General features: G+C 42.2%; 2 protein-coding genes across 2 annotated transcripts; both read left to right on the top strand.

Annotated features, from left to right (window-relative positions):
• Window positions 1-2,004: 2,004 nt before the first annotated feature.
• On the top strand, window positions 2,005-2,805 carry TICAM2 (TIR domain containing adaptor molecule 2; the record flags this gene model as incomplete). The annotated part of the gene is made up of 1 exon (XM_084252002.1): window positions 2,005-2,805. The coding sequence occupies exon 1, from the start codon at window positions 2,044-2,046 to the stop codon at window positions 2,803-2,805; it is 762 nt and encodes a 253-aa protein (XP_084108128.1). The 5' UTR covers window positions 2,005-2,043.
• A 30,468-nt stretch (window positions 2,806-33,273) lies between these two features.
• On the top strand, window positions 33,274-49,628 carry FEM1C (fem-1 homolog C; the record flags this gene model as incomplete). The annotated part of the gene is made up of 2 exons (XM_084252183.1): window positions 33,274-33,817; window positions 48,319-49,628. 2 exons carry the CDS (start codon window positions 33,274-33,276, stop codon window positions 49,626-49,628), a joined length of 1,854 nt encoding a protein of 617 aa, XP_084108309.1.
• Between the last annotated feature and the right edge of the window lie 22,461 nt (window positions 49,629-72,089).

Raw genomic sequence — 72,089 nt, 5'->3', positions numbered from 1 at the left:
GTTCAGGCATTCTGATTCCAGACCACATAGTCGTCATAAAAATGGAATTTTTTATATGACTTTTGTAAGCTATGAATCTTCTTCATGGCCTTTCATATTTCTTGTAATCTTTCACACACTTGCCAAGTGTGCATACTGGCCTGGCTAGTCTTTTCATCTACTTAACATGGGAGATTCTACAGGAACCCTCTTTTGCCTAATTACAAAGGGTATCATTTTTTTTAAAGATTTATTTATTTATTTATACATGCACTGGGTACAGTCAGAAGCGCGGGAGGGTGAGAGAACCCACCAGAGGCAGAGCGGGGCGCAGAACAGGCAGAAGGACCAAAGTACACTGCTGAGGAGAGCAGCGGGCACGCAAGAGAGGTCTGCGCGCCATGCGGGACCCTTGCCGGTGGCCGGGGATCGAACCAGCTCTGCAGAGGCTGCAGGCTGTGGGCAGCTTCGCAGCCCAGCGCTCAACCACTGCGCCACCAGGGGAGGCCCACAAAGGGTATCAATTAATAAGGTTGAAAACTAAACCCCCACCTCTGGCCCAGCAGGAAGGTTTGGGAGGCTTGAAAAGACAAAAGAGAATTGATAAGGTGGTTATGGAAACCAGGCCAAAAGGCTGAGCTCTTTGACCATGAATGCAGAAGCAGGGCCAGGACACATTCTGTGTCAAAGGTCTATGCCCAAGACCAGACATCTCAGCACTAAATGGCCCAAACTGACTCTCCAGTCATGAAAAGCCCATGAAAACGGGTTATAAATGGGATCCCCAAATCCTTCTTTGAGCAGACTTCTCCGATCTTGCCTGCTTCTTCTCTTAGCAGTGTATTTCAGTAACTCTGCCTGTTCTGCTCTCCACCCTATCTCTGGCGAAATCTTTTACGCCCCGTGTCTCTGGCCTGCACCCTGATTCTTCCCCACAACACTTAATTCTGGACTGTCCTAACTTCCTTTCTCATACCTGTTGTTTTCCCCTTCCTAAATTCATTTTGAAGACTTCGTTTGAATGCGTTATGTTTTTCCGCTTTTCTGTGGTCTTTGGGGATGTGATCAGCTCAGCTGGACTGTGGTCAATAGTAATTGGCAGCTCTGGTCTTAAATCTTTCCTGAGCGAAAGACAGAGGTGAGAGGGCTGTTGTATCACGTTAAAAGCAAAAAAAAAAAAAAAAAAAAAAAAAGTTTCAGCCTTCCAGGGAACTATTTTTTCACTCTGGTTTTCGGACTTTTTAAATAAAATAATGACTGTAACATAGAACACTTCTTTGTTGATTTTACTGGAGAAAATCACATATCTTTGTCTCCAGATTTCTCTTCCAAGCCGAAATACAGAATTTCCCATAAAAGCCTAAGTGATTTCTTTAGTGGTTCCAGGATTGGCTGGGAAAGGCATTCCTTATTTGCACAACCATTATTACAATTTCTCCACCAGCAGCCCCACTGCGATGCAAATGCCTGACCCCAGACAAAGGGGAAAGCTCTGAACTGGTGAATCCTGGGCTTTGTCTTCTTTGCCATCTTCCGGCTTCTCTTGACCCCACCCAGTGGAGCTGCTGCTGGCCATCTTCAGCCCACTTGCATTGTTTCCTATTTGTGTCTGATGCAACGGTAACTCTTGTATTTAATATTTGAATTCTGTTTCCTTATAGCTTCCCTGCTTCTAGACTTCACAATAATTTAATAACTGAGGAAAGGATGGAGTGATATGGCACCCCCAAATACCAAAATAATCCATCTTCATCTCGAGGCGTAGAATACTAATAGAATGCCACTGGAAATTTCCAGAGGCTCCCGCTTCTGTTTAACTTACCCTTGACTACCAGTGGTTTCCCTCGTGAAGCTCTGCAAGACAAATGATTTCATTTCCCAGGGACGTGTCTGGCATTTCTTCCTCAGGACCTTCATATTATCATCTTTTTGAGCTTTTCTCATTGAATAAGAGTTTCCATTGTAATACTTTGATTAAATTCATAATATTCTGCTTTGTTATATCTCCTTTTAGAATGAAAAGAAATGCTGAGAAATAAATAAAGCTTTCCTCTCCTGACTCGGATGTTGATAATGGGTATTGGGAAGTCCAAGGTAGATCCCTGCCCTCTCTCTCTCTCCTGGGGTAAAGGCCACAGTGTGGATACAAGCGAAAAAAATCATGGGTCAGATTCCAAGACACCTAAAGAAATCTCCTTGGGTGACGCTTCTAAGCTTAACAGCACAACAGCAGAGCCCCCGGGAGACAAGGAGGGATGTGGGGGAGTGGAAGACACGCCTGGAGAGGAGGCAGAGGAAGAGGTGTTCCTCAAATTTGTGATCCTGCACGCCGAGGAGGACACCAGAGAAGCCCTCCGAGTCCAGAATCTGCTGCAAAACGACTTTGGCGTCAGGCCTGGAATAATCTTTGCCGAGATGCCGTGTGGCAGACAGCTGTTGCAGAATTTAGATGAAGCGGTGAATGGGTCTGCATGGACAATTTTATTACTGACTGAAAATTTTTTACGGGACACCTGGTGTAAGTTCCAGTTCTACACGTCCCTCATGAACTCCGTCAACAGGCAGCACAAATACAACTCCGTCATCCCCATGCGGCCACTCAACAACCCCCTGTCCCGAGAAAGGACTCCCCTCGCCCTGAGAACCATCAATGCCCTTGAAGAAGAGAGTCGAGGCTTTCGTACCCAAGTAGAAAGAATCTTTCAGGAGTCTGTGTATAGGACACAACGAAGTATATGGAAAGAGACCAGAAGTAGGGCGCAGAGGCATGCTCTGCCTGAGAAGGGACACAGCTCCGGTCTTTGTGAAACAAAGGCTTTCACTTGAGAAAGCCATTTCTAGGAAGCATTTCAATGAAAGAGAATCTCACTGCTACAGAATCCTAAGGAGCACAAGAAAGATACATTTCTACAGGACAGACTCTACAACGATAGTGCTTCTTGATGTTTCTATAGCTTGAGATGGTCAATTTCGGTTTTTCTCTGTTTTCCTGTTTCATGATTATGACACGTTCCTGAGTTCATATTCCTTGTCTCATCTTGAGCAAAAACTTGTATGATAGACATTTTAAAAACAGGTTACTTTCGGGCCTCCCCGGTGGCGCAGCGGTTGAGCGCTGGGCTGCAAAGCTGCCCGCAGGCTCTACAGTGCCGGTTCGATCCCCAGCTGCTGGTGAGGGTCCCACATGGCGCGACAGACCTCTCCTGCCGCACCTGCTGCTCCCCTCAATAGTGTATTTCGTCATTCTACCTGTTCTGCTCCCTGCTCTGGCTCTGATGAATTCTCTCACCCTCCCGTGCATCTGACTGTACCCAGTGCTTGTATAAATAAATCTTAAAAAAAAAATAGGTTATGTTCATTTTCATTTTCTGAATTTTGTTGTTAAAGGACATGCAGAAGAAAATGGTCCCAAGGCAACTCCCCTCCCTCCCTCTTGAGGCACCTCACATGAATATTGCAATAAAGCATCCCCAGTATTGGGCCTCCCTGGTGGCGCAGCGGTTGAGCGCTGGGTTGCGAAGCTGCCCGAAGCCTCTGCAGCGCTGGTTCAATCCCCGGCTGCTCCCCGGCCACCGGAGAAGGGTCCCACAGGGCGCGCAGACCTCTCCTGCCGCCCGCTGCTCCCCTCAGCAGTGTACCTTTCGGTCCTTCTGCCTGCCCTGCTCCCCTCTCTGGCTCTGGTGAATTCTCTCACCCTCCCGCACTTCTGACTGTACCCAGTATGTGGGTTCCCAGAGTAGAATATTAGCATACTGAGGGCCGATGTATGTGATGGAGTCAGAAGTAGGGGTGATAAGGGTGGGCCACTTAAAGCATCCAGGTAAATGCGTTTTCTTTTCTGCTGGGATCTGCGGATTTAAGGCAGTTTCCTCCTCTGCTCAGCAGCCCATTTGACAAGGTGATGTGGAGGGACCCCAGGGTAGTGTTGCAACGTCCCTTGGGTGGAAGCTGGCATGTGTGAGTCATCTGCACCCAGGACTCCATCTGCAGAGCTGCTGAAAGGTGTAGGAGTGTGTGCCCCCAGCCTGACATTCTTGGAAATCCACAGCCTCTCAAACGGCGGCCTTTGACTTTTTCGACTTAGAACAGAAGGAGGAGATGTGTGTTGTCACCTCTGCTCGGTGCCAGTCAGTGACCTGTTCCTTTCCTTGACAGCTCTTCTGCCCCATCCGTGACGAGGGGTGGGGGGACCACCAAGTGCAGATGGGAGCCGGGGTGGAGTGTGACTGACTTCATGTTGTACTGAGGAAGGCACCCAGTGGGGGCGTCAGGAGCTGATCCTCATCCAGTCTCTGCCACCAAGGACGAATGCCGCCATGGGCTCGCTGCTGACCCGCCTTTATCTGTGAAATGAAAGGCTTGGATTGATGGATCTGTGAAGGCCTTTGTCCTCTCCCAGAATGTGAATAGCTAGAGGCCAGAAAAGGGAACAAACAAAAAATTAGAATTTCATAATGGGATTTGTAAATTAATAGATGCAGGAGGTTGTCTCTATGCTTCCAATGAGAGGATGTAAGCTGTACGTCACTTAAGTGACTTCCCATGCTGCCCATGACACTTCCATAGTTACAGAGATTTTTAATATATGTGTACTCATTCCTTTAAAATACGTTTTGTCTTAGGGACACTTGACCAAAGATATTCTTCTTGATTTTTCTTTCTCCTTATTCTTGCTTTTCTCTAACCCTACTAGTTCTGGGGTCTGCTAACATTCTTTCTGCAGTTCCCCTTTTTCATAGGTGTGAACCAAAATGTTCCATGAGGAACAATCTCCCACAATCCTACAGGTCAGTCATACCTACTCTCCGGGTGCTTATTAAAGAGTAAATTGTTTTCACTGCAGGTTAATAATTATTGATTTTTTTGGGGGGGTTCATGCTGCTGCTTCTTTTTTTTTAATTATTTATTTATTTATACTAGCACTGGGTACAGTCAGAAGCGCGGGAGGGTGAGAGAATTCACCAGAGCCAGAGCGGGGAGCAGGGCAGGCAGAAGGACCGAAGTACACTGCTGAGGGGTGCAGTGGGCGGCAGGAGAGGTCTGCGTGCCATGTGGGACCCTCACCCAGCGGCCGGGGATCGAACCAGCGCTGCAGAGGTTTCGCAACCCAGCGCTCAACCACTGCGCCACCGGGGAGGCGCCGCATACTGCTTCTTCTATCTAAACTTTCACATATGAATAAAGCTTTACCCACCCACCCTTCATGCCTGCCAAAACTGGAGCAGTTTATTTGTGAAATAAATGTTTTTATTCTTTTTCTTTAATTAGACTTGATTCCTTGTAACTCCAATGAAGATTATGAAAATGTGTTTTGAAAAGAGGCATCGATCTGTACCCCCTCCCTCCTAGACCCACAGGCACAGTGTCTCACACACTTTAGAGTTCAGTATTTTTTCCTGTGGTCAAAAATGTTAAATATGGGCCTCCCTGGTGGCACAGGGGTTAAAGTCTCAGCACTATCAAGCTATCACCAGCCGCTGTGATAAGAGTTCGCTCTCCGGCCCAGGAGCTGACCCACATGACGCAGCAGACCTCTCCTGTCTTGCCAGCTGCTCCCCTCAGCAGTGAATTTCAGTAGATTTGCCTATTCTGCTCCCCACTCTGTCTCTGATGAATCCTCTCACCCTCTCAACACCTCTGGCCTGCACCCCAGTTCTTGTATGCATAAATAAAAAAGCATATACTTGAATAACCACTTATTTCCATTATCAAAATAAACAGGATGAAAAGAGAAAAAGATGTGGGGTGAGTCAGTGTGTGCACATGTAGTCAGATACATTGATTTGGATTTACACCCATAAACACCCCAGGGAAATTCTGGAAAATTTCGCCACATGCTGGTGAGCCATTCTTTCCGATACTCTGTTGTTCTTTTGCCTTCCCTAGAGCTTCATAGAAGAATCTGGCTGTGTCTACCTGTCAGGATTCTTTTCAGCTGTTGGGAACAGAAAACCCAAGGCCACATGATTTACACCATAAGGGAAACTTACTACCAACCTTAACTAGAGGTCCCCCGGGTGTGGTGTCTCCAAGGTGTTATTAAAAACCTTGGTTCTGACATAGCATTATGCTTTAAAAAGGAGTGAAACTCTGACACATTCTACAACATCCATGAACCCTGAGACCTTTATGCTAGGTGAAAAAATTCAGACACAAAAAGACAAATACTGTATGAGTCCATAAAAATGGTCAATTTTATGTATGCTTTACCACCAGAATAAAAAGAAAGAAAGTGAGGCACTCAACCACCTGCGCCACTGGGGAGGCCCGGAGGGAATAGATTTTAAACAAAATCTTTTTGTTCTGCCTTTCTCACTGATGTCGTTGAGTTCCTCTCAGACTTCTACATGGCTGCTTGGGCGTCAGGCACCATATGCAGACCACAGGTCCTGCCTCAGAGGATGATAGGTGGTGTCCACCTCAGTGAGGAAAAATGTTTCATCACTGCAATATGAAAATTGATTATACCTAGTGATAATAGAACACCACCTGACCTTCAGTTGGTTTTATTATTTCTAATAGATTTTTACATATTTTTCTAATACTACCATTACAGATAATAATAAAATCAATTGAAAGGGATTGGGGGGGGGGTTCTCTTCCTCATGCCCTCATGTGCCCCTGCTGTAGGATCAGAACACCTGGATTTGAATACTGCACCTGTCCCCTATAATTATGCTTGTAAGCGAGACTCCTAAACTTTCTGGGCCTTGGCGTCCTCGTCCAAAAATAAAGTTGTGTTCCTGGTAGGTTTTTTGAGGATTATATGAAATAACATGTGTGAGGCTATCGCTATGCTACCAGAGCTGCTATTGTAACACGGGATGGGAAAAGGCAAATAGGAGTTTTTAACTCCCCACAACCCTATTCGTGAAAGCAAGCAACTTTTTACTTATTTATTTATACAAGAACTGGGGTACAGGCCAGATGCGCAGGAGGGTGAGCAGATTCACCAGAGACACAGCGGGGAACAGAACAGGCAGATTGACAAAACACACTGCTGAGGGGAGCAGCGGGCGAGACAGGAGAGGTCTGCCTCGCCATGTGGGAATCTCCCTGGCCAGCCGGGATTGAGCCTGTGCTGCAGAGGCTGCGGACAGCTTCAAAGTGAGGCACTCAACGACCTGCGCCACTGAGGAGGCCTGGAGGGAATAGATTTTAAACAAAGATACTGGGCCTTGTTTCCACCTGCAGTGCAGTGAAAAAATTGAGGGGAGCCCCCGGATCAGCAAGAGATGCTGTTGGTGTGGGTATGTGGGGAGCCATTGGCAGGGAGGTCGCAAGGGCATCTCCTGGTGGTGACGTAACAAGTTGGGGAAGTTGGCCTGAGCTTAGAAAAGCAGGAAGTTGGGGCTGGGAGGCTGGGAGTGCTGGCTCTGAAGTCAGCGCAGGGCAATGGCCTAGGTGCAGGCCTCACTGTGTGTTCCTGCCCTTCCCACTCAGCAGCCGTGGATCAATCTGTATTCATTTGGATGTGAGGGGTGGAACCCTTTTAATTCAGCCTCTTTCAGAGCTTCCAGAGCTCAGCAATTCCAGAGCTCAGCTATGCCCAGATTTTGCCCCTTTGCCAATACAAGCTGGTGAAGCTCAGACCTGTCCCGTGGGGTGGGCAGAGTGGGAGGCAAGGCAGCATCTGCCTTGCTCCTTCCTGTCCTGACCAACCTGATAGTCAAGGTTGTTTACTGGGCTGTGTCACCTTCGGGACAAGTCAGGGCTCTTTCCCACTTCAGCACCATGCCCTTCACCTCTGCCGTCCTAGGTGTTAGGTGGGCCTGGAGTGGGCCCCAAACCTCAGGCCTCAATGCATAGGGAACAACACAGAAACTACTTCTGGAAACAACTTCCTTTGGTGTTCTCATCCACAGCAGCTCACCCCTGAACCCCTGATTGATCCACGGCTACTGTGGCTTGTGGTGGGAATTGTTCCAAAGTCTGAAAAAGCCCAGTCACTCCAGATCCAAGTGGTAAATACTAGTTGCACAAATAGACAAGGTTTTTGCCAAGCCATCTTCCTGTTCAGCAGAGGACCCTTCCAGAAAGAGGCTGAAATTATTTTCACAGACTCACTGTAATTCAGAAGAGTAGTCTCTGGGCAGGTAAGGAAGTCATGTCCTATGTCACCGTTGAGTCAGGCTGTCTCCAATTGGAGGTGAAACCTGTTGCCCCGTGGCTGGGTGGGGCTGGACCAGGGCTTGTGAGCTGTTGCCACAGCTGCCTGGTGGGTGAGATACAGTGTGTCTGCCCTGGGCTCTCAGCCCTGTGTCTGTGCCTTCCTCCTAGTCACCGTTGTACATGGTCTGGTCTTATGTCACCTGCTGGACTGTCACAGCATGTGACTGGATCCTCTGTACTTGGGGGAATTTCTGAAGGGCAAAGAGGAATTTTCAGAAAGCTGCCAAGCACCAGATGAATTGCAAGTTTAGGATACAAAAATTGTCATTCTTAAATGACATTCTTAGACTAATGACAGAAATGAACTAACCTGACAGAAGTGATGCTCTTGTCCATGAACCTGACAGTTCTTAGAAGTTTCCAAGCAGAGAAATGTATTAGATTGTGACTATTTAGTGACTGTATCAGAGCAATATTCTTTTTTAAAAAAATATTTTGTTTTTAATGTTTTTAATGGAAGTAATATTGGGATGCCTCTATCAGCTATTACCACTGTAGCTCACCCACAACCAGCTCATCCAGATTCTACTACCATACGTCATTGTGCTTTCTTGCCTCTTTGTTCTTACCCCTTTGTCACCCAGTACTTCAGTTCTTTAGTCAGCTATCAAAGGTTAGTTTTTCAGCTTGTCTTTATCTAACGCTTAGTTTTGTTAACTTATCATCCACATATTAGTGACACCATCCAGTATTTATTTTTCTTCTTCTGGCTTGTTTTAATTAGCATTATCCCTTCAAGCTCCATCCATATTGCCATAAATAGCATGAATTTATCCTTTTCGATCACTGAGTAGTATTCCACTGTGTATACATACCACATCTTGGTCCACTCATCTGTTCTGGGTCATTTAAGTCATTTCCATAATTTACCTACAGTAAGTAGCACTGCAGTAAACATGGTAGTGCAAGCTCACTTTGGAATTAGTGTTTTTGAATTTTTGAGGTAGAAAACAATATTCTTATTCAAATATTATTCTAAGTCATATTTGGTGATCCACATTGTCACCACGCAAAGTTTGAATTGGATTAAATGATACTTGAAAGTACCATTCATTAATAAGTCAGAGTATGAAAATTATTTAATCAAAAGCCCAACAAGGTAATGTGTGTGTCTGTACATTTGTTCATATGTGTGTGCTTATGCGTGTGTGCATATGTGTGTATGTGGCGGGATGGGACCGGGCAGTTGCTCACCCTCCTTTGCCAGTGCACTGGCTTCATAATGTGTACTCCAACATCTATACACATTCACACCTTCCTTTCTGGCACCGACGAGAACTGTTCTGGGAGAAAACAACTCTTATTTTGGACTAGCTCTTCTTCTATTCTCTTTAAATAGGGTTAGTTCTGAGTCATTTTACTCTGAGGTGAATAAATAGGCATGCTTTTTTTAGCCAATAACTAAACCTGCTTTTAAGCAGTTTCATAATCTAATTAGGGAATGTTCTTTCTAGCTACCTACTCAACCAACGGGTTTCAAACAAGGAAATCTCCACAAACTACATAGCTCTCCACAGGGGGTTTCTGTGGATCCCTTGGACTGAACACACAGCCCACTTCACGTGTTTCTTAAGCATGTTTAATAAAAACACAATCACATGGATATAAGATGGTAGGTGATGGTTGCACAATTCTATGGAATTGTGCACTTAAAATGGGTCAATTTTATGGTATGTGAAATATACGTCAATTAAAATATAGCTTAAGAATGATCCAAAAAAACATGAAAAACACAAGCTGTGAAAACAAAGTGCTGTATCAATTTGGAACACAATTTGGCTATAGTTAATAATGTTGAAAATGGGCATATATTGTGAGCATAGCAATTCCACATAGCAATTCCACATCTGGATTTGTTCCCCAAAGAAACTCTCCCACAAGGACCCAGTGGATTTGTTCCCCATAGAAACACTCCCACAGGGATCCAGAGGAGCTGGGAGGTGTCAGGAGGATGGATGTCTGTTGCAATATTCTTTGTAATAGTGAAAAACTGGTAGCAATCTAAATGTCCATCAGAGAGAGAATGCAAAAGCAGAGGTTGGCAGGTTCATACTCTTGGATACTATAGGGCATTTAAAATAACAAATCTAACATTTATCAACATGGGTAAATCTCAGAACCAATGCTGGGGACAGTGGAGCAAATTATAGAATAATATGAAGAATGTGATACCATTATGTAAAGTTTTAGAAGATATAAAACAGCAGTGAATTTTAATAGGCACACATATGTCATGGTTTATTATTTCCCATACTTTTCTGTGTGTTTGAAATCGTTCATAATCATGTTTAAAGTTGGCACACATTTCTAAGTGCTGTAGAAGTTCTTTACACATGCCATGATTTGAGGAGTGAAAACAAGAAGACAACTCTACAGAGAAATCAACTAGAGAAATATACATTGGTAACAATCGTTTTCATTTTTTTATCACCTACTATATCAGGCACTTAACTTTCATTATCTTCAGTATTCCACTCTCTACCTGGATAGTCTTATTAGCCCCAGGACTAAAGGTGAAGACATCAGCCCAAGACCCCAGGCTGGCAGGTCATGGAATCATTGGCATCTCAAGTGACCTGTCTCCAAAGCCTGCAGGGTCTCAGGTTCCTTATGCTGCTGCTTAATGAATCTGCCAGCCCTTCCTAGAGTGGAGACTCTTAGGACAGGTCAGCGGCACAAAGAGAAGAGCATAGCAATTTCTAAGTAAAAACAAGAAACAGCATGGTGAGGTTGCCCTATTTTTAGTTTTCCTTGCCTAGAATGAGTAATTCACAACTGGGAGTTAAGGGATTCGTGTCCCAGCTCTGCTGCACTGCTGTCTCACTAACTTTTCCAATTTTCGGTCTTTAGGATTAGAGTTTTGTCCTAAGTTCTGCTTAGAGCGCCTGTTTTGTCTGCTGTTTTGTTTACTTTCTCCGTAGGTGACACATAGGTTAAATAAGGTACCGCTTTGATTTAGAGGAAGAGAAAGGAGGGAGACAGAATTAGCAGGAATTGTGTTAGTTTCAGGAAAATGAGTGCTGCCAAGCTGGTGGATGGATGTCATTATGGGTTTGGTTTTTTTTTTTTTTCTGTAAAAAAAGGTGGTTCAGCCATGTACAGAACATGGATTATGGGAAGCAAAATAGACATTCTCAGACAGCCTGATCTGAGTTTCAGGAGGAATTAGCTCTAACAAAGATTGTTTTTTTCATGCTTAGGTTGTACTAGAGGTGAAGTTACTATATCACAGATTGCCGTGTGTTTTGATAAGAGTACAGTCTGTGGAGACACATTATCTGGGTTCAGCCCTAGGTCTGCCGTTGACTTCTCGAGTAACTCTAGGCAAATCTGTTAAACTTTCCGTGCTTCAAGTGGCCCATCTATAAAATGGAAATTAAATTGGTGGTAGGTGCTATAAGAGGGTGATACCTGATAGAGGAATCCTAATGTTACCGCAGTTAAAAGAAACAAAAATATGAAAAGGGTAAACTATTTTTTAATGGGAAATTGACTTGTAAAGTTAATTTATATAATTGGGCCTCTCCAAAGAACTAGTAGGCAGTCATGTACAAAGCGTTTTGTTCCTTTGAGGAAGAAAAATTCCAAAAGCTGCAAGAATAAAAAAAAAAAAAAAGTGGAAATCATAATAAGGACCACCTCTTAGAGTTATTGTGAAAAGTGAAGGAGTCAGTACAGGTCAAGTGCTTAAGAGAGGCATTCTAGGAAGTTACTCATCCCTACCTTACCCATTATTCATGGCTGACTGCTAAGCAGTCAGATCCAGTTGCCCTACTTTTTACCTTCTAGACCATATGGGTTCACTTTTCCCTGGTAAGTTTGCCTGATGTCAAGGAACAATCCATCTGCCTCTTAAGCCCAAACAGATTTATTGCTTTTCACTTTAAATAAAAGGGGGATGTCTATAATTGCCTCCACCTTTCTGTGGACCTCTCCACTGCTTCCTTCTAGCCATGGCTGGTGGCTGATGCAGTCAGACACCCCTTCATTGGGAGATAAAGAAATATGGCATGAGACTGGGCCATCACGGATCCCACCACTTTCTTTCTTTGGCTGAGTTTTATATTTGCTTAGCAACTAGAAGGCTCCCACCCATTTGTTCACTGGCCAGTCTAAGTGCGAGCTTGGTAGCTTCTTCAGGCTAGCAAGCAGGGGTGGGGGCAGGGAGGGCAATTCTAGGCCTGGTTTCAGCTGCCAGGGACATTCTGGCATTGGTTATTGCTCTACTACGTGGCTGGCATGAGAAGTGCACAATTCTGTCTACCCCACATTAGGCCGTGGTTATTATCCTTTTGCTGAGGTATTCTAGTCTTCTTTGGACTGCCTTTAGAACCCAAGCTATTTTCCGTGCTTACAAAAGCCTACTCAACTTAAAAAATGTAATTGAGTCCTGTTTAATTTTTAAAATAGATAATACATTCAAATGCTTCACAATTCATTGTCCAATGGAGCAATCCAGTTTCCATTCTCAAAGCCAAGTAATAGTACCATTTCCTTGTGTGTTACTCCAAAGATACTCTACGCATGTTCAATCAGTGACATATGTACATATGTATATTTATTAAAAGTATATCTAGTATGCATATAGCAAGCTTAGACATCATCCCATATATCAATATATGAGGAATTTCCTTATTGACTATCCATTATCCTTATTGACTATCCATTACCTTATTGGTTCAATCTATTGTTTTCAATAATCCCTATTTATGGGCTTGTAGGTGGTTTCCAAATTTGTTTTTGCACACGTATGAGTGGTTTATCAGTAAGATAAGAGCCTCATAAGGGTCAACAAGCATGTGCATGTGAAATTTTTACAGATACTACCAAAGGGCTCGCCACAAAGTTTGCATCAATTTACACTCTCACCCACATTAGATGAGTGACTACTGCCCCTCTTCTCCCAGGAATGTGATGCCAAACTTTTTGATCTTCACCAGTCTAACAGGTAACAAACAGTATCAAAGTTTTAATTGGAATTTTTCAAAGAGTGAGGTTGAGCCCTTTTCTTTGCAATACCTGCACACTTTGCTCAGGTTTCTATTGGATTTTGGTCTTTTCATATAGATTTGCAGGAGCTCTTTATGTGTGGGGAAAATTAGTCTTGTTGGTGATTTAGACTGTAAAGATTTTACTCAGTGTTGGATTTGACTTTGCTTATGATTGTTTTATTATAGGCATGCAAAGGTATTTATTATTTTCCATGTAAACACAGTTTATTAGTGGTCAAAAAATATTTTCCAAAATCAGTGCAATCTATAAATACTGAATATTCCTCCATTTTATTTACCACAAAGTTCCCTTTCCAAAGGAATTCTTATTGAAATCCTGGTTCTCTTAGTCAATGCATTATATAGAAATATAGCTTTTTTAAAAATTTATTTACACACACAAGAACTGTAGGCCAAAAGTGTGGGGAGTGAGAGGATTCACCAGGATAGAGTTGGGAGCAGAACAGGCAGATCCGCTGAAATACACTGCTGAGGGGAGCAGCGGGCAAGACCAGAGAGGTCTGCCGTGCCATGTGGGTAGCTCCCTGGCTGGGGATCGAACTGGTGCTGCAGTGGCTGCAGATAGCTTCATAGTGCTGAGACTCAACCCTGTGGTCCACCAGAGAGACCCAGAAAGATAACTTTTAAAAGAGTATAGAAAAAAAAATTTTAAGAAACAAGGTAGTAAAATTAAATGTGTATAATTGGAATGAAATGTAATCATTAAACAATTTTATTATTTGCCAATAGCTTGGGTAGCCACTTTCTGTAAAGTGAAGCAAAACAACAAAGAAAGAGAAACCAGTCGCTGTCACAACTTCATTGTCAAAAGAGAATGTCATCCATGTGTAAGTGAGCAAGAAGAAAAAGAAGCTAATGATGTGATTGTGATGAGGCTCATGAGCAGGTGAAGATCCTGGTATGTCTGCCCTGATTTTGCTGCCACTGAAAGCTCTACACCCCATGGAGCAGCATCTGCCTCCCATCCTGTGTTGATGTGTTCTCGGTGAGTGTTATAAACTGTCTGCTACCGACTCTGTGCTGAGGAGGTATGTTTATTCCCTCAGACACAGAGGCACGTGAGCACTCGCAATCAACTTTAAGACATGAACATTTCTTTTAAGTTTGGATTTATCTGGAATATTTGTAGAATGCATTCCCCCTTATTCAAAAAAAAATTTTATTGCTGAGTTTTTAAAATGTTATTCCTGAATTTTCTAAGAACCTCAATTTATAGCACAAATTTATGAATGTTTCTAGGGGCCATGAAGAACTAATGAGGCTGAGATTTTGTTGACACATCTATAAATTCTATCAATGAACATTCATCCAACATTTATAATGAAAGAGGAAGATTTATATAAGGTAGCCCTTCATTTGGGGGGTTGGGGAAAATACCAGTTTTCTTTTGGAAAGACATAATCTTTATTCAAGCTGGGCCTGTCATTTAAACCTCCGTGTATAAAATATTTGTCATTGATTAATTTTCCTGGCAAGTGATGCTTTTACTAAGGTTAGGAAATGGGACTGATAGTTCTTAATTGTTACATTAGAGGCTGTTCTACCTTCATCCACACCTTCCATCAAAAATCTTTTACTGAGCACATGCTATGCACCATACATCGTGCAGGAGGCTAAAAATATAAAGATAAGTAAGATGTAGTCCTTGTTGTCAAGGTGAGTGAGGAACGGTTGAGTGCAGAACAGCCAGAAAAAGTATCACCAGAGTAACAGAGTCAACTCTGCTCCACCAGGTATTGTGAGTGACGGAAGACAAGTGCTTGGATTCTGAAGAACCACGTGGCAATTTCACCCAGTGGGTAGCAGCCTTAGTGGAACCAGGTAATAACGTGGCTATGAACTGCCCAAGATGACAGTGATAACAAAACCAGGTACTGCGCTCAACACTCTACATATACACTAATTTTTACTATAGTCCAATATGTTCTTATCACAAATGAGAAACTGAGGAAACACAAACCTGCGTCCTTCCGAGTGGGTGTCTATGCACTTACAGAGTTTGAGCTTGGAAATTCTGCAGAGCTGGGTTTGAATTCTGCGCTATATCTTCTAGCTGAGTAATTCTTGGCTTCACCTCTTTGATTTTCTCTTTGCAAAGTGGGGCAAATAGCACCTATGAACAATGCTAGCCACGTCCTCCTCCTCCCTTGCCTCCGAGTCCATCTCCAGTTACTACATTTGAAAACCCCACATATGCATTTTCTCATTTGCCCTTGGAGCTACAGCCTGGGCCCATGACCAAGTCCTTGCCAGTGGGAATTGGGGGGGAATCACTGGGGGGAATCATTTCCTCTCTAATAAAAGGAGAGGCTAGGAATCCACTTTGATGATATGTGGCGTAGAGCTCAAGACTACACTGCCAACTTGCAATCAAAAAGAGAGATGTCAGGGCCTCCCCGGTGGCACAGCGGTTGAGCCCTGGGTTGCGAGGCTGCCCGCAGCCTCTGCAGTGCCGGTTCGATCCCCGGCTGCTCCCCGGCCTCCGGAGGAGGGTCCCACATGGCGCACAGACCTCTCCTGCCACCCGCTGCTCCCCTCAGCAGTGTACTTCGGTCCTTCTGCCTGCTCTGCTCCCCGCTCTGGCTCTGGTGGGTTCTCTCGCCCTCCCGCGCTTCTGACTGTGCCCAGTGCATGTGTAGACAGGACAAACAAACAAATAAAATAAATAAATAAATAAAGGCATGCCTCTATAAAAAAAAAAAAGAGAGAGAGAGAGATGTCAGGGGCACATTGCAAACAGGTTTAGAAAAATGGTGCTGAGCCAATAGTATCATGGAGTTATGAAAGGGAATAAACCTGCTTCATTTAAAGCACTTTTAATTACACATTCCATAGATATATCAAAAACATGCTTCTACTGAATTTACTGAATTTTAGGTAAGCTATGTCTATAGCTAAGTTATACCTGATCTCCCTTAAAGCACTAACTATAGTAAATGCTCAATAAGAGAACATCATTAAGAGAGCATGGTCAAAGTTACCTCAGCATGGTTTTTATTTTGTAGCGTTTGATTATTAATAAGATATGGAGTTTCCTTTCTTTTTATATATAATCAGTTCTATATTGACCAATCTAAGCATACAAATAATACGTGAACCACATAATGGCGCTATTTGACGTCCAGGGGCTAAGCATAGTGCCAAGAAACCAGTTAGCATAAAGCATTGAACTATTGGATGAGCTGATGGGTCAATCATCAATTGCTTTCCAGATCCATTCCATAACATGTGTTTATGGATTATAGGATTCCCATAAAAGAGATTTTTTTTAAAATCAAAATAACATGCAATTGCCCATGAAAACGTTTCAAGTTCAACAAGGTAGGCTTGTTACTCGAGGCAGAGAGGGAACACACATCATGTGTGCAGAGCATCTTAGGAAAAGGTCACGTGCTGGTTACAGGTTTGGGGTGACCCGGCCTCCAGTCTGTTCTCGTTGCTCATGCCAGAGAATGTTTCCTGGGCCTCTTGTCTAGAGCCCAAGCCTTAGAGCCTGGACTTCTTAGGTTTGTTCCTGACTGGTTATGCAAGCTCTTTGCTCATACCCCCGGCCCTTTGTTTCTTGAATAGCTTAGTCTGGGCGCTGGAACTGGAAACCTCCCCCCTTGTTCTCCCACACCCACGTGACTCCCAGTGCCTGCCAGCTCCTTGTCTGTCGACATCCACCATTCTGCTGTGTTTTGTTATTTCCTGGTCCATCATGAAACTAATCACCTGTAGGGTTCTGATTTAGTTCAGTTCCATTGCTGTGATTAATATCATGAATTAGAATTTTCCTTGGGGATTTAAGAGAACTAGACATGTGTGCTTTGATTGTGCAATCTGGGATATGTGCTTGTTAGCTGCTGACTCATCAGTAACAGGACAAGGAGCAGTTGATGATTGGAATAGTAATTGACTTCAAGTACACAAAGACATGTTTATATCGAACATAGTCAATACACATTTAGGAATTGTATTAGCTTTTTCTTGCTGCTTAATAAATCACCACAAACTCGGTGCCTTAAAGGAGTACACATCTATTAGCTCACAATTCTGTGTGTCTGAAGTCGGCAATGCAGATCTTGGTTCACTACCTTGCACCCCAAAGGCTGAAATCAGAGGGTCAGGTGGCCTCATTCTCTTCTAGAGATCTGACTGTGAAAACTCTGCTTTCAGGCTCACTCAGGTTCTTAGAAAAAGTCATTCTTGATGGTTTCAAGCCTGAGGTCCTGTGTTCTTGCTGTCAGCTCCACTCCCAGCACACGTGTTCTTTTTCTCAGGCCCTCTGCCAAGAACCCTGCAGGGCCAGCAGGAGAATTTCCCTCACTCAAAACCCTGTGCTGCTTTGAATCTCTCTGACTTGTGCTCTGCCAGCCAGAGAACATTCTCTGCTTTTAAAGGGTTCACATAATTGGATTAGGCCTAGCTGGATATTCTCCCTTTTGACATCTAAAGTAAATAATCACAAAAGTGATAGGTCTTCATATTCCCCACACTCAAAGGGGAGATGATTATGAAGTGGGGGTAGAAGCCTGACTACTACAGCCTGCCCTCTGACCCCCAGAGATGCATGTCACTTCCACATGCATAACACATGCTCCTCCTCTGAATGTTCCCAAGGATGAAACCTTTATTTATTTATTTATTTATTTATTTAAAGATTCATTTATTTATTTATACAAGACCCAGGGTACAGTCCAGGTGCCCGGGAGGGTGAGAGGATTCACCAGAGACAGAGGGGGAAACAGAACAGGCAGATTGACTGAAATACACTGCTGAGGGGAGCAGCGGGCGAGACAAGAGATGTCTGCCGCACCATGTAGGACCCTCGCCGTCCGGCCGGGATTGAACCGACGCTGTAGAGGCTGTGGACAGCCTCCCAGTGCGGCTCTCAACTGCCTGCACCACCAGGGGAGGCCTGAGGGATGAAACCTTTAGAATGTAAATGCAAAATCCCAAATCTCACCTACATATCACCATCCCAGAACTCTAAAATGCCATGATTTAAATCAGGTGCTGATGAGTCTCCTGGGTGTAATTAATTCTGCACTCAATTCCTCACTATGTGTGGACCTGTGAAACTAAGGTACAACATGCAACGGTGGTTCAGGCATACTGGTTACAGACATAGCATAGGAATAAATGGAACGTACAAAGGAGTCATCATCTGGACCACTTTTGATATCCAGCTGAGTCAAGTCCATTAGTTTGCAATGCCTGAGAATAATTCTTCCTGAGTCTTTGCTGTATGATCTGAGTTCTTGGTTCTGCCCTTTGGCCACTGGAAGTCATTCTTAGAATAATGCCGACAAAGCATTGACTTCACTGTTTATGTAAACCACATTTTGGGTATCTTGAGAAATTCATGGCAGGTATATAGGAACACATGATAGAGTGTAAGCATTATTTATCCCAAATGTTTGTCAAGTTAATATGTTGTTTGTCAAGTCAAATGACACCCCGGTTTTTAAGGACGATATTGCTAGCCACTATTTGCCTGACTGGGAATCAACCCCTCAGTCATTTCCCTAGCAGGGAGCTCCTCCTCGTAAGGTGCTGACTTCTACAGATAAGATATAGTGTTGAGAGAAGTCATCTGATGATTGGCTATCTCAATAATGAGGATGAAGACATCAAAGAACTGAGAAAAGTAGTTTACCATGCATGCCTCAAGCAACGTTTTAAAGTCAGGTTTTCTCTAGAATACTCAAATCTCATCACACACTATGGGGCAGGGTGGGGGGGAGAGAGGAGAGATTGGGGTCACAATAAGAGGGGTGCAATTGTATGGGGGAATATAACCAAGATGAAAATGCATACATTGTGCAAAAATGAAAAATGATGTAAGAATTATATAAGAAAAAAAATGCCAGCCAAACTTCATTTGCATGTGAGTAGTCAACATCCTCATGCAAAATAAGAAATCCCTGAGATCTGATCTCAGCACAGTGTTCAGCACGTGGAACACTCTGGTGGAGTTTTTTTCAGTGGTATTTCAATCATTTACCTTTGAGACCTCTTGCATGCAACGCTGTCTTGAGTGGAAACCTTGGATAAAGTCATAAGAAGGCAGATAGGAACAAAAAGGGAGCTCTTCAGTCTAATAGTTCAGAACAGACAAGGACAAGAGGAAGGACCCCCTGGCAGGTAGAACCTAGATCACAAGTCTGAATCTGAATATGAGGGGATGTTTGTGATTTCTGAATACAAGGGGTTAATATTGTGGAAGAGCAGGCCAGAGATAACATTGGCTGTAGGGTAGAAAATGGCCTCGTACAGAAGCCAGGAGAGGACAGGGGAAGAGTCACGGCAATCATGTGGACATTTTGGTCCTCAGTAATCAAAACAATGGTCCGGGCTCACCGTCAGCCAGCACAGAATGTTCTGTGAGGCGTTTTTCCAGTGGCAGTGGTGGATTTGTGTTAATGTAGTCATCCTTTCTTGTCCATTCTCTCCTGTGAACAACAGCCAAGCACTACAGTGGGTTATTGTTAGAATTCACCACAGTGCATCCAGTTATGTGAAAAATCCAGTCTGTCGTGGGAGAATCGCACACATTTAGCCAGCATAGATTAAACAAGAACTCCAGGTTCTGGCCTTATTAGATAATCGAATGGGTGCCGTTCCCGGGCATAGGACACTGTGTTATGTGTTTTAAGATGTGATCGCATTTAATTCTCAAAGCAGTCCTTTGGCAGCTGGGATGTTGCGCCCTTTCACAGTCGAGGAAGCCATGCGGGATGTTGTTATTTACCCAAGGACACGCAGTAAGAGGTGACTGCCTCTGCAGGCTCTACGCGTGTCTCTCCCTGTTTGCCCATTAAGTGAAAATGATTTGTTTATGTGTCTGTTGCCCACATGGTCTGGAAGGTCCTGTGGAGAGAACCGTGTCTCTTGTTGCACTGGCACGGGCAACGCATCTGCCTTGAACTGCACCGTCGGCCTCTATAGCCCATGTTCTTTCTCATCCTGTGGCTTACATGTAGCTGCTCAGGAAGGATTTGTGGGATGGGCAACAGCCCTTCTGCCCACCTGTGCCTGCGCAGGCCTCCCTGTTAACAAGCCTGTCCCTCTCAGAGCAGATCTTTCTGCCCGCTTGTGTCTGTGCCAGCATTCTTTATACCCTTTTCTTCCAAAATCAACCTGCCCTTTTGGCTATAACTTTAAAAACAAAAAAAAGATTCCCGAACTGAGCAGAAACGCACAGAATAATTCAAGTGCCTCCAGCATTACCTCCGCTATCTGCCACTGGGACTCGCCCCGAGGCCCTTTGTACCCTATGGATAAAGGCATGGGGCACTAAGACATTCCAGAAATACCCGGGCCACAGCCCAAGGCCTGACCCCAGGCCCACGCTTGTGCAGACACCCTCATGAAGACCTGCAATCAGGGACATGTTGCAAAGGGTAGAGTCACTGGATGAGGCGTTTACTCAAAGAAACCAGAAAGCATGAAAAGAAAGGGGTCAATGCAGACACCGTTGGTACAGGTGAGAGGGTGGAAAACAGGCAAGGGAAGCAGCTCAGGATGTAAACCGTGAGCAAGGCCTGGGGGAGGGCCCCTTCTCCCTGGTGTTTCACTGTTGGAGGGACAGCCCGCTGGCTAACTGTAATTGCGACAATAAAATCAATCAAAAACATCTTAGGAACAAACATTTTAGGCAAAGTCACACTTCTATTCCTGTTTATGTGTCCAGAAAATGTTTCTGAAAATTTTGCCTCTTTCTCCCTCCCTAGCACAGCACCCCTGAAAACATCTTACTTTTCCACCACATCTAGTGTTTTCTAGGGTTGTAGAAACTTTGTGTTTCTGCAGGAACAGTGGGTGGGGACTTTAAATTATTGACAGGGACACAGGTTGGTGGTTTTACTGCAAAAATACACCCTGGATCTTATTATTTATTCTGAGGTCCGAAGAGGCCAAATTTTAAAAAGGTAACTCTCATGGACTGGGAAAATATGGCGTCCTAGTGCTAGAACTCTGCATTGGATTAGAGTTTGGCTGTGTGCCTCTGTTTGTTTGCTTTTTATTGTCGTTTTTTAATTTTTTTTGAGAAGAAGGCAGGAGGAAGACATGGACTTTTTTTTTTTTTAATTCACGCATCTTGAAGCAGAACTTGAGATCTATTAAAAACACTTGTTCTTGGGGTAGCCCCTTGGCTGCTGGTTCGGTGGCTTAGGCAGACAGTTCAAGCACTATTATTCCTCTTGCTGTCTGGAAAGCCAAAAACTGATTTACTTGGCCACTTTTAGGCCAGCAGCAGCTAGATCTGGCCCTGCCCCATTTGCTCAGGTTTGGATTCAAATTATTTCACATGACTCCTTAAGAAATACCATGATCTGACTTCTTCAAAAGTCTTTGCTTTCATTTCTCACCACTCCTTTCTTGCAGGTTATTTCCCAGCCATGGTGAACTTCTTTATTTTTTTTTTTTTAAATTGAAATGGCATTGCGTTATAGTATCATGTAAGTTTCCCATGTACATCATTGAGAATCAACATGTGCTCACCACTAAAATCACATGAAGGTCATCAACAAAAATCTACGTCTGTCCTTCATCGTAGATTTATCCGCTTTTCTTGCAGTTTCTCAACAGCCAGTCTTTTTCTTGCTTCTGAGTCTATCTCTCTGCCTTTCTCTTCAGATCTGCCTCACCTCTTCCTCTGTAAAAATTTCAACTGACCCTTCAAATTCTGCTGAATCATCACTGCCACTGGAAACTTTCCTCTCCCCACATACCCCTTTCCAGATGAGGAGCTTCATCATTCTGTTCACACACACTGTGTTCTTGGGCCTCGTCCCAGGGCAGAGCACACAGGCAGCAAACAGTAGGTGCTGAAGCAATGACTGAGTGAGTCAGTGGATGAGTGGATGGCTGTAATATGCTCATCCTCCTCCACCAATCAGAGGGGTAACTTTGAATAGGGTGCCCTAGAAGGTGAAGGGTGTTTCATATTCTTGAGTTGGGTGCCTTAGACTAAGGACTTGGAACCTGTCCAAAAGGCTTGGGAAAATACTTAGTTAATAAAACAGACAAAGCACAAAACGTCGTTCTTGAAGGACATCATATTCAATGCACCTTTAAGTCATTAAAACATCAGAAATTAAAAAAAAATTAGAGAACTTTGGCAGTAAACCTGCCTACTTAAACTTGATGTGTCTGTAGCAAGTCATTATTCTTCTGTGTCATAAAGGTCTAAATGAGGACTGGGGGGCCCCTTCATAGTTAGGTGGTTTTTTGAAATATGAAAATTGGAACTTTGCAATATGGAAATTGGAACTTTCAGAAACACGGCTTGCCTTATTCTTCTGTGGAGAAAAAGTCACTAATCTAGGAAGACCAGACCACATCTCCACACCTGTCTTTATGGACAAAGGTCGAATTGTGGCAGGTAAATATCACCACCCTCTTCTCTGAGGTAGCACTGAGAAAACTTTTTTTTTTCTGAGAAGCTAAAATTAAGCATTTGCTTCGCTTCAACTGTCTAGAGATTACCAAAAATATCATCATAGTCTGCTTTTAATTCTGGGCATATTATCCTTAGAAGTGAAAATTAGAAATAGGTTACTAGTGTGCCCCATTAAGAAATGTCAACTCTCAGAAAAAGGGAAAAAATGTGCAAAGCATATTTTCATTACAGAAGACTTCCGTAATCTGCCTTGGGACATTTAAGAGAACATTAAAAAAAAAAATAAAACACAGTAAACTGATTACCCAACATAAAATTAATCATGGTCACTGACTGGCTGTTCTTAGACGACACAGGACAGACGAGCACAGTGCTCAGCTTCAAGGACACATCCGCTAGCCAGTCCCCGAGGATGCGTCTGTCCTCCTCAAGGGCAGAACACGGAATCTGCCAGCTCTTAGGTGATTTCTGCTCTCACAAAACTGACAATAAGTGCCCATCCCCATTACAGTCACTGCTCAAGGTGGGATCGGACATGCAATGTGCTACTCTGGCCACAGGGGACAGAAGAGAGGCTGAGCCTCAGCCCTAAATACTAGGGTGGGACAGAGCTAACCTACTTGCAGAGCCTCATGCCCATGGGACAGCCAGACAGGAGCCGCTGTCAGCAGGAAATACAGCAGCCTCTGTCACAAGTGAGGCCGCAGTAGGCAAGGGAGTTCCAATCACAAGCAATGGGAATTTGAAGCTGCGTTCAAGGCTGACTCCAGCAAGAAGGAGGCATGGTGACAGGGCCTCACCATCAGGGCTGGAGGAGCACAAGACATGTGGGAACTGCCAGTGGCAGCAGGAGAAAGAACAGCAAATGGGATGGGAGTCAGGGAAAGTGGCTCTACTACCCCTGGCCTCTTTGAGAGTGGTCAGCAGTGACCGGAGCTGGGTCTCTGTGTGAAGGGCCCGAGGAGGTGTGCAGGGCAGAGCTCTAGATGCTCAGAAAGTCAGAGGGACAGGAAGTGGAGGGGAGTTGATCCTGGCACAGAATTCCACTCCTGGACATACTGGATCCACTGAGGGGGGACAGATGGCACGAGGTTCTAGAGCTGTGAGCGCACGGAAGTATCCAGGCATCTCCGGCAAAGAGAGAGAATCATCCCCGTCACAGGGAAGAGTGCCTTCAGCTGAGAGTCCAAGGAGGCCTGGGTGCTCCTGAGTGGGAAGCTTCGGAGGGGGTAAGACGGCAGCTTGGCTGGACAACCTGGAACTGAGGCAGCATGCATTGAAGACGCAGAAGAGTGAGGGCTGGGAAAGCAAAGTCTGTAAGAAGTTGAGCTCTGTGAGAGTGTCGGGGTGCTTAGGGCCTGGTCTGCTGAGGCTTTGGAGCAGTATGTGAGGCTAGGAGAGGGGGTTGGAGTTCCCTAGACCCAGGCTGGGGCGGAGATAGTGGACCCAGAGAGTCTCTTGGGTTAGAAGTGATCTGACGCCTCCCTCTTCAGTGAAGTGTGGCTCCTGAGTCTCTGGGTGGGGACTCATCTGTTTGTAGCTGACAAGAACCTGGCCTATCTGACCTCCGTCTGGGAGTTGACAGAGACTCAACACCAGGGTTCCTGACTTAGGGTGTGACTCAGCAGGCTGCAAACCATGTGGGCACATTCCCCAATAAACAAATCTCACAAAACAGGTGGGGTCACCCACCAGCCATAAAGCATCTTCTGGGGTCTGGGCTAAAGAATTCTGTGGTGGCAGCCTTGGGTTTTCTGCCTCCGCGTCCTATGGAATAGACTACGGCGACTGCAAGGATCAGTGACTGGCACTGTCACCTCTGAGTTTACCTTCTCTTCACAACAAGCTATAAGATTTTAATGGGCCTAAGAATTATTTGTAGGATTTGTTAAATATTAAGACTTTGTGTTTCATTGCCAAAATTAGTCAATCTAAATTTCCGAGTGTGTCTGAGGAGGCTTCCTTTAAAACAAGTTCACAGGGTGCTCCTTATAGCTTGAGATCTGGAGGCCATATTCAAGAAACAATAGTGCAGGGTCCCTTTTCTGATAGCCAGTGGATGTTCATTTTACTGGGATTGGATGGAATCTGCCCCAATTAGGCTCATTCATGGGTGCCTAGAGGTGGTTGTCAGGAGTTTGGGAGAGTTGTGGGCCAGACTGAACAATAAATAATGAAGATGAGATATCATGGGTAGATACTGAGGCTGGATCATTCTGGACTCTTTGGACTTTAGACTGGAGCCAACACCAAGGGATTACTGGTAAGGATGGAGCTATTCCTGGTTTATTGGAAGGACGCCCACACAGGCATGACAGCCAGACAGGGTCATAGACAGAGGTCACAGCAGGAAGAAGGGTTGAGACTGAAGCTTCAGGCTAGGTCATCAACACCCAAGGGAGCATTTCCAGATGCTCTTGACATGCTGACAGCGATGTGTTGCTGACAGTGGACTTGGGTTTGGGGGAACTCTGGTCTACACCTGTCCCATGCGATACTCAGCAATAATCATCCTCTATCAATCACATCTTCATTTCTCTAAGAAACATGGGTTTCGATGCTAGACTTGCTGGTCAGTATTTGGGTGGGCTTGTTTGAAATGTAAGGATGGAAGTTGATTCTTAAAAGTCTCCAGTGGGACACAGAGAGAGGTATAGAGGGGGAGGATAGTAGCCTGTTGGCGCTTGGTGGAGCTCAAGCAAAGCAGGTGCAGGTGTTAGGATGTGAAGTTGTATGCCCAAACATGTATTTTTTATTTATTTTTTTTCTATATTTTTCACATCATTTTTCATTTTTGTGCAATGTATGCTTTCTCCTCTCAGGTGCAGTCCCCATGAAATTCCCACCACCCATTCCCCCGTGCACCATCACCATAGTCCCTCGTGCTCTTTCCTCCCCTGTTTGATTGTGCTGCCTTCTCCCCCCTGCAGAATATCTCTGGTTTATAGTTGCCTGTCACTTTTGATATTTACTTTATTATAATTACTCTTTATTTTCCTGATCCCTTGTTTGGGTCTTCTACATTCCTCCTAAAAGTGAGACCATCCAGTAATTTTCTTTTTCTTTCTGACTTATTTCACTGAGCATGATCCCTTCTAGCTCCATCCAAGTTGCTGCAAATTGCATGTGTTTATCTTTTTTGAATGCTGAGTAATATTCCATGGTGTATATGTACCACATCTTCTTGATCCAGTCATCTATTTTAGGGCATTTGGGTTGTTTCCATAGCTTACGTATTGTAAACAGTGCTGCAATAAACATAGGGGTGCAGGTGTCCTTTTGAATTGATGTTTTAGTGTCCTTTGGGTAGATACCTAGGAGTGGAATTGCTGGATTATATGGAAGCTCCATTTTTAGCAGTTTGAGGAAACCCTAAACAGCTTTCCACAGTGGTTGGACCAGCCAAACATGTATTTTTTTAAATGAATGGCAAATCAATAAAATTCTGAAGGGAAACATAATTTAAAGAAAACAAATCTTCAGACTCTCATCTATCCATTTTTCCTGGAGAGCTAGTGTCAAGACACCCTGACCGCTGCAGGACATGAGATAACAAAGGAAAGAAATAATGCCACGAATTTCTAGCTTGTGATTAATGTGATGAGTGAGCTGACAGCACCAAGGAGCAAGACTGTGCCAAGAGCAAGTCATCAGAATTGGGTGACTGAGCTGCTGCCTCCTCACTGAGTATCATCGAGGGTCGCGAAGCAAGGGTAGGTCACTATATGCAAGGGCACTCTAGAAACCTCCCTGTTCTAAGAATCCTGTCCTGCATGCTTCTGTGATTTTTTTTAAAGATTTATTTTTGCACAAATAAAAGAACTGGGGTACAGGCTTCATTTGAAGTCACAAGTTTCCTTTCCAAAATGATAGTGCCCAAGGGTGTATTTATTCATTCTGGCTTTGGTAGATTGCTTTAACTGGACTGCTAAACACCTCAAAGCAGCTACAGTGAGAGGCTGTGAATTCTGGTTGAGGTGCAGAAATAAGAAAAGGTGTGTTATGGGCCTCCCCGGTGGCGCAGCAGTTGAGCGCTGGGTTGTGAAGCTGCCCACAGCCTCTGCAGTGCCGGTTCAATCCCCGGCTGCTCCCCGGCCACCGGAGGAGGGTCCCACATGGCGCGAAGACCTCTCCTGCCGCCCGCTGCTCCCCTCAGCAGTGTACTTCGTCAGTCTGCCTGCTCTGCTCCCCGCTCTGGCTCTGGTGAATTCTCTCACCCTCCCGTGCTTCTGACTGTACCCAGTGCTTGTATAAATAAATATAAATCTTAAAAAAAAAGGACTTAAAATTAAATATTTAAAAAAAAAAAAAGAAAAGGTGTGTTATGAGGAAGGGGTGTGGGGGGCTTTTCTACATACACATGGCAGCCCAGGATACCACCCTGTACTCCTGAGGAAGACAAATAGGGCCCATTCCTATTGTTTTCTGGGCTCCCTGCTTTCTCAATTGTCATCCTTCCTTCTCCCTGCCCTTTTGACTGGGGCTACTCCCACTAATCTTTTCTGATCCTGTTTAACCAGCACCTCCTTCCCAGACTTGCCCAAGGAGAGTTAGCAGTTCCCATCCGTTGGGGTGTGACAGCTGCTTGGGGTCTCTCAACTGTCTATTCTCACGTTGCTCCTACAGAACATAACTTCCTTAAAAACAGGGAAGGTATCCATTTAGTGTCTAACACAGTACACAACAGGATTCAATAATTAGTGACATAATACAAGAGTTTATGACACAAAACTTTGCCTTGGCTCAACAAATTCTCAGTATTAATAAAATAGATTTCTTGAAAAAATAGATTTCTTATATAACAAAGGCATTTCTAAACAGCAAGGGCAGCATACATTGCTCTGCTGTTTCATGCAACTTTTACATTCATTAGAGTATATTCCTTTCATATATCTCTCAATTAAACTGTTGCCCTGTATGTTAATAAAAAAAAAAAAAGAGAGGTGGTTTTCTTTTTATTCTGGTCTTTCCCCAAATTAGACCAGGTTCACAAAGTTTACTGAAACCGTGCAAATGGACTGTTGCATTGAAGTTTCTTGTTAAAGCAGAGACAAGTAAGAGCTAAACATTTGAAAATCCTTAGAAGAAATACTGTAGGAGGAATAATCTACCAATTATAGGATGTTACATGGGCCAAAAAAAAAATCCCGAGGGTGGCCAGGCAAATTTGGGAAAATCTGATATAGCATATTACACACACCAAGCTAGCAAAAATTCAAAGAAAGAAATCCAGTAGGCAAAAGGTTTGGTGAATTCAGCACACTCCCTCACCACTGGTAGATCAGATTCGTCTAACTTTTGGGGAAAGCAGTGTGATGATATATATGAAAAGTCAGAAAATTGTTCCGTAATCTAACTCCTGAAAATATATCCCAAAGCAAAACTTGAAAACAATTTATAACTTTAAAATGTTTAATAGTTTTAGTACTAAAGGTGCCCCATCACCCTTTTAGGTAATGAGTATATCCCTTCTGGGCTTAGCGTGTCCCTGGGACCTTTGGGGGAAGTGTCCTCATAGGTACTTGTGAAGCCCTGGGCCAGGCCAGGTGGATGAGTCAGAGCTGTAGACGCGCTGAGACGCAGGACACCCCTCAGGGATAATCTGGGTCTGCTCCTAGGTCCTTAGGAGGATTCCTCTTTTTGTCTGCCATCCTCTGGAAACCTGAACCAAAAAGGGTAATTCGGAGATGGTGTGTGGCCCTTGCCTTCCTTTTAGTCCTCTAATTCCCACCTGTACCATCTGCAGACTCCTTAAACTCAACTTCTTGACTTTCTTTGTTATGCCCTCCTCTCACCGCAGGTCCCCGCAAGATTTCTGAGACTCTTGGGAAGACAGGAACTGATGATTAATGGAGTCAACAGCCTTAAGAACCAAACCAATCCAACCCAAACCAACCAAGCCAAACAACATTTTTCCTTCTCATTCACAAAGGGTAGGGAGGAGGCTGTGCTTAGAAACAATGTAAGCTCTTCCAGAAAAAAAAAAAAAAAAAAAGACAGAAAGAAAGAAAAAGTAATTTTGGTTGAATTTCTATTGAAGAAAACAAAACAATTACAAAAAAAAAAAAAAAGCATTGGAAAACACATGTTGCTAAAATCTATAGAAGACAATCTCCAGTGGGGAGTTAATAGTAAATCAGTGGCCTTTAAGCATTTTTACTCTCATACGTCCGAAACTTTATCAGTCATTTGCATATTTCTCGGTTGACATCTAAAACTTTCCATCATACCTTTTTTTTTTTTTTAAAGATTTATTTATTTATTTATACAAGCACTGGGTACAATCAGAAGCGCAGGAGGGTGAGAGAATTCACCAGAGCCAGAGCAGGGAGCAGAACAGGCAGACAGATGGAGGACACTGCTGAGGGGAGCAGCGGGCGGCAGGAGAGGTCCGCGCGCCACGTGGGACCCTCACCTGGTGGCTGGGGATAGAACTGGCGCTGCAGAGGCTGCGGGCAGCCTGGCAACCCAGTGCTCAACCGCTGCGCCACCTGGGAGGCCCTCATCATACCTTTAAATAGTTGCAAAAGAAGCAATTTCATGCATAATGTAAACAGTGGTATTTTAAAATAGAACAGTCATTCAAATGAATCCAATGGAATCTAAATACCACAGCAATTATGTCTACCATGAACCATTTTAAAAACATGTGAACAAATTCTTCTTCACCAGAGCATATTTTAAATAGCTTATTTTCTCTTCACACAATGAACTCCATTTCATATTCCCATCCTTCAGGAGTAAATCCTAATTGAACATATTTTTATGTCTCAATAGTGAATAGTGTTTTATCAATACTACAATAAACACTATTACATCTTTCTGCCATGAAAATATGTATGTAAATTAAATTTTTTTAATTTCCAATGACTGAAAGATTGTAAGTGCTGAAACATTTTATTTTAGTTAGTGATATCATTACATTGACTAGTAATAATCAAATATTCAAAATAGTACAAAATATATTAGTTTATAATTATAAAAAAAGCACATACTTTTTGACAATTAGTGGATGCACTTGTTATTTATTACGTCTTTCAACCATGAGCAAGCTTAACATCAATCTTTCCTCAGTGCTTCACTTTCATAAATTCTCAGAAAATGTTTTACGCAGCATGGGACTTTTGTCCCATCAGTGTCACTCAATTCATTGACCTCCTTCCATCTTATAAACTCAGTGATCTTCAGGTCGTATTTTATTGAAAGTAATTCTTAAAATCATCTAACTGGCAAAAGCATTTGTTATCCGTCATTATAAGGATATACTTTCTCAGTACAGCCCAGTCTATTAAATTGATAAAGGACTGACCAAGGTTGTTTGAGGCTTTTACACCCCAGGGCGATTCATCATTTAAAGATTCTCAGTGAGTGAGAGCTACACCCTTTCTTTGCAGTTTGGGAAATAGAGGACTGTTGTGAAAGAGTTGGGAAATAGAAACAGGGACACAACTTGACTGCCTTCAGCAGCCAATCAGTTTTAGGAAAAAAATAGAGATGCAGTTTGGACATTTAGAAATTAATACTACCTCCGTGTGCATCTACCTCTTGAAAATTGCTGGGGAATGCACATTTCAGCTTAAAGAGCACTGATGTAAATTTTTATGTCATCTCATTGAATCTGATGAGGAAGACAGGTGAGCTCAGGTTAGTTGTTGGTTGAGTCACTTTACACGGGTGTCTATACCCTGTGGGTATAGAACTGTGGCAGATACACTAGGAACAGAACAACCAGTTCTCTTGGTGGTTTAATTTTTAAGATGGTTGCGCTCATGCTTTCTGTTCTTAGTATTTTCTTCTAGTTTTGGGGTACTGATGTTGAGTCTCTATACTGACCACCTAAGGAAATATTATGCCTCTCTTAAAAATGATTAGTAGGACTGTAAAAACATGAGAAAACTTTGAAGGGTATGGGGAAAAAGCAAAATACACAGTTGTATGAAATGATGATTTCATGTGAAACTACATGAATTTCTGACACTAAGTAAATGCAAAGATGAGGGTTTTTTTTGGTACAAAGTCTTCATTGTTGCATGACTTTTAAAATAATGATTACATTTATGATGCTGGAGATCAGATAACCTGTTTAATATTTCTTTCTCTCAATGGTACCATGGAGCTCTGTGAATCTAAATCTCCCCAAGTGGAGCACTCAAGAGACTGACAATTGGCTTTTCCAAAACTGTTTTCTCATCATGATTCATTAGGGGTGTGATCCCCCAAACATAAGCCTAGTTAAAAACACCCCATGTCTTCATGGATTCCTGAAGTTTATCTCCTGCTGTATGAAGTAGTAATTCTTCATATTTTTAAGCTTGCTTTCATTTCCTGGTTTTATTGTTCTGAGTTCGAGAACTCAATCTTGCTTACTTATATGGCTCTTAGCTTCTTTGTTCTGCAAAGCCTCATAATTTCGAGTGCATATGTGAAAAAAATCAGTCACGTGTGACAGCCTCCACAATTAACCTGTTCTTCAGATTTGTTTAGCGTGTCTGTGTATATACATATATACACAATATATATACACAATATATATACACATATATATACACACAGTATATACACAATATATATACACAATATATATACACATATATATACACACAGTATATACACAATATATATACACAATATATACACACAGTATATATATACAATATGTATGCAAACTATATACACATATATATACACACAGTATATACACAATATATATACACATATATATACACACAATATATATACATAATATATATACACTATATATACACATAAATACACAGTATATATATACACTATATATATACACAATATATACACACACACACACACACACACACACACACAATATGTGAGCTCTAATCACAAGCTCAGTATAGTGCAAGGGAAGAGGAAAACAGCCTAGAGCCACACTGTGTTTTGCGGGTGACAGATGGCTGCCACCCTTTAGGGGGTTCTGGTGGTGGGATTTCGAGGTCCGCGGAGGAGCCCCCCACCGACCACACAGGAAGCTGTGAGCTGCGGCGAGGGCTCTGCTCCCCCAGCCCCAGCACCAACATCCGGAGCCACGGGGCCCCGCCCCTCGTGCCGGCCCCGCCCCCAACAGTCCCGGGGCGCCGCACGCAGGCGCGTCCTCCGCGTGGCTCGAAGCCCCGCCCCTCCGAGCCGCCCCGCCCCGCCCCCCCGCCCCCCGCCTGGTCCCTCCTACGCCGCCCCGCCCCGCCCCTCCAGCCCCGCCCCGCCCGGCCCCTCCCGCGCCGCCCCGCCCCCGGCCCCCGCCCCGCCCACAGGCGGTTGCTCGCGGCGGCGCCGCCCTCCCACAGCCCAATGGGGCGGCTGCCAGGTCGGTGATGCTCGGGCGGGCCGGGGCCGCCTCCAGCCTCGCCGGGCGCGCTCGGCCCTTTATATAGCGCCGGCGCGGCCCGGGTGCAGCCGCTGCGGCCCGCGCAGACCGGGGGGCGGGCGGCGGCGCGGCGGGGCGGGGCGCGGCGGGCTCATTCCTGTGGGGCGCGGGGCATGGGGGAGCCGAGCGGCCGCGGGGGGAGCGCGGCGGCCCGGGCGGCGGCGACGGCGGTTTCCAGCTGAGGCGCCCGAGCCCGAGCGGCCGCCGGCGGCGGGACGACCAGCCGGGCAGGTAGCGGCGGCGGCGGCGGGCGCGAGCCGGGCCTGAGGCGCGGGGGGGGGGCAGGGGGGCCTGAGGCGCGGCGGGGGGTCGGGGGGGCTGAGGCGCGGGGTGGGGGTCGGGGGGGCCTGAGGCGCGGGGTGGGGGTCGGGGGGGCCTGAGGCGCGGGGTGGGGGTCGGGGGGGCCTGAGGCGCGGGGGGCCTGAGGCGCGGCGGGGGGGCCGGGGGGCGGGGAGGGGGGCGCCCCAGGCGCGCGAGGCGGCGGCGGCCCGAGGCCAGCGCTGGGGGCGCTCGGCGGGGCGGCGGGTCTGGGGGTGCGGCAGGCCGGCTGCGTGTGGGGACGGCGGGGGTGAAGGTTATGTGGGGGCGACCGTGGTGGGGGGCGCCCGCGGCTCTGGGGGGGCCCCCAAGCTGGGCGGACGAACTTCGCTGAGAGGCGCCGGATTTCCTGAGGCGCGCGGGGCTGAGGGGGGCCGGGGGGGCCGGGGGGGCCGGCGCTGGCTGGCCGGGGCGGCCGCGTCCGACCTTTTTGTTCCTTCTCGAAGCCCGGACGGGCCGCGCAGGCCTCGCGCCCCGGCGCGCCCTCCCCGGCGGCGGCGAGGACGGGGAGCCTTTCCGGGCCCGCGGCCCCGGCCCCCCCCGCCCCGGGCTGCGCCCCGGGCGCGCGCAGGTAAAACTGGAACAAAGCGGGGCGCCCCGGAGGCGAGGGAGCCGGCGGGGCGCGAACCCCGCGCCCTCGGGGGCACCGGCCCTCGTCGGAAGCTCGGGGCCCCCCGCCTCAAGCTCGGGGCCCCCCACCTCAAGCTCGGGGGCCCCCCCACCTTTGTAGCCCCCTTCCCTCCGCTGTGCGCGCGCGGAGCAGCCCCGGAGCGTGGAGATTGAGCAGCGCCGCGCTGGCTCCCGCCCCGCGCGCGCCGGCACCCCACTTTGTCGCTCTCTCCCCGCAGCTGGGCGCTCCGGCCGTCGCTGCTGGAAGGCGAGGCGCAGACTCCGCGTGGCCCCGGGGCGCGGCGCTTCACCCTGAACTTTGGTCCCGGTCGAGAGAGTTAAGCTGGAGCTTCGCTCGGAAGGATAAAGACGCGCATCCTCGCGCCGGGACATAAATGGATCTGAAGACCGCCGTGTTCCACGCAGCTCGCGATGGCAAACTCCGGCTCCTCACCAAGTTGTTGGCGAGCAAATCCAAAGAGGAGGTTTCCTCCTTGATCTCCGAGAAGACGGACGGGGCCACGCCGCTGCTGATGGCGGCCCGGTACGGGCACCTGGACATGGTGGAATTCCTCCTGGAGCAGTGCAGCGCCTCCATCGAGGTGGGGGGCTCGGTGAATTTTGACGGCGAAACCATCGAGGGGGCCCCCCCTTTGTGGGCCGCCTCCGCCGCGGGGCATCTGAAGGTGGTGCAGTCTTTGTTAAATCACGGCGCGTCCGTCAACAACACGACTTTAACCAATTCGACCCCCCTTCGCGCGGCCTGTTTCGACGGTCATTTGGAAATTGTCAAGTACCTCGTGGAGCACAAAGCCGATCTGGAGGTGTCCAACCGCCACGGGCACACCTGCCTGATGATTTCGTGTTACAAAGGACACAAAGAGATTGCCCAGTATTTACTTGAAAAGGGAGCGGATGTTAATAGAAAAAGTGTTAAAGGTAAGTGCAGCCTCGTCATGTTGGCATTTTCAGGAAAGTTTGCTGTTGTGTTGGGTGTTCTGACGGGGCGTCTCTCCCGGCGTGACCATGGCGAGTGTTTTCTCTGGTGTTTACCAGTACGTGGAGCCAGTGGGAGGCAAACGAGCTGGAGGGCCAGGGAAGCGGTGTTTCCTGGCTCTCGTTGAGAGTCACTTCCAGTTCCTGAGAAATGGGTTCTCCCAAGGGACCGCCTGTTTCTGACGGCTGGTTGGAGCCCCTCGGTTTGATATACCGGAGAATGTCCTTCCATGTGATGTTTTTCTTACATTTATGTAAGAAACAACCTGGGAGTAAAAACTATTTGGTGAGTCACTGTCTCATTTGTCTTAAATGGGCATTTCATTTGTTATTCTGTCAAGCAAGGCAGGCTACACCAAACTGACCTGGAAAGGGGTAGGTTAAGAGGAAACGAAGAAAAAATTTCTCTTCCCTAATTTCCTATTTATTGTATGGCCAGTAGAAAAAAAAAATCTATGTAGAACATACAGTAAATATGGCAAGAGAGAAAGCAGATTTTTTTAAAACTGCTGCAATACTGAACAAAACAAGGGCTAGTTGAGACAGATGTGGATTTGTTGGCTAGCAACAATGTAAATATCTGTCAGGTTTACCATTGTGTCTCATTTTTGTAGTTTGTAGAGCAGCAAATGATAGTTAGAATTTCTAAATCCTTTAAAATCAATCCACTGTTTTGATGGCATCATTTTGATCATTTGGAAACCTTATTTTCCTTAGAGGTTTATTTATACAACAGAAAAGTTATGCACTGCATAATTAAAGAAAACCGTTGAAACTTAGAAGTAGTATACAGATATGGGAGAAGAACTCAAGGAATACAGGTTGATTTACTGTTTACAGTGAAAAAAGTAAGTTGTCTCACCCCTGATTTCTAGACCTCCAACCCACCAGCAGACACTCTTAGAGTTTTTTGTGTGTGTCCTAGAGATAGTCTGAGCAAATATCAGCATAGATGTCTGGGTACCCCTCCCTCCCTGCTTCCCCATTCTGTTACTTGATACTGACTTGTTTTTTTTTTTAAACCTGAATTTATCCTGTATGCCATTCACCTCAAACACAGAGCTACCTCTTTCTGTTTTATGGCTGCACAGAATTTCATTGTATGAATTATATCATTTATTTAGTCCCTGTTGATGGACAGTTAGTCATATCCACTATTAACAGTGCCACTGTGAATATTATTGTTGACAAGAGAGTGTCTTCACACAGTGTGAACGTGACTATATTATAAATACCTATAAGTGGAATTGTTGAATCAGAGGCAGAGTGCATTTGTCATTGTGAGTGACTGCAGTGTCTGTCTTTGAGAGGCTAAACCACGTAATTATGGGAACACCATGATTTCTGGAGATACCAACTGAACTTTGTATAATCTTTTAAAAAGTAGTTTGTTGTAATCATACACATTCATTATGGTTTTTTAAAATATTTTTTTAGAGGAAGTAGAAAAATCTCACAAAATTCCTGCACTCAGAGACAACCCTTCCAGATAGTGTTAATCTTGCATATAGATAATACAGATAAATGTATACAATTTTCTTTTATATGCTCTCTATAACCTGCTTTTTAGCTTAATAAATGTTATCTTTAATGTCTATAATTATACCTCTGACTTCAGTAGCTGCATACTCGCCTACTAATGGAGATTTATGTTGCTTCCGGTTTTTTCAGCATGATAAAAAATGTTTCTGTAAACATTCTTATAGGTGTTTTTATTTGTTCCTAGTTATCTCTGAGATAGGTTTTGGGTTAAAGGACAGCATGACTTTTTTTTTAAAGCAGTTGCCATTCTTTTAAGAATGCTTGTTTTAGAAGAAGAAATTACTGCGTTAGTTACCTTGTCAATATTGGGAATGCTTGAACTCCACACTGGGTGCAAAGGTATGACAGCTTATTTAGGCTTGTTGGCTTATCATCAGCCTAATGTACAGATTGTTTCCAAAGTCATATTTAAGTCAAATTTGGATGTGTTTTGAGTTTGTCGTTGGAGAGATGAGGACCTGTAGTATTTCCCATGTATTCTTCAAAATCGCTTTAATTAATTTTGGAGATAAAATGTATGAGAGAACTATACTATAAAAAGCTAATTTTTAACAACATTTCCCCCTAACCATCTGGGAACAATATTTAACTTGATTACATTTTCCTTTTCAAAAGAATATTCCCTTTATCAACATCATCAAAGCCTTTTATGTGAGGATGTATGTGTTTCCTCTTTGGCCCTATAAGTCATTTTTTTTTCCCCACCGCTATCAGTACCTAGTATTTATGCCTTTTAAAAACAAAAAGCCGGTCCAATTAACATGAGAAAAGTTTTTTTTTTTTTTAAACGAAAAATTTCAAGAGCCTTAATTAAAGGAGTAATGTTTATATAACATGCAATGTATATATAAAGCATATATAACACATGTATGAGTAAAACACCACAAAACATGCAGTACTTTTACCTTTAAATGGTGCCTTTCAAGTTGACAGTGATTTTTAATGAATGATGACTCTTGGGGGCAGACTCAAGTACAGATGCATCCTCCCCCACTTTGATTCTAAGCTTCTGTTCTTTGATAATCATGCTCATTGACTACTCAGATTTTTCTTAAGGGTAAAGAGGTAATGGAATAGTCAAATCAGTTAAAACCCGTGTGGAAACACTGGAGAAGGATCTGATAGAGTATCAAGAAAGTATGCCACCCCCTCCCACCTAAAAAGTGGAAAATACTGATAAGACGAGGGATAAAATAGGATATTTGTTAGCAGACTTTTTTTTTTTTTTAAGTCAGCTCTTGGACGCGGTTCTGACGAAAGAAAATGCCAGTAGATAATGTTTGCTTTGCTTAAATGTAATAAAATGCACGTGACTTCTATGACCCATAACTTTTTAACAGTTGGCATTTCAATATATTATTTAACCTTTTTCCATTACTTTTTAACAGGTGATTGGCATTTTGAACATGTTTTAACCTAAGGTGGAATGCATTGATTAATTGAGAGAACGTTTATTGAGCCCCTCAGTGTGCCAGGCTGTTAGTGTATACAAAGAGGAGTAAGACAAGCTGTCCAGTCCTTGAATCCCTGCTCTTGGGGGGCCCATGGTTTGATCAGAGAGACAGGTTCCTAAGCAGATACTTAACCACAATATGGTAAGTGTATCAGGAGTGCTTTCTCTACCACCTTACTACCTGAGCAGATTGTGGGTTTCTGTTGATACTTTCCCCTGGCATTTAAAAGGGGGAGAAAAATTTCGAGATATTTAGAGACACTTCTGCAGCTTAACTCTCACAAGACAATTGATTTTGGGGCAGGGGAGTTAGTTGCTATTTAAAACTAAGGACCTTAAATCAGAAGTAATTAGACAAATCCGTATCAGCTCTATTACCTTGATCCCAGCACTTCAGGATTATATTCAGCTTTGGCATTCATTCATTCATTTATTTATTTATTTATTTATTTGAGCACTGGTTATAGTCTTGAGCACTGGTTATAGTCAGAAGTGCGGGAGGGTGAGAGAATCCGCCAGAGCCAGAGCGGGGAGCAGAACAGGCAGATGGACGAAGCACACTACTGAGGGGAGCAGCGGGCGGCAGGAGAGGTCTGCACGCCATGTGGGACCCTCCTCCAGTGGCCGGGGAGCAGCCGGGGATCGAACCAGCGCTGCAGAGGCTGCGGGGAGCTTCGCAACCCAGCGCTCAACCGCTGCGCCACCGGGGAGGCCCACAGCTTTGGCTTTCTTTGGAACTTTTTTATGTTTGCTTTTATTGCCTCAGACTAGGAATATACAAATCTAGGCTGGGTTCCTGGGCACTTCAATTCTGCCTTTATACCCAAATTTGACTGAGAACTAAGCAGCCGAAAGTGACTATTACAGACCAGTAGAACAACTCCTGAAGTTGGGATTGGTGAGACTGCCCTGGCTGGCACTGTGCTCGCACAGGCTCCAGCATTTCAGATACCCAAGGGAGCTGAGTTAAATTTGTAATGTGAATACTGGCCATTTCCTGTGGTCAGGCTATGATGTTGGGGCCTTGTGGAGGCTGTGAGAAGATACAGATGTGACATTTGTTAACTGCTAAAAGAATGGTATCAATCAGTGCTGTTGAATTTTAGGAATGTACTGACTAGCAAAGGCTCCGTGGAGTTGAACTGGGGAAGATTTTGTTGGAACTCAGATCTGAGGAAGGGATTTCAAACAGCTTTTAAAGCTGGAGACATGGCATAAGGAAAGGCACATTGAGAAATATGCTTGGAGGGTCCAGGAATTGGGACCAAAGGGCGACCAGGACTAGGTTATATAAAGGACCCTGACTTCAGGGTAGGGAGTTAGAGTTTTTTCTTGATGCAATGGTAAACAGTGAACGTGGTAAACAGTGAAAGTTTTCAGTGGAGGAATAACTGGATTTTTTTTTTCAAGCTCAATCTGTTTAACCTGCATTCCATGACATCACACACTCTTTGAGGCTAGAGAACTGATACTTGTCTCTGCATTACGAAGAGGATCAGTGCAGAGTGGGCTATTAGTGAGCTTGTTGAGTGACTGTATTGGAGTTAAGAGAGGACAGAGAGTCATGTCGTCTCACAAGTATAGTTAACTTTAGAAGGGTTTGAGAACTAATTCAGGCTGTTTGTCTTTTTATTTTGGATTTTTTTTTTTTTTGCATTATAATCTCTTTAGCTTTGTTATTATTTTAAAAGATACAGTGGTTATTGTACTACCCTGGCTTACATTGCTGTTAGTATTTTGGTAGTGAAAATTGTCTTATGCAATAGTGGACAGAAGAATACATGGAACCACTAAGGACCTGCTTGCTTGCACAATTATCCACATTTGCTACAGTTTAACAAAAAATGTTTCCTCTCTCTCCTTTTGTTTTCTGCAGTAGTTTAAAGCAAACCCTAGGCATTCTGTTACTTCTCTCCCACAGTATAGGTATTTGAGGGCATGGATGTATTTCAGTCAAAAGAAAAAAAAGAATCTTTTTAATGCATTGTAAATGCAAAGGATTTTCCAATAAGAAGTTCTTCCCTGTAAATTAAGAACTTCTTTTTAATTAAGAACTTTTGGTATCAAGATAAAGAGTATTGTCCTGTAGGTTGGTCATTTCACTGTACTTCTGTACACTGAAGTACACTGTACTTCAATTATCTGAGATTCTTGTGAGTTGAAATTCTCTTCCTTCTTGACTTTGAGAGCTTCTTCTCAACTGTTGGTCACCTCAGTCTACCTGCTTTCAGAGAACAGAGAGGACTTAAGCTTTCATTCTCTTGTGTAACACAGTTCTCTTAATGAATTCAGCTTATTAGTTGTATTCATTAATGTTTTGATGCCAAATTATTGAGTTGCTCCTGCTAATTGCTCCTCATTGTTTTTCTCTCTTGTGTCCCAGGCACACTTCTCTGTATCCTGGGGGGCACTTGGTATCCTAAGTGGAGAAGCTAAGCCTTAGGTGATGTGCAAATCCAGTGCAGTAGGGAAATGTCCATTGTGTTCCTCTGTCCTTGAAGATTGGCGTTTGAACTTTGAATCCTTACAGAATTGAACTGAAGTTGATGAAATGAGTGGATCGTGACTACTACTGCTGTTTCAGTCTTTGGTAACAACATGAACTTAAAGCATAGGTTAGGTGTTTCTTGTTCACTTTTGAGCATCTGTGGTGCATCTGTGACTTTCCTAGATTTATTAATAAAAATTTTTTAAACAAAATTTAGGAAGCCCCTGGTATTCTAGAGATTTATGCTATTGAGACACTCATCATGTAATGTGGCGGGTGAGACAGGAGAGACCCAGGTCAAATAGTCACGTCTATTTTCCTCTTTCCTTCCCTTTGGGAAGAGCTGCAGCTGGAAAGGGGATGAACTAGGATGATTAGGAGAGAGAATTGTAATGAAGTCTGTGGTGTTGATGCTTTCAGTATTCAGATGAACCTTTTATACTACTATTAGTTGTTTTTAGTCCTAATCCCGTAGGTTAGGTGCATTGAACCTTGGCAGTTCTTATTATCAAGATTTTTTTCAAAGCAAATTCCTCATCCCGCTGGAGTCATCAGGATGCATCTTACCCCTGGATGCAGGTATTTTTTAGCTTTTAACTTTGTTATGACCTCAAAGACCTGTACTATTAAATTCCTGCATGCTCTCGCCTAGTGCCTTTATACACAGAATTATTAAGGGGCGGGCACATGGTAATCTTGGCACAATTTGTCTTTGATTCTATTTTTAATTCTTTTTGAACTCTTGTCCTTGAGTAGCTGTAAGAATATACAGCTATGGGGAGGAAAATATTCTGAGCAGGGGAACCTTCCAGGGCTCCTTTGGCATCCTGAGGTATTTCTCTGTAGCCCTTCTCACTTCCCTTTACACACGCAATTGTTGTTTTGGAAATAAGAACTCGCAGTCAGAACTGGTATATGCAGTTGAACTGCAACCCACGACCCCATTTTTACAAGTGGGCCTCTTGTAGACTTAGATTAGCTCCAGCGACGGAGTTGAAGAAGAACTGGCTGCATGTCCGAAGACCTGAGCCAGGCACGGTAGAGCATAGGGAGATGAGAATTGTTTTTGTGCATTTTGGACAAATTTCTTACTTTATTGGTTTCTTTTAATTGCTGCTTCTCTTCTGTCAGTCAAAACTTACTCTTCTACTAAAAACACAACTTCAATTTTAAAGTGGCTTTGAGATGTAATTTACATACCGTTCACACATTTAAAGTGTCCAGTTCAGTGATTCTATAATGACCTTTCATCACGCCCTCCTCCAACCTTTATATCCATTAATAGTTACTTCCAGTCCTCCCCACATCCTCGGATGCATTCTCTAGTCTGAGGCGATCACCAATCACCAATCTCAGTGTCCTTGTGAATTTGCCTATTTTGTTCTTTTTCAGAGAAATGGAATCATAATAGTCTAACATTCTTGAATGAAACTACTGACAGGGTAAAATATATACAGGATATATAGTCGACAACTGAGCCATCATTTTATAAAATATGTATAGAAAGACTAATCCTAAAAGCTGGTCCATAGACATGTCATAAAAGAAAATACAGTTTGAACAAACAGGAGGAATATGCCTATGTATAGAAGTAGTACAAATTAAAATTCAAAAATTAACTCCAGTGCTAGAAAAAATTACTATGAAAGTGAAACTTTCCAGGCGTTTTGTAATCCCTTTGGAAGTGAATTAAAGATGTGTTAAGCTACTTTTTTGTGCTTTGTTTATTGAAGTATAATATATAAAATAACACCCATCCTTTTATTAGTGTGCATTCTGTAAGTTATGAACAGCTGTTATTTCACCACTGCTGCAGTAAGGATAGAACAAAAAATGTCTTCATACCCCTTGCAGTCAGATCCTCTCCCAGCACTCTCCCCTCAGCAGTCACTCTGCTATCTGTCCTTGTCCTTTCCAGGCATTCATTTTAACAAGGAAAATTTCGCACATGCCCACCAACTGGGAAGTGTTTGTGTAGGTTGTGGCATGCCTCCTTACTTGAGCCTTCACTCTGAAGCCATTCTGAATGATTATGCTGCGTCTGTGTGGCTCATGTAGACCACGTAGTAGCACAGTGTGACACAATGACCAAGCAGGGAACAGTTGTCTGTGAACTGATGCAACTTTATCAAAACATGCTATGTAAGGAGACTTGGAGAGGTGATTCAAATTATATTGCTTTAAAATTATATCCCTTTTTGTTAGCTTCTGTTTTTAAACTTAAGTAATAACTAGGCTATAATTCAGAAACTTTTTTTTTAAGGTTTCCAGGGCACTAAAGTTTGTTTGGGGGGTTATATCTTAATTTGTTACAGTAATAAAGAAGACTCCTTCCTTTTAGTATTTTGTAAAACTTGCCCTCAGAAGCTAAGTTTAAGTTGCTTTTTTGTGATAAAAGCTTTTTGTGATAAAAAGCACTAAAAAATTTAATGATCTCCTTAAGCTTTAGCAGTTTGCAAGCAGCTTTGTGTGATCTAGAGAAAATATAGGATCAGTATTTTTTCGGAGTAGAAGAGTTAGGTAAGAATACTTGTGAAGTATTAATGTTATGTTATTGTGAGGGATTACGTAATATCTTACTAGTCTAAAATGAGTACCTCCCAGGATGAGAGATACATTTATTTACCAAGCATTCTCAAAAGACAAGTTGATAAGGCTTACCCACAGAGGCCTCTTTGAGCACCTGAAGTTTCTGGAGAAACTTGAAGGACAAAAAGTTGAAAAGGTAAAGATGACAGAGTTGTCACAGGAGAAATATTTAGGGTGGAGTGTCGTAAAATAGAAGCAGAACCTCTGCCTTGTGAAGTATTGGCACTTCATATGATGTGCGTTGACACAGTCCTTTGGATTACAGTTGGTGTCAGCGAACTGTTGACGCAGAGGTCAAATCCTGCCACCCACACCCTTTTTTAAATCAACGCCTGGGAGATGAGAAACGGGTTTTTATATCTTTTTAACGGTTGGGAAAAAAATCAAATGAGTAATATTTCATGACACATAAAAATTACATGAAAAGTCATGTTTTAGTGTCTGTAAGTAAGACTTTGTTGGAAATCATTTAATGTCCATTAACTTACTTTGGATATTTTTGTGATAGGGCAGTAGTTGGAAGAGACCTCATGGCCTGCAAAGACTAAACTTCTGTCTAACCCTTTACAGTCAAAGTTTGCCGACTCCTGGGGTGGACTCCCAGTGCAGCTTTCCTGCTGGCGATGCAGAGAAAGGAGGCTGGAGAGGTAGAGTAGGAAAATACTTCTTAGCCTTTTAAAATCTATTTCCCTTGAGTGTATCTCCTTAAATGTGTTCTCTCTAGCCAAGACTAAGCGCCACTTCACGTAACTTGCCTTCTAAAACTACAGATTTCAGCACTACTCTCCTCCTGCACACAAGTAGTTCTTTGAGAAGCACCGGTATGGTTTTGACAACATTGTAGATTTTCACCTTTTTCCTGAAAAACTTGGAGGAAAATTAATGTGAGTGGTAGAAGTTTTATTTTGAGTTTTGTTTTGTTTTAGTTATAACTTATTCCTAGAGTCTAGCATGACTAACATGTAAAGTATACCTCAAAAAAAATGTGACCTCAGATGTGAGCAACACTGAAATGCAGTTGGGAGACATGGGTTTGTTTTACTATTTCTCTTTTCTATTTGGAGAGTAGGTTTATCTTCTCTGCTTAGTAGAGTTGTTAATATAAGATTACCCATACACAAAAGTTGAGAAATAAAATTTTGGGCAAGAAAAATCTTCATTCATCTCTACATTTTGTCATTTGCTTATTATTTGGGTCTAACATACTGTTTTTCCCTTATAGCCACTTGAAATGAACGTTTAGCTACTTTTAAAGCCTTCTCTTGTAATGTGTTTATTTAAGCACAGTTTCAGTCACAGCCAACAAGATTAATTATTGGTTATTTGGTTAATTATCAGTGTTTTCATTAAAATCTAGTTAAAAATACTCCATTTTTGGTTGGATTTCTTCTCTGACCAATAGTTCTTTAGAAATATATTTATAAATTTCAAATTTCGAATATAGGGAGATTTTTCTGTTTTTTTTTTTTTTTTTTAACATGCTTAGAACACAGTAGGTGATTTCAGTCATTTGAATTAGTTTGAGACTCACTGGCACCCAACACTGTCAATGTATGCGCCTGCCCCATGTACCCTTGGGGAAAGTGGTATTGTGCATTTGTGGGGTACAGTGTTCATTTATACATGTGAGTTAAATCCAGTTTGTTAATTGGGTTCAAGTCTTTTATATCCTCATTGGTTTTAGTTTTCTATACTGAGAAAGGCATTTTTAAGTATTCTGTGATTGTCAATTTGTTTGATTTTCCTTGTAGTTCTGTTGATTTTTACTTTATATCATTCAAACCTAATTTAGAATGATATTTTTATGTTGTTCTGAATTTCAGATCATGATAAAATATTTTCATTTTATCTGTAATCATGCATTTTGCTTTAAAGTTTACTTAGTCTGATACTTTAATGTCAGACAGCTTTCTTATGAGTTTTTTTTTTACATGGGGGATATTTTTTTCCCATCCTTTTACTTATGTTCTTTATTCTTATAATTAAGGTATTTCTCTTGTATTTCCGGTCTGTTTTTGTCTTTTAATGGGAACATTTTGTTTGCTTGCATTTAATGTAATCACTAATATGTTTGGGCTTTAATCTAGTAGCTGCTTTTTAATGTTCACTTGTCCTAGCTTTTTTTGTTCCTTTGTCTCTCCTTTTTTTTGGTCAGTTATTTTTCATTATTCCATTTTTTACCATATTAGAGAAAATGTAGCTAGTTGAATGCATATTCTCTATCATTTTCCTGGTTACTGTATTTTACTATATTACTACTTTGACTTACCAAAGGCTAACTTAAATTTATTTTACTATATTACTACTTTGACTTACCAAAGGCTAACTTAAATTTATTTTATTTTTTTCAGACAATACAGAGACCTTAGAGTACTATAACTCCAATTGTTTGTTTTTATGCTTTTCCCATCAGGGATTTTACTTTCATTTGTATTTCAAGACTTAAAAAACACTGTTATTATTAAAGTCATTATTTGTTTAGATTTCCCACAAACTTACCCTTTCTGTTGATGTGTATGCTCATATCTCCAGGCTTCCCAGTGTGTGTCATCTGCCTTTTCCCTAAAAAACACAAAGTACTGGGCCTTCCGGGTGGTGCAGCAGCTGAGCGCTGGGTTAGGAAGCTGCCCGCAGCCTCTGCAGCACCGGTTTGATGGCACTGGTTTGATGCCACATGGCACGCAGACCTCTCCTGCCGCCCGCTGCTCCCCTCAGCAGTGTACTTCCTCTGTCTGCCTGCTCTGCTCCCCGCTCTGGCTCTGGTGGATTCTCTCACCCTCCCGCACTTCTGACTGTACCCAGTGCTTGTATAAATAAATAAATAAATCTTAAAAAAAAAAAAACCACAACAAAACACAAAGTACTGAGGTCTGCTGGTAATTAATCAGTACGTTAATTTTTTCTTTTTTTTTCCTCACGTGAAATAGTCCTTTATTTCACATTTAATCTTGATGTAAGTATAGACTTCTAAGTTGGCAGTTATTTTCCTTTAGTGCTTTCAAGATGTCATTCCCATGTCTGCTGGCTGATGTGGCTCCTGATGAGAACTTCGCTGTAAGTTTACTTACTGCTCGTGTGCAGGTTTCTCCACCTATTCTCTGGATTTCAGGTTTTTCTTTTCTTATTTTTCTGCATTTTGTGATATTGTGCTTAAGTGTGATTTTTCTTACTCTTCTCAGTGTTTGTAAAATTTATTAAATTTGTAGTTTAATCTTTTACCATCTTCAGCAAATGCTCAGACTTTCTCTTTTTAAATATTGCATTGGGCTTTCTTCCCTTAGAATTTGATTTTAAGTGTGTTAACCCTCCTGACATTGTCCTTTTTGTCTCTTACAGTCCCCTGCTTCCTCATTATTCTACCTCCATGCTTGTTTCTGTACATTTTCATTTTACTTATTTTTTTAGTTCACTAATTATCTATTTCACTCTATTTCACTGTTACTTGCCTTTAAATCCACCCACTGAATTTTTCAGTTCTAGAATGTCCCTTTGGTTCTTTTTGTAGTTTTCAGTTTTCTAATTCTCAAAATGTTTTTTAATCTCTTTGAATGTGCCAACCTCAATAACTGTGAAGTCCGCATCTGACCACGGTATTATGTGGGTCTTCCATTAGGCTTTTCTACTAACTCTGGTTTTTGTGTTGTGACTACTTGTTTTTGCTTCTGTACATTAATTTTGATCAAATAGCAAACATTATATATGAAGGAAAAAATAATATGAACCCTCATATGATATAGTATCATAATCTTGTAAATAGTTTTTGTGTTTGCTTCTGAATTTTAATACATGTACTAGCCATTGTTGGTTACTTCAGTTGGCAACTGAGATGATTTGTAATTGGATTTCAATTCCTGTAATGACAGTTTATTTGTAGTTTACCTTAACTCTTAGGACGCAGTCCTTTGGAGCTATGGAAGTATAGAAAGTTTCATAGTTCCCTTCTCGGTCAGTTTGGATTGCACTTTTCTCCTCTTGTCCTGCAAGGCTGTCAGAAGCTCTGCTTAGTTTTTCAGCTGCCTCCTCCAGAATCCTTACAGGTCATTGGGGAAAAACTTGCCCAAGAATCTGGAATTCTCTAATTCTATTTCTTTTTCCTGGATGTTGTCCTCTTGTTAGCTCTTAAATGCTGTCAGATTTTTAAAAAGAATTTTCAGGTTTTCTATCAATAGTTCTTAGTGGAAAGGTGATCTTACTACCTCTGCCATTATTAGATGCGGAAGTCTTCCTTACGCTTTTTTCAAAAATACCATTTTTTCAGTACATTTATGTTAAAAAATACATATTCTGTAATGTTTTAGTGCAGAAGTTCTGTTAATTAAAAAACTGGCTTTTGCTGCATTTTGTTTTTCTTTAACTTACGTTATGCTGAGTAGAAAGAATGCCTACATCTAAGCTGCCTTTTTATATTCATAGTTCTTGTGTAATGTCTGTTTCTTTTTGTTTTTTTTTTTTAAGTTTTATTTATACAAGCACTGGGTATAGTCAGAAGCGCAGGAGGGTGAGAGAATTCTGTAATGTCTATTTCTTAGGGGAAAAAATAGAAATAATAGGGATTCTTAATTCAAAAGAGTTTTTAAAATGCCAAGAGTTTTAAAAAAATAAGGTAGTCATGTTTACAAATATTTTGAACACATAAACATTAGTAGTCAGGTTCTGGGCTCTCTTAGTGCTTTGGTACTTTACGCGTTAAAACATTGTATCAGACACCGTTCCCTTGTAGACCATTGAAATCCAGGGTCAGAATAAATATATCTGCATTAATTCTGTAGTTCCTGTAGATACCATGGAAGACTCAGCAGAATAAATTTATGGAGAGATTAAAGTCCTAATGTATAATAATTTGCTTTTGTGAGTTTTAGTTATAGTTTTGTTTTGTCTGGTACCCAGGTTTTAAACCATTTTTAAGTGCACCCGCTGTGTTGGGGTCTCCAGGGCCACCCGCATGTTTGGAGGTTACTCAACCTATAATTAAATTTACAGCCAACGTTTAGTAGAGCGATGTAATAAGGACATGCAGCTGGGTCATGAGATGGCCAAGTGGGGTCTAGAGGCATCTACGCCCAGGAGATTTGGCTCTCTTTCCTTTTCATGAGAGGTGGCACAGACCATTCTTTCCCAGCAGCAAAATGCATGGTTTGCTGTTTCCTCCTGGAGAAACCTAGTGGAGACTCAGAGCCCGCAGTTTCTGTTGGCAGCTGCTGACATCTATAGGCACCCCTCCTGAGCACGTGTCCCAAAATACAGATTCCCAGAAGGATAGCAGGTGTTCAGCATAAATGGCATTGTTTGTGCAGTGTGGGCATAGTGAGCCTCCTTTGTCACTTAGAGAAAGTTTTATGTCTTGGAACTGTTTACCAGACGAGTTGTAGATGCTAGCCAAAGGTCATCCTTGCAAGTAGGTCTTTCTAAGGACAGCAGTGTCAGCCTAGTATGACTCACTGCTGAAATTCTTGTAAGCATCACATGTAAATATCAAAGGTCTGCATGATCAATTTCTGTTCAGAAAATTTATAAGATGCTTTTCACTAAACTTAGGTAGCTAAAGGTACTTGGGTGCTTATCATGTCTTAATATGTTTGACACGGGCTTTTACTGATGTGCTAGTGCCTGTTGTCAGTTTTAATCCATGTGTGGGAAGAGCAGGACAGTGTTAGAACGTTTAGTACTTCTAAAAAGAATGTTTTAAAAAATTAAATTATAATGGGAAACAATCCATTATGAGAGGACACTTCAGATGTCTCCTTTAATGTTCATGTTGAACCTCCCACATATTTTTCCCATTTTGTTGGACTTAGTTTTCTTATGGGTGCTTTTTGAGGAAAGTACTTTGTTACCAAGAATTTTGACTAAAACGGTGGAAGTTCACTTGGTGATCAGAAACAATGAAAAAATAATTTCTGACTATTAGAATCAAATCAGAGACGCTTACATATTACGAATGGGATTTCTCACTTACAAATGCGGAAACTGACCCAGAAAGTTAAATAACTGTCAGTAAAACTGAATAACTGGTTAATTTAATTTTATCAGATTTTCGTCATAGAACATATTACTTGAAAACTTACTTAAAATATCAAGTGGCCTTGGATTAATTTTAAACTTCATCTGGTCACTTTTGCTATCCTTTCATGCATAATTTGGTCATTTCTCTTATTCTGCAAGCTTAATAGGTACTTCTTAAACCCCTGCAGCGTGTCAGACACTAGTTTTAGGTGCCTGCGATCTTTTTTCCTCATTCGTAACGTACTAGAGGACTTCAACTGTAGGGAGGTTTGGAGCCCCTGCTTTCCTTTCGGTTCTGAAGTACATGCATGTATTGCACTGTATCCTGGTCCTTCAAAATACGTCACCTCTTTTTTTGTTCTCCTTAAGGTAATACGGCACTGCACGATTGTGCAGAATCTGGGAGCTTGGACATCATGAAGATGCTTCTCATGTATTGTGCCAAGATGGAAAAGGATGGTTATGGAATGACTCCCCTTCTCTCAGCAAGTGTGACTGGTCACACAAATATTGTGGATTTTCTGACTCACCACGCACAGACCAGCAAGACAGAGCGGATCAATGCTCTGGAGCTTCTGGGAGCTACGTTTGTAGACAAAAAGAGAGATCTGCTTGGGGCTTTGAAATACTGGAAAAAGGCAATGAACATGAGGTACAGCGATAGAACTAATATAATTAGCAAGCCAGTACCACAGACACTAATAATGGCTTATGATTATGCCAAGGAGGTGAACAGTGCAAAAGAGCTCGAAGGTCTTATTGCTGATCCTGATGAGATGCGAATGCAGGCACTGTTAATCAGAGAACGTATTCTTGGTCCTTCTCATCCTGATACCTCTTACTACATTAGATACAGAGGCGCTGTCTACGCAGACTCCGGGAATTTCAAGCGCTGCATCAACCTCTGGAAGTATGCTTTGGATATGCAGCAGAACAATTTGGACCCTTTAAGCCCAATGACCGCCAGCAGCTTATTGTCTTTTGCAGAACTGTTCTCTTTTATGCTACAGGATAGGGCTAAAGGCTTGCTGGGCACCACTGTTACATTTGATGATCTTATGGGCATACTGTGCAAAAGTGTCCTTGAAATTGAGCGAGCTATCAAACAAACTCAGTGTCCGGCTGACCCATTACAGTTAAACAAGGCTCTTTCCATCATTTTGCACCTAATTTGTTTGTTAGAAAAAGTTCCATGTACTCTAGAACAGGACCATTTTAAAAAGCAGACTATATACAGGTTTCTTAAGCTGCATCCAAGGGGAAAGAATAACTTCAGCCCTCTTCATCTGGCTGTGGACAAGAATACTACATGTGTAGGACGGTACCCTGTTTGTAAATTTCCATCTCTGCAAGTCACTGCGATACTGATAGAATGTGGTGCTGATGTGAACGTCAGAGACTCCGATGACAACAGTCCCCTACATATCGCGGCTCTGAACAACCATCCAGACATCATGAATCTCCTTATTAAATCAGGTGCACATTTTGATGCCACAAACTTGCACAAACAAACTGCTAGTGACTTGCTGGACGAGAAGGAAATAGCTAAGAATTTGATCCAACCCATAAATCATACCACATTGCAGTGTCTTGCTGCTCGTGTTATAGTGAATCATAGAATATATTATAAAGGGCATATCCCAGAAAAGCTGGAGACCTTTGTTTCACTTCATAGATGATAATTTGACTGTATTTTAGCACTATTCAAGCACGAATTGGTAACAGTTGTTTCATAAACAAACACTGTTGTGATAACACCAGCATTCATTTCGCTTGATTGTCGGCCTGCTCTCATTGGCTGAAGCCTTGTAAGCATCAAATTTCCAGGATTGGCATCCCAGTATTTAATATAAATAATACCATATAATATATTGTTTGTGAATTATTGAGAAATGTAATGTCATTATTCAAATTTCTAAAATTGTCTGCCAAAGGCTTATCCATTCTGGTTTTGTTTGCTGTTGGGTGTTTGGGAAAGAGTGGATCATTTTTCAGTGGTATCTTTATACTTTATTGGATTGTGAATTTTATACAATTGAAGGTCTTTTTTCCTGCTTCTCCCTTCTCCAAGCTTCTCCCCTGTTTCTACTTTAATTTTCCTAACCATTTCTACTTACCAATTTTTCCCTGTTAGGGATCCATGCTAAGTTGTACAAATTCTATGGACTTGTTACCATTTGCAGTTACCATAAGTGCTTTATCTTCTCTATGCACCGGCTTAAACTTGACTGTTGTATGTTAGCATATTTTCTATGCAGCACTTGGTCAACTTCAATTTAAAACACTGTTAAGTTTGTTCCAAAGTTCATTTTATGGAAGTACTCTGTAGCATGATCATTTTTAGAGCTACTGGTTAGCTACCTGAGCTCATGCTTCCCCCCCCCTTCCCCTCACATCTGAGGTTTCTTTCTCTAATCCACTGAAATTATTGTGTGCTAAATTTGGGAAACAAATCTATTCTAACTCATTAACCCAGTTGAAATTTAGGTCTGTCATCTTAATATATCATGCGGTAAAAGGAAGAATCGTCATAAAGTGACCCACCTTTCATGCTGCCCCAGCATTGTCCTGCTTGTGCTGATGATGTGATTAGGTGTAGAGAATCCGCTTAAATTTAACCAAAGTTTATCACACAGCTTAATGAGTCACATTGAAATGTTCACTAATTGAACTGCAAATAACTTTTAGTTTCAAAAAGAGCTAAAGCATGTCAGTGGCATGATGCTTGCCAAGCCAGATCTAGGCATCTAGAATAATTAAGGTATTTTAGTGCGCAATTTACTGCCATAGTATCAAAGGTCAGTAACAGTGTTCTTTCTTTCTTCAAGCTTACTTATACCTTTAAAGATAACTTGCATGAATTACTTTGGTCTCAATCATTTGTCTCAATAGTTAAACACACAAGGGTGCAGCGCTTCCTCTTCCCCTTACTGAAAGGTAGCTTTTCTTTTCTTTTTGAAAAAATGTTTTCACAGCTTTGCTAATGCCACAGAAAGGGCTCTTTTAACTTAAGGAAAGATAAATGAAAAGTACTAAAAAGATTCAGGTAATTATCATTCAGCACTTTATTGTTATTCAGAATAAAATTTATGATGTCGTATTTGCCCTGCAAATGTCTTAATGAAATTGTTCTGAATAAAAAACTCCTTATTGGTTTGAGAAAACTCAGTTTACCTGAGTTTAATGAGCTGGATCACTTGGATTTTTGTGTTGACTTTTTATTCTGAGGATTGATACAATAGTATATAGAGAGTCATATTGCAGTCACATTAGGTTTATCTTCATCTTTATTCAGTAAAAAGCTTATAATGAAGAGTAGTCAAAAGTAAGAAAGTGCTAGGCTTACTTTCTGGTTAAATAATTGAGGTTTAATAATTTTAAAGATATCCTTACTCATTTTACTAGGTTGTAAATTTAATTTCACCATTGAAAAAGGTAGATTGGATTTATCAATATAAATTTGTTCATTTATGTTTTATATGTATTATACATGTCATCTTTTTCCAACCTTTTCATGAAGAGGTTTTAATATTTACCATGGGCAAATTTGATGAAATGTTTAACTGCCACATATATTAAGAATAATTTAGACAAAGATTCTAGAAATATGAGACATCAGTATTCTCAAATATTTGACTATAACCTAGTGGTATAAGAATTATATACACGAGTTGCTTTTTTTAAAAAGGAAAACTTTGCAAGTGCAATAAATCTGTGTTTGTTGATCTCAAGAACTTTTAGGTAAAAGATGAGCAATTGGATTTTTAAGTGATTGAGTATTTCCCTTCTGCTGTGGAAGGGTAGGAGGGCTTACATACTCTTAGAGCAAGACACATCACACATCTCCTACTGTTTTACAGGTGAAGTTTAATTCTGCAACTCTAGTATAAAATAAGGATTTCTTTTTGTGGCATTTTCCTCCACTAAAGGTAGATAATAGTGTGAACTGTTCTTCAGTTCTTGATGATGGAAATGCCTTATTTAGATTAGGATACAATTCTGTATTTGCCATCTCCCTGAATGCCGTTAAGAGCTTTTGAAAAATCCGTTAGTTTTATAGCTCAGAATGGTTGGTGATTTTATTTTAGCGGAGGTTGGTTAATGAATATGACCTCAGACACTGTTAAGGCCTTTGTCAGAAAATATTCTCAAATTTGTCATGAGCTGAATAAAAAATTACATGAAATTGTGATATTTTTTAACCATGGATGAGCAGTTTATACTTAATGAACTAGTTATACTTATTTGAGTCAGACTGAAGTATACACTGTAGCATGTTGATGTTGGCTGGAGCTAATATTGATTACATTTCTACAAAACAAAGTCCTGTTAAAACCTGCTGAATTTTAGCTGTTCCACTAGTAATCATTTCTGTAAAAGAAATGGTCATTTTACTCAGATTACATCCCTGTCTACTTTAAATTAAAGTCAAGTGGATTATAGATTTAAAAAAAAAACGGTCATTTTCTTAGCCTTGAATTTGACAGGGGCATACGCCCAAATCAGCAAAAGATAATTTGGTGCCCATTATGATTTGGAAGTTAAGTGATGGCTCACTTGTAAAGTGATGACCTAATGTATGTTATTTTAGAGACCTCCCCTCTACATGACTTGGGAAAATTGTTTAGGTTTATATTTGAAAGAATCATATTGCCCAGCAGAAACCTTAGGTAGAAATTTACAGGTATAATAACCCTTGTAATTAATTTTCTCAGAATTGTGGGGGCCGGATGAAATATCAGTAACCATATTGTACACTGTTAACAGCAGTGCTTGAAACGTAAATCATTTTAGAGTTAGATACTAAGAAAACTAAAATTAATCGGTCATCTTTTTCTGTTTTTTTTTTTCCTTGCCCTCATATATCACTAAACAACTAAAGTTCCTCTCCCTTTTGTTAGTACCCATTGTGTATTTTCAGAAGAAGTACTGTATTCAGATGCCAGCCAATAAATTGTCACACAATGGAAAATGATATGCCACAACATTCATTGTAAGGTTTAATAAAATTAAATTTGCACCAAATATAAGTGTATTCTTGTTAACTCTTAACTACGTGATTTGTTATCCTAATGTACGTAATAATAGACTCCTGTTTCAGAAAACACCTTCTTGGTAATTTATGATCAGTTTGAACTTGAGAGTTCTAATTATTCCTCCATGTGAAAAGCAAAGATGACTTATGAACAGTTTATTCTAATTTTTTTTTCCAGTAAAGACCACAGACTAAAGAATAGGGGAAGATTTTTGTTGTCAGATGCATAGAAAAAGGGCTTTTAAAGAAAATATTTTTATTAAGGTAACATTGGTTTACAACACTGTAAATGATTTAGAGACATAGGATCACACCCTTTATACCACATTTTTCTTAACTGGGTTAGTAGCATCAAAAGTATGTCATTATATTATGATGTTACATTTAATTTTCATCATTTTAAATTACAAAATCTAAGTAGTCCTTATCTTTCTCTTACATATGTATTTTGTATTACAAAAAAAATAAATAAGGGTCCTGAAAATGTACCGGTCATTTTTTCTAAACTCTAAGCATAAGTTGAAATATCCAGTTTTGGGCCTCTCCAGTGGCGCAGCGGTTGAGCGCTGGGTGGCAAAGCTGCCCGCGGCCTCTGCAGTGCTGGTTCGATCCCCTGCTGCTCCCCGGCCACCGGAGGAGGGTCCCCCCTGGCGCGCAGACCTCTCCTGCCGCCCGCTGCTCCCCTCAGCAGTGTACTTCGGTCCTTCTGCCTGCTCTGCTCCCCACTCTGGCTCTGGTGAATTCTCTCACCCTCCCGCGCTTCTGACTGTACCCAGTGCTTGTATAAATAAATAAATGAATAAATCTTTAAAAAAAAAAAAAGAAATATCCAGTTTTACAGGTTGAAATTTACCTACCTTTTGAATCTTCACCCTACCTTATCCATGCACCAGACTTCTTCGCCCGTAGCTTATGGTTGTCTCCCCAGTATCACCGCTAATATTTTGTTGTTGTTGTTAAACCTTTATTTTTTTTTTTAATTATTTTCTTACATTGTTAGTTTTTGGACATTCTTTGGTTTCTCCCCTCAGGTGTCGTCCCCATAGTTATCCCACCACCACAGCACCCGTGAACCATCAGCATAGTCCCCTGTGCTTGTCCCCCTATTTTGACAGCTCCCCTCCTCGCCCTGCCCCCACCGCTGTATACCTCAGACTATGGTCAGTTTGCAAGTTCTGTCTTTTTCCTGTCCCTTTGTTTGGTTTCTCTTTATTTCACATGAAACCATTGGTATTTATCTTTCTCCTTTGACTTATCACACTCAGGATAATCTCTTCCAGCTCCATCCATGTTATTGCAAATGGCATGAGTTTATCTTTTTTGACTGCTGAGTAGTATTCCGTTGTGTATCTATACCACATCTTCTTGATCAGTTCTTCTGTTTTGACACATTTACTGACCACTAATATTTAAAAGGCAATCTTACCAATTTATAAGAAAGTATACTGCATTGAATAAGAAACAGTCTTGTGTATTCAGGATACTCATTTCTTCAAGATACTCTTTCTCTTTTTTTTCCTTCTCTGAGCTCAGGTTGTTCTTGAATAATCTGGGTTGTGGGAGTGGTGAAATAATTGGTTGCTGGTGCTGTCTTATACAGTTATTGAGGAACAGCCATCGAAGGAAAGGAAAAGCCTATCCAGGCCAGGGACTGGCAAGGCAAGCGGGCAGCGTAGGGCTCTTGGAGAGAGGCTCCTCTGAGTATGGCTTAAGTTTGTGTGGTGTTTGGAGAATGTGTGTTCAAAAGCCTGATGTTGGACTCTGGGGGGCAACAGGATGGTCCCAAGGGCATACAGAGTGGACATGACCCTGGGTGTCCAAATAGTGGAGCCTTGTGCCAAACACCTCTGGCACCTCAGGGAAATCTATTCCAGGACTTCACAGACAGAGAAATATGGGCGATACAGTCACATGTGGAGCTTAGAAAATATACTTAAAACTTTTTGATTTTTCTATAATCTTGAGACTAAATTAGTATTTTCTAGTGTTGATGTATTTGATTTATGAAAATTATGTAATTTGAATTAGGAAGTATACAAATCAGAGTCGTAGGATATTTATTTTGTTGAATACAAAACTAAAATTTTGGCATAATTAAAATTCATAGTGAAGTTGCACAGATTGGGCTCTGTGTACCCTTATCTAGTTTTCCCTGATGTTAATATTTCACATAAAATGATGGGGGCCTCCCTGGTGGTGCAAGGGGTTGAGACACAACCTATGAGGTAACCCCAGCCACTGCAGTGCGATTTTGATCCCCGGCCAGGGAGCTACCCACATGGCGCAGCAGACCTCTCCTGACTCACTCGCGGCTCCCCTCAGCAGTGTACTTTGGTTGGTCTGCCTGTTTTGTTCCCCGCGCTGACTCTGGTGAGTCCTCACACTCCCCGCACCTCTGGCCTGTGCCCAGCTCTTGTATGCATAAATAAATAAATCTTAAAAAAATTTAAAAATAAATAAAATGATGGTATGTGTTTACCAAAACTTAGTTCCTCAAAACTAAGAAACATCAGTACTTTTCCATTATCCAAAATACAGATTTATTTGGATTCTACCACTCTTTTTTTTCCCACTAATGGCCTTTTTTGTTCCTGGACTCAATAAGACAGTACATTGCTTTTACTCATCATGTCTCCTTAGTCTGTAACAGTTTCTCGATCTTTGTTTTATTAGATCGACACTTTTGAAGATTGCTTGTCAGTTCTTTTGTAGACTGTCCTTCAGGTCAGACTAATATTTCCTAATGATTTTATTGGGGAAAAATCGCATGGAGGTCAGGCAATGTCATTACATCATATCAGGGGCGTACCTGAGACAAACATGGCTCATCATTGGTGGTGTTGACCTTGATCACTTGGTTAAAATGTGTATGGGTGTGAAATAAGTTGATACTAATTTGCTTTGTTGCTCAGATTGTTCGGCTCTGGCAGCAGCCATGCCTTTTTGACATGACCCCATTTTTTTCTCTTTCGTTTTTCTTACTTTCTGGAAAGTACTCCAGGCTCAGCTTGTAGTCTCTCTCCCCCAGCCCTAGAACCAGCTATTTCTCCAAAGAGCCCTCTTCCTTTTATTGGAGAATAGTTGAGTCCAGAACCTGATTGTTGGGCGTGCTTGTTGAATGTATACTAGCACACGTATACCCACACATTTGTAATTGCCTCTGTATCTGTATACTTAAAATAAACCTGCTTAGTACTGATTTCTTCAGCTTCTAATCGAGCACCTCAGGCTTCATTCCAGTTTTCTCCCATTGCTTGTTTGTAACCTCTTTTTCTTGTTAGTGAAACACCTAACTCCTATTATTTATGATTTATTTATTTCTCAATGCAATCATACGTATAAAATAGTTTGAGTTGCTAACCCAGTACCGTTGTGAGAAATGTACCTGCTAGAGTACAGTGCTGTGTACATTTGTTTTTTTCTATTTTTTTTTTTTTTTTTGTCTTTGGTCTGAACACTGTTTCCCAAGGGCACTTAAGACAGCACCTGTTGTTCCCAACAAAACCTTTTTTAATAACTATTTTGTGATAGGCATCAAAGTCAGTTTGGTGTAATGTGAGATTCTGACTACAAATTATATAGGTGGTCATGGAAAACAAGAGGATGTATTAAAGACAATGTATTAAATGTTAATGTTAAATGTATAAATTTAAATTAGAACTATATGTTCTGTACATTTTTGCCTCTTGCCCCTTCAAATTGTATTCCCTGCCCCCGGGTTATTCAACAAATCTAACTCCAGTATCTTTTCATTTCTTTTGCTGATTTTCTTGCTTTTTGGTTGTGATCGTTAAAATAGAATCAAAAGTTTCAATTGGTGCAAGTTATCTTCCTCCCATTTTGAACAGACCTTAAAAAATGAAGTGATGTTAGGATTGCTGGGAGTAGGTAGTGGCGAGGTTAAAGATGAGTCTTTATTTTCGTTATCTTTTTAATGGTATTTTCCAACAGAATTATCCTCTGTGTTTAAATACTGAAGCATCTTAGTTTTGTGCTAAAAACCAAAATCAGGGAATTGCTGTTATTCTGGTTTTTTCTCAGGCCCAGTTAACTTTTGTGTGTACCATGATAGGAAAATATTGTTGAATCTGACTATCGGTATTTAAACTCCTCCAACCTGTCAAGTTACTGAAAGCTTAGGGGAAAGAATCTTTATGACTGGAAGGAAATAATTTGGGGAGAATTTATCATTCATACATTCAATAAATGTATTGACCATCAAGCACTATATCATGAGCCAGGGATATGAAGATTTATAGTGTAATTTTGTCATCGGAGAGTGAGCAATATTTGGGGGAGGCAAATAAGTATGATTTTTAGCTACCCTGAAGGGTAGTTTTTTCTGATTTTGAGGTTTACTAAGAATTAAGATACATCATGAATTAAAATTGCTTACACATTTCATTGTAATTTTTTTTTTTTTTTTTTTAAGTCTTAACTCACTCTTTGCATTGTTAGGACCGGCTGGCTATTTCATCTTTTTATCCAAGTGAGGTTTAAAAGAAAAGTGCATAACTCATTGAATTTTCTGTGTGATTTATATCATTATGTGCTAAAACTTGTACTTGATAGTTTATTTTGAATTAGATACTGTTTCTTAGGTAAAAATGGAGAAACTTTCCTTTGAACGTGGGCGCGCTTGCAAATGACTTTTTGTATGGCCCCCTGCTGTGCATCCAGAATGTGTGCTCACCAGGGTCGAAAATCGATGACAGTCTGCCAGGATGGGTTCGGAGATCTGTTCTCTGGAGTCTGGAATGTCAAAGAATTTTTTTCCTAAGCCATAGGGTTGGCAGAAGAATAAAGATGAGTGAGGGATCAAAAATAAGTCTCATAGTTTAACTGTTTGTTAATCTTTGAAGTCGTTTTTGAAAATATCTTGAAACTAATCCAGAAAAAAACCAGCATGTTAGCTACTGCTGGAAGAGGGGGGCTCTGGTTTGAAGGCAGTTTTTTCCTCTTTTCTATTTTGGATCACTGTTTTATGGTCTGGTCTCAATGTTGTCACAGATGAAAGTTATTTCAGGATGTTCATCAAATGAGAATGTGCCCTGCCCTGTTAGGGTAAGGCCCTGACGAAAATATTGAAGAAAATGAGAATATTTCAAATCAAAAAAGGTGTATGTGGGTTTTGCTTTCAGTCTTTTCTGAATTTGTCTTTTAATGGTTGCAACTTCGCTTGTTTCCATTTAAAGTAATTTCTGAATTATTTGGACTGGATCATACTTTTTATTTAGCTTTCATTTCTCTTTTCCTACCTCCAAGGAGATTGCTTTTGGTATTTCTCTTTCTATTTGTTTAGAACTTCTGCACATTTAAAGGAAACTTTATTTTCCTTTACATTTTTAACATGTGTACTGGGTTGAAGTGTGGTTCCAAAAAGCTAAGTTCACCCAGAACCTCAGAATGTAAGCTTCTGTGGAATAGGGGGAGATGGAGGCAGAGATTAGGGTGATGTAGCTGCAAGTTAAGGCATGCCAGGGTGGTTGGTTGGTGGCCAAGAGCGAGGAGAGAGGCAGAATCCGTGTCTTCTTTGAGTCTTCAGGCTCTAGAACTAATAACCCTGCTGACACTTTGAATTTGGACCTGAGCTTTCAGAAGTGCGAGAGAACAAATTATAGTTGCTTTAAGGCAAGATTGCTCTAAGGATTGCTTTAAGGGTTGCTAGGTAGCCCTAGCAAAAGATACAGCCTGTACACTGACTTCACAGCTGTGCACTCTACAAGGCCCTGGAATGTTTTAACTCCTAGTACCTCTCATCTTTCAGACGCTTCAAATCTAAGATGATGGTTCACCTCGGTTTGAATCCTCTTCGCATCCAAGTGAATCATTTTGTTCTTGTTTTAGTTCTTGCTCAAATGTGCTTTTTATGTTTTGTTAATAGCACTATCCGTTCCTTCCTTGTGGGAAAAATAATCTTCTGTCTAAAGCAGTTTAGATTCTTTAAAGATATATACTAAAGTACCTTTAATTCTTTTCTTGAGGGAGGCAGAGGAGGATACTGTGTGTGTGAAACTGTGTTAGTCTCACCGACAGCATTTCCTGAGCATCTAGAACATACAATTCCTATGCCTTTTGGTGTCCTGTTGCTGAGAAGTTCTGTCATTTTTTTCTTTGTTATGGGAAATCACTTTTTCCCTGTCACTGACTTTGAGATTTTCTCTGTCTCCAACATTCTGCAGTTTCCTCATGATCTGATGAGGGATTCCTTTATTTATACTGCTCGAGATTCGGTATCATTCCTCAGTTTGAGGACAGATATCTTCCTTTAGTTCTGGAAAATTATCACCCATTGCTTCTTTGTCTATTGACTCTTTCTCATTCTCTTAATCTTTCCTTCTGGAACTTGTTAGACTTTGTCCATCTCTTTTTTATATCTTGTATCTTCAGACTCTCTGTACTAGACTCTATAATATTCGTAAACCTTCCGTCCTCTAATCCTGTTATCGACTATTTAATCCCTAACACATCTATTAAATTTTAAAATTTCAGTGCCTATATTTTTATTTCTGGTTTTATTTTGTTCAAGTTTTTCTGTTCCTTTTTTCAATTTCTTCCTATCTCATCATCTTAAGCATTCCAGTTTGTGAGCCCTTTTAGTTATACCCCTTTAGTCACGGGGTGCTGATCCCCCTTTTTGTAGTGCTGCTCTCTTTGTGATGGATCCTTTCTCCTGGGCTAGCTCTGTAATTTTATTTTTGTAGCTATCTTCAGCAGGTGGCATTTCTTTAAGTTAAAGACACGTGTATCCCAGGCCTTGGAAATACCCCTGCAGAGCAAGTGGTGCTTCAGGTGACCCAGAATCAATTTTTATGTTAAATTTTCAGGTTGTGCATCCTATACAAAAGTAGTAAATTTGGATTCTAGCACAAAGTGCAGGCTTGAAGTTATAGTTTCTTGTGGGACCGTTTTGGGTTTTTTTTTTTTTAACAATCTAGTTTCCTTGTTACCTTAATGGACTAGAAAGCTAAGGTTTTCTTGGCCCCTTTAGTCAAAGAATAGTCTTTCCAGGGTCCCTGACATTCTTTATAGAATTTCGTTCCAGCTCGCTGTGTAACTGGGACTCAAGGAGAAGGCTTCTCTAGGCGCGAAGCCCTCTGCCCCAGCCACTGGACACCTTCTACCCCCTCGGCCAGCTCACACCCTTATGCTCTGGCGTTTAGTGCCAGAAAATGTAAGGGTTTTCTTTTCTGTTTTGAAAAAGTATGTTTAGTGAGGTGTTGTTGATTTACAGCACTCTGTATGTTTTAGGGGTGTATATTTATATCTGTACAAATGTATGTCACCGCCCCACACCCACCACCCAAGCACTCATAATCCAGCAGAATCCATGGGGCACCTCCCCCCTTTGTTACCCACCCTCCACCTCCCCTGCTGGTAGCCTCAGTTCTTCAGTCAGGTTTCGAGGGTTTGGTTTTGGTTTTTGCCTGTTCCTTTGTTTTTTATATTCCACACATGTGTGAAATCATCTAGTATTTGTCATTCTCCTTCTGACTTATTTCATTTCGCGTCATCCCTTCTTCCATCCAAATAGCTGTCTTACCCAAAGCAATATAATGCATCGGTGCAATCCTTATTAACATTCCAATAGCTTCCTTCAAGGATACAGAACAAACTCTCTTTCAGACTCACCAATTTAAAATCAAAAACTGGTGTGGGGATGTGGTGCAGGTACGTTTCTCCACCATGTCCATGTGTTTGGTGTGAGAGAGTCGTCTGTGCTGAGCTAGTTCACCAGGCTCACACTGCCCTGTCACGAGTTCCAGGGATTTTCTCTCTTTTAAATTTGAATTGATTCTAGGTCTTTCTTACGTGTTATACTTTCTTTTTTAATAATTATTTATTTTTTACATCATTTTTCATTTTTTGTACTGTGTATGCATTTTCATCTCAGTTATAGTCCCCATGAAATTCCCACCACCCATTCACCCCATAACCATGGTTCCTTGTGCTCCTCCCACCCCTGTGTTGATCCTACTCCCTTCTCCGCCCACACCCCCCTGCAGAAATCAGTTATACTTTCTTAATGGATCTCATATTTGCTGAGAATTGTATATGACCTTGGAAATGCCCATGGAGTTCAGTCCTGAATGTGAACTTTGTTTCTCCTCAGCCACAATAGAAAACAAAGTTGCTTAGAGCAACCTGTAACAAGGCCAAGATTGGGGCTCAGAACCTTTTGAGCTGCAAAGCCCTCTTCATTTTGTAGTCACAGGCTGTCGACCAGCTCAAGTGAACCTTCCTGCAGTGTCCAGGGTGACAGGGCGGGTGGGCATTCGTGCAGCACTTCCGCTGAGTTACTGGAGAAATTCACTCATGGGTTAGTCAAGGTACAAAGTACAACTTCTCTTCTTATTTACACAAATGTGAAGTCTCGAACAACTCCTGGCCCTTTTGAATGCCTCGTGTCGTTAGCGACGGACTAATATCTCATGGTAACCAAAAGGAGGAACTTGAGTACTATATCTTCTTATCTTTAGCAGTCCACTAAGATAGTTCATTTGATAGACACATATCTATATATAGATACAAATATGGAGTTAGAGAGAGATCGACATAGAGTTAGAGAGAGAGAACCTTCCCAAGACACTGTTTACTAGGTCGCTAAGTGCTAATGCACTTGGCTGGACCGGGCCAACAGCGTGACGGTGTGTTTGCTGGCGTGCGTGTGCCGAAGCTAGGAGTGGGGTATGATCGTGCATTAGAATGCCGAGGCTATTTTAAATCTAGAAAATGATACCCATTCAAATGTCAGGTGTCTAAGAAAATCTGAGCTGTATCAGATGGGAAGACACTTTAAATATTGTGACCACATTGTTGTTCCTGCTGGTCTCCTAGTTACCACAGGACACAGCAGAATTACAGCCATGGAGAAGATGTGGTCAATGCCCGGGTTATTAAACAGCTGAGAGGATGGTGTGGCTCTGGGGGTGAGAAACTTATCTGTTCAGAAAGTAAGTTGGAGCTCGTTGGAGCTTTTTTATTACTGCATTGAATTCACTCAATATAATTCTTTGTAAAATGCAGCCCCAGTGTTAAAGGATTAAGTGTAAATTGGGGATATGTTCAAGTTTCTTTAGGGAACTGCTGGATACTACCTTTTCTAGAAATGTAAAAGGGCGTGTGGTTTTATTTACTCAGTAAGTTTCAACAGGGATGAAAACACAAAATAAAGGAAACAAATGAATAAAATATTAAAGACTAATATATCACTTATCTGCATTGGTCTCTATTACTGCCTGTGTGACCTTGAGTTGCTTAACTTTTCTAAGCCTCAGTTCCAGTTAATGACAATAATACCTATCTCACAAAGTTTTTAGAGTGTAAATGAAGCATTTAAAGTGCTAGCTCCTGGGGCCTCCCCGTTGGCGCAGCGGTTGAGCTCTGGGTTGCGAAGCTGCCCGCGGCCTCTGCGGCCTCTGCGGCGCCAGTTTGATCCCCGGCTGCTCCCCGGCCACCGGAGGAGGGTCCCACATGGCGCGCAGACCTCTCCTGCCGCCCGCTGCTCCCCTCAGCAGTGTACTTTGGTCCTTCTGCCTGCTCTGCTCCCCGCTCTGGCTCTGGTGAATTCTCTCACCCTCCCGCGCTTCTGACTGTACCCAGTGCTTGTATAAACAAACAAACAAACAAACAAATAAAACATGCCTCTAAAAAAAAAATAAATAAAGTGCTAGCTCCTGGTAAATAATGATTTAATCAGTGTAGGAGCTATTTCTATTACTGGTAGAAAAGTAATATAGGAATAAGAAATTTGGATTTTAACCTTTATGTGAGCTTTCCACATCATGCACATGCACCAAATACTTAATCAAACATGTAAAAATTTTATTTTCTGAATTCTAGAATATAAAAGTGAAGAGTGCAGCTGGTATTTAGAACTAGTAAGCTGTTATACTTTTTTGAAAGAGGAACTCAGAAGGGAGTAGGAGGAACGAACTTAGAATTAGAAAAGCTTCATTCTTAATTTTGAATCATGAAGAACAAGTCTAAGAGACCTAATACATTAACATTCCATAATGTCTTTAAAAATAGGTCCTGAAATAGCAGGCCCTGCAATGAGAGAGTTGTGAAACTTTGCAGAAGCCTTACTTTGAAGGGTCTCATTTGTATTGTCTTTCAAAGGTGGAGAACTGATTTCTAATTCTGCATCTGAGGGAAAATTGGCCACATCTTGAGTATTATGAGCAGACTCCTAATGCCCAAAGGGAATTATGTTCTGTCTTTTATTGCCTGTGGGAGAGGTGTTGCTAAGAAACAGAATTCCTGATACATTCTGAGGCAAGGAGCTTGTCATTTCAGTGATGCTCTGAGAAGAAAATGCAGCGGAGGCAATGTGTTTTCAAAATCCAAGGCTGTTACTATCCGAAGGAGACCGCATCTCTCGCCTATTAGACGTAACTCATCTGATTATGGGAGGCTCAGAAAACAAACCTTAAGAGACAATACATCGATCCTCTAAAAGCATTTGCGCCATGCCAAATCATTTTTTTGTGAGTGTTTGGAAAGGAATGGCGAAGACCTGGAGAGTCTGAGGGAGGGCAGGATGCAAGCCGCCCTCCTGCAAGCTGGGGGCTGTGGCTGTTGCGACCACATCCCCCCAGTGCCCCACAGTGATCTGTGAGGTAGGTGGCACTGCTGCCACTTCACACATGACGAAATATGTTCATGTGAAATGCCACCCAAGTCCCAAAGCTATGAAGTGCCAGCGCTCATGGCTTCAAGGCTGCTTTTTCCAACTCCCCTGCAGAGTTCTTGTCTCTACACTCACCATCTAGCCAATCCTACTTTAGAGACTCAAAAGGGGTCAGAATTAGACCACACTTGCCAAAAAGGTTCAGCAAATTCTATAATGGCAAGATGCAGACCTGAATTTTTTTAAAAAAATTTATTTTTTTATTTATACAAGAACTGGGGTACAGGCCAGAGGGTGAGAGGATTCACCAGAGACAGAGTGCGGAGCAGAACAGGCAGACAGACCTGCTGAGGGGAGCAGCAGGCAGGGCAGGAGAGGTCTGCCGCACCATGTGGGTAGCTCCCTGGCTGGCCGGGAATCGGAATCGAACCCGTGCTGCAGAGACTGCGGACAGCTTCACAGAGCTGCACTCAACCTGCTGCACCACCAGGGCGGCCCACAGGCCTTGATTTTTAAGATGGTCTTGATTTCTGGAGAAGAGCAGGCACTTCCTCATCATTTTTCTCCTCTGTGGCTCTCACCCTTGGGTAAATGTGCATTTTTGCCAAAGATCTTTAAGGCCCAGATAATTGGACATTCTTGGAAGTCTTTAGTGGCCATGTGATCCTGCACGCTGCAGGTGGCCATGACATGGCTAGGAACACACTCTCTGTCCCTTAGACCACCACTTTCTAGACATGTATCCTGACCTTTTCAGCCCTCAGGTTTTCTCTGATTTGATAACTGGGTTCATACATTACACAGGACCTAGCCACTATGTTCAGAAGTAGGAGTGGATTGGGAGCATCTGTGTGATGGTGTGTTACAGGGGCCAGGGCAGCAGCTGTTATGATGATAACATTCCTGTTCTCATGGAGTTTACCTTCCATGGAAAAGAGCAATATAAAATAATTTCTTATACTAATACTTGCTCTACAGAAAAATATAAAAGCAATGTGGAGGCATGGAGAGTGGGCTGGACTGGGGCAGTGGTGGAATTTATAAAGTGTGGTCATCAGGCCTGTCCAAGGACCTGCCATTTGCACTGAGACCTGAGCAGGAGGGAGGAACAGACTGTACGAACTTGTGGAGACAGAATAGCAACTGGCACGCCCTACGGAGGGCCCTAGCTCAGTTATTTAAGGAATGGTGAGGACTTGGCACTTGACTTGAAGGGATTGACCAGTGCATCACGTCACCAGCTCTGGTGGCATAAGGAGGAACTTGGGTTCTATCTGGGTGCAAAGGGAAGCTGTTGGAAAGTTCTGACCTGGAACTGGCCTGCTCTGTGTCTTTGAAAGATCATTCTGGCACCTGCCTGGAGAAGCCGTGGTTGTAAGTGGCCACTGGGAAACCCTTTGGAGGAAATCAGATGCAAGATAATGCAGGCTGGAACTAGACTGCTAGTAATGGGAACAGAAAGAAGGGGAGGAGGTGAGCTACTACTTAGAGGTGGTTCCTCCCATCTCATGGGTGGCTGATGGATTGAATGAGTGTGAGGGGAAGAAGAGTCAGGGACTCTAAACAAATGTTTGGCAACCTGTCACTTCTTAACAGTTATGAAACACCCCCTCACTACCCGCTGGTGACTACCCAATCATTTCCATCACTCCTTGAAGCACAGCAGCAATGACAGGAGGTACATTTTTGTGCTTGTGAGTGATGATGGGCTTTTGAAAAACAGAAGCTGTAAAAAAATTTTAATTATTACTTTAATTTTTGTCTTAAAAATGGGAGTGAAAATAATTTGTTCGTTGTCAAATCTTAAGAGAAGGAAAAAAATATTTATCCATCCATTCACATGCACACACACACACCACCACCACCACCACCACCACAAATGATATTTAGGATATTTAGCTTTCATGTGAACTAACAGGAAAAGGAGATGATAGTTTCAGTGGAGGCTAGGCTATTTCCTCTGATGCAAATTCAAGACAATTACCATGTGAAGCCCCAGACTGTTAAGCTAATGTATAGAGAAAGAGACTTTTCTTAATGTCGTAAATGTATTTGAGTGTGGGCATCAAATTCATCCTTAGAAGTTCATGACAATGACAAAAACTCCTTTCATCAGAAGTCACTTGATGTTGCAGAATGAGCTTTATCCAGCCATCCCCCATCCCTCGCCCTCCCCAGCAGCATCATATTCTTGTCTTGTCTTCTTGTCTGCCTGGTAATAGCTTCATGGTCATGTTCAGCAGACTAACTCTGCTCCCAGTAGTTACAATCTAAGAGGGACTGCTCTGCCAATGTGTACAGGGCAGTCTGAGGCACTAGCTCAGAGCATTTACTACAAACAAAAAGTGACAGTAACCTATTAAATAATAGCATCTTGAAAAGATGCTCTTTGATCTGAACCTCCTAGAATCCTAGAGCAGCCTAAGTCTTGTCACTGTTGAGACCTGATTCTTCAACTCTTGCTTAGTGAAAATCAACTGCTGTGCCCTTTCAATAAATCCCCTCTTTTGCTAATTTAGCTCTTGTTTCTTTCTATTTCTTGCAAGCGAAGAATCCCAATGGAAACATTTATATCATACCCCTTTAGTAACAATTTCTGGTTTTGATAAAAAAAAAATTGTGTTTCTTTAGCAAAAGAATGCTAGGAAAGACTCTTGTGTCCATTAAGTACATAGTTTTAGCTAAGATTTCAAAAGGCAATGGTGTCAGGAATCTGTGTATTTAGAAATAGCTTTAGATGCCCCATCAGTTTCCCTGACTTTCTCAGGGAGACACTTGATACAAATATTCATTCAAGATCATGCTATTCATCATCTGATACATATTCTTTACATAGAGTTTAAAAATAACTACTACATATCTTATACATTTTTCGAAGGCCCATACTTAGTTTCTGTCTTTAGAAGAAAGAGTACATGGCACGCTTTCACCTGTGATTTGCTGTCAAGAGAAATGGCAGAAATCCAGACACAAGGCACAGACAGGGTGGTCAGACTTGGGGAGTCATAGTTCTGGGCTCCAACAGGGCCTGACGCTTGGAATGATGAGAGTGTATTTGGGAAGACAGGAGAAGGATATGCTGTTTGCTTCCCCTCTCTATTATTTATTTCTTTTACGTCTTCAACATTGTGTCATTCTGTAGAAAAATTCTGCTGCTTCCTTGGTTGAAATGAAGAACCTGTAGTTTAAGCAAGCAATTTATAGAGACACAGCAGGATAATAAAGTCACTGATGAGAAAGGCAACTTAATTTGTAAATGACATGTAAGACAGGAGAAGTAGGAAGATCATTAACTTATGCAATCAAGTTCATGGAGACGAGATGTCGGAGTTGAGGCGGGGCAACATGTTCTTTGATTTGCCACAGGGAAGCTTCCAGTAATGTGTGAGCTTGTTCTCTATAAAACAGTAAGTGCCAGATGCCATGGCTGAGACTTCCATCATTGGCTTATGATTGGAGGAGGATCTTCTAGAGTTAAGCTAGTCAAATTGCTTTTCAGCTCAGAACAATATTTTCCATAAATTGTCAGAGGGATCCCTCCTCCCCAGGCCTTGTTTCCGAGCAAAATCTTCCATTAGCAGGTCTTCTTTCCATCCCTTACTCCCAGGGAGAAGTAGTATCTGAGAGTGGAGCTTGATGCCTCAGCCCTGTGAAGGTTTCTCCCTGGCCAGCCTGTGCTTAAGATGGGTACATTCTCCTTTAACTCTGAGCATGCTGGGGGCAGGCCAGAACCCACTTTCTACTTGCACTTTGGGAGACTTGTGTCTCTGATCTTGATGTTGACACTCAGCGAGGATAAGGCAGCAATTTCCTGTGGTGATGACTAGTTAAGTTGTGGGTTCTGGAAGCCTAGTCTCTTCTTCCGGTGGATCTTAAGGTCCACGCCCTGGAAGCAAGCAGTAGGGATACCTTCCAGAGGTCAACCTGGTTCAAACGAAGCCTCAGCACTATGAAGAAATCAAAGCAGTGTTAGGGGATGGAAGCTGGGTGAGAAAGGAGATGGGCAGGGTCATTAGGGAAGACCCCTCTGAGGTGATGTTGAAGCAGTGAAGGAGATAGCCATTATGAAGATTTGGGGGCAGAAGACATGGGAAATGTAAAGGCATTTAGTGAGAACCAGCTTGGATGTTCCAGGAACAACGAAAGGCCAGAGTGAAGAGTGGAAGGACATAAATCAGAGAGAGACACAGAGGCCTGTGTGGTGCCTTTGAGGTCCTGGTAAGGAGTCAGGATTTTATTCTGAGCAGGATGGGAATCCTTGGAAGATATCAAGTAAGGAAACGATGTAATCAGCTCTGCATCTTAAAAATACTGGTCACAACTCTCAGGAGAAGAGCGAGGGAAGCAAGAACAGAAGCAGAGTATAGTAGTGAAGAAGATGAGAAATGAACAGATTTATGATATATTTTAGATATAACCGAATTGTCTTGCTGAATGATTGGATGTTAGAGAAAGGAAAAGAAGGAATAAAGGATGCCTTCTTGATACAGAGCCTGAGAAATTGGGTGAATGGTCATGCCATTAATTAAGATGGGTGAGTGCAGGGAGAGAGAGAGGTAGTAGAGGGTAGGGTTTTGTTTTGACTATGTTCAGTTTGAAATCTTACTAGATGTGTAAGAAGAAACATGGAGTCCAGCTTCTCCAGAGAGAGGTTGGACTGGATATAAATTTGGAAGCCGTGAGTGGATAGATAGTGATATTTAAAGCCCTGGACTTGGTTGATCTCATCTACAGAGAAATGTTGGTAGAGAAGATTATTGAAGACTGAAATTGGGAATGCTCCAGCATTTAAAGATTGGGAAGTAGAGACTGAGAAAGCAGTTGTATTAGTCAGGGTTCTCCAGAGAATCAGAACCAATAGGATGTGTGTGTTTATATTTGGTTTATTATAAGGAATTGGCTCACTCGATTGCGGTCTTGATAAGTACACAGCGTGAGTTGGCAGGCTTGATACCCAGGAGAGTTGACAGTACGTCTTCGAGAGAATTCTGTTTTACTTGCAGAGGGTTACTCTTTTTGTTCTATCCATGCCTTCAACTGATTAGATGAGGCCCAGCCACAGTGTGAAGTGCGAGCTGTTCTACTGATTAAAATGTTAATCTCATCTAATGTTTAAGTCTACTGATTTAAATGTTGATATCTTGCCAAAATACCCTCACAAAAACTCCCAGAATAATGTTTGACCAAATATCACCCTGTGATCCACTTAAGTTGAACCATGACATTAACCATCACAGCAGTGCAGCGAGGTAGAAAGATAAATTTGGCTTGCTCTTAACACTTTCTCATGAGTATGTCTGTGAGCTGAACACAAGTGGCAAAGATTAAGGGAACATTCCAGTCTACTTGTAGCTAGAAACATCAGATCCTGGAAAGGACCTCAGCAACTTGTTAATTCATCTTCCACCCCTTCCAGATGTGTCAGTCTTGGCTTAAACATTTCCAGTGTTTGGGAGCTCACTGCCTTGTAAGGTGAAGTGTTCTGTCAATGTGCTTGTCATTTAGTTTAGAAAATTGTCCTTATATTGAGCAAAAATCTTCCTTATGAAGCTGATGTATCGCTCAGCTTCCCCATGGTATAGGAAGAATGGTAACTCTACTGCCACCCTCCTGCACAGAGAGAGCTTTATCAGTCCTGGAACACAAGGCTTTTTATCCCCAGAGCCCAAACATGCCACCCAGGTAGTTGGGTGAGGATAGATTCAGACATTGTTTATCTGAAACCCCTTATCGCTGACACTCAAGCCTTGCTGCTGAGTCTGCCAGGATACTTCAGGATGGAAGGTGAACTTGCCCTCTGAGGACTCTCCGACCTGCACACTGGCTTCTGTCAGAGCCTGAAGGCTGTCAGCCTGTCTGTATACATCTGAACTCAACTGTACACAGGCTGCCTTTTTTATCCGCATCCTACATTTAGGTCAGTAGCCGGAAATAGATATGAAGAGGGAGGGGCGTGGTCCCACCCAAGTCCCCATGCAAATGCTAACTCCGTTCTGGTCACAGAGCCTGCAGTTGGGAGGACTGCAGCCTCGGTTCCTGTTGTGTCTCCAGTGACACCTTCCCTCTTGTTAGTCATTAAACTCAACTTTGTCCCAGTGCTAACCTCATTATTATGAAAATGTGATTCAGTTGTATCCTCAGTGTCTCCAAACAGAACTGTTTCCTTGTAAATGAATCCCTGGAATGAAAACACATCCCGCAGGCTGCCCACAGACCAGCATTCCCCTGTCTCAGAACACTGTGTGGATTCCACACTGTTAAGAATCTTTGGAAACTGACCACCGAGAGGAGAATTTCCCCATTAATCTGAAGAGGATGAGTGAGTGCAGGGTTTGATCCAACCTCTTTAAAGTATTGCTTTCTGTATGAATAGTGAAAGCAGTAGAACAAGCAATTCTGGAGAAGGCTAACCCTGATAGTCTGATTTGACTAGGCAGCCTCCCATCCTTTTAGCCTGCTCTTTGCAAATACCAAGACATAATGCTCTAGACTGAAAGTCTGTGCTCTCCCCTACCCATACGTTGAAATCGAATCTCCAGTGTGAAGGCATTTTCAGGTGGGGCCTTTGGAAGGTGTTTGGGTATGAGGGAGGATCCCCCTTGAATAGGATTGGTTTTACCCTTATAAAAAGAGACCTCGAGAGCTAGCCCCCTTGTGCCTTGTACCATGTGAAGACATGGTGAGCAGATGCCATGGGTGTATGAACTAGGTAGCAGAAACCTAACCTGCCAGCACCTTGACCTTGGACTTCCGAACTCCAGGAACTGTGCGAAGTAAATTTCTGTTGTTTATAAACAAACCACTCTGTGGTACTTTGTGATAGCAGCCCAAACAGACAGAGACACATAACATCTCTTGTCTTCGTTGGTTTCATTAGAAAATTCAATAACCTTGATTTTTTTTTTGGACATGTGTTTAATCCCGAAGAGGACTTGTTACACAAATAGGCACAAGTGTGATTTTCTGATCACTGGGATCTGTTCAGTTGAGGACACCCTGAGATGATGGACAAACATTTCTGCTGCCTGGGAGCTTTGTTTTCTTTCCCTCAAATGTTCCCACTCTCACCCTCAGAGAATAACAAACCTTAGGCATTCAACAATTCCATGTACACAAACAGCATTCAGTTTCCCCTTACAACATGAGCAGCTGCTCTTAGCATCAGCATTCCTGAGAACACTTATGCCTCTTGTAGCATTTCTAGTGACATCATTTATCACTAAATTTTGTTCATTCAGTTATGAACTTTTGGGGACAAGATTAATATCTCAAACACCTTTTTAGGCTCATATAACTTAGAGATAATCCTGCATTTAATGAGTCATAAATATTGAGTTAAGGGGTAAAGATAATAAATGCTCTCGAAATACCTATATATTGATAATGTTGTTTGGAAGAAAATTGCTCTTTGATGAAATGGGATGATATGCAAAGTATGTACATATTTTTGATAATTAAAAAAATGAATGCCATTAGAATCCCATTATCGGGCCTTCCTGGTGGCGCAAGGGGTTAAGCACAGCACTATGAAGCAGTCCACAGCTGCTGTAGCACGAGTTCCATCCCCGGCTGGCCAGGGAGCAACCCACATGGTGAGATAGACCTCTCCTGTCTCGCCCACTGCTCCCCTCAGCAGTGTATTTCAGTTGGTCTGCCTGTTCTGCTCCCCACTCTATCTCTGGTGAATCCTCTCACCACCCTGCACCTCTGGTCTGTACCCCCAGCTTTTGTATGCATAAATAAATCTTAAAAAAAAAAAAAGAATCCCATTACCCAGACATAATGACGACTGAAGTGTTGGTGTCTTCGCTTTGGGTTCTGATTCATGGAATCATCACATCCAAGAACTTTGATTCCAAGCCAAACTTATCTTTGTATAATTACGTTGTTTCCAGATCTTATCTCACAGTGTGTAGCTATTAAAAGGCAAAAATAAACGAAATCAGTCCTTTGGTTTATTGTGTTTAAAATGCATCCTCTATTCATGGGCAAGTTGCTCTCTTGACTGTGCCTCTCAAGTGTGAGCAAAACCAACTAAGCTAAATGCATACATTGTGCAAAAATGAAAAATTATGTAAAAAATAGATAAAAGAAAATAATAAAAAAGAAAATACTAGAAAAAAATAAAGTTAAAGACATTTAAAAAAAAAAAACAACTAAGTTAAGAAGCAGCAGCAAATTCCACCTCCATCCTACCGAACATTCGGGTTAAATGATATGTCTACAAGTGCATACACGATTTGAATGATTGAGAGGTTTTTTTGTTTGTTGGTTTCTTTTCCATTAATGATCAGGCAGACTGGTTTTTGATGAGATCACTGGGTTTTTATCCCAGTTCTTCACTTTTCTACTTGTGTGGTTTTCCCTCACCAGGATGGAAATATTCCTGTGGTGTCAGGTCATTTGACAACCTTCCCAGAAAGGTTCCTGCCCCAAAGCATAGCGAAGCCCCAGATCCTTGGGGGACATGCC

This window comes from Talpa europaea (genome assembly GCF_964194135.1).
Source record: "Talpa europaea genome assembly, chromosome: 13".
Lineage (NCBI taxonomy): Eukaryota > Metazoa > Chordata > Mammalia > Eulipotyphla > Talpidae > Talpa > Talpa europaea.
The sequence above is the reverse complement of the archived record's forward strand: the minus strand, read 5'-3'. Positions and strand labels throughout refer to the sequence as shown.